We start from the raw sequence: 72,089 nt of genomic DNA on the forward strand, positions 1-72,089 counted from the left end.
TCGAATGTTCGGTACCGATCAATCGAATGTGCGGTACCGATCAATCGAATGTGCGGTACCGATCAACTAATGTGCGATACCGAACAATCGAATGTTCGATACCGTACCGATCAATCGAATGTGCGGTACCGATCAATCGAATGTGCTGTACCGATCAATCGAATGTTCGATACCGATCAATCGAATGTGCGGTACCGATCAATCGAATATGCGGTATTGATCAATCGAATGTGCGGTACCGATCAATCGAATGTTCGTTACCGATCAATCGAATGTGCGGTACCGATCATTCGAATATTCGTTACCGATCAATCGAATGTGAGGTATTGATCAATCGAATGTTCGGTACCGATCAATCGAATGTTCGGTACCGATCAATCGAATGTGCGGTACCGATCAATCGAATGTGCGGTACCGATCAATCGAATGTGCGGTACCGATCAATCGAATGTGCGGTACCGATAATCGAATGTTCGGTACCGTACCGATGAATCGAATGTGCGGTACCGATCAATCGAATGTGCGGTACCGATCAATCGAATGTGCGGTACCGATCATTCGAATATTCGTTACCGATCAATCGAATGTGCGGTATTGAACAATCGAATGTTCGGTACCGATCAATCGAATGTTCGGTACCGATCAATCGAATGTGCGGTACCGATCAATCGAATGTGCGGTACCGATCAATAGAATATTCGGTACCCATCAATCGAATGTTCGGTACCGATCAATCGATTGTGCTGTACCGATGAATCGAATGTTCGGTACCGATCAATCGAATGTTCGGTACCGTACCGATGAATCGAATGTGCGGTTCCGATCAATCGAATGTTCGGTACCGATCAATCGAATGTGCGTTACCGATTAATCGAATGTGCGGTACCGATCAATCGAATGTGAGGTACCGATCAATCGAATGTGCGGTACCGATCAATCGAATGTTCGATACCGATCAATCGAATGTGCGGTAACGAACAATCGAATGTTCGGTACCGATCAATCGAATGTGCGGTACCGATCAATCGAATGTGCGGTACCGATCAATCGAATGTGCGGTACCGATCAATCGAATGTGCGGTACCGATCAATCGAATGTGCGGTACCGATCAACTAATGTGCGATACCGAACAATCGAATGTTCGATACCGTACCGATCAATCGAATGTGCGGTACCGATCAATCGAATGTGCTGTACCGATCAATCGAATGTTCGATACCGATGAATCGAATATTCGGTATTGATCAATCGAATGTGCGGTACCGATCAATCGAATGTTCGTTACCGATCAATCGAATGTGCGGTACCCATCATTCGAATATTCGTTACCGATCAATCGAATGTGCGGTATTGATCAATCGAATGTTCGGTACCGATCAATCGAATGTTCGGTACCGATCAATCGAATGTGCGGTACCGATCAATCGAATGTGCGGTACCGATAATCGAATGTTCGGTACCGTACCGATGAATCGAATGTGCGGTTCCGATCAATCGAATGTGCGGTACCGATGAATCGAATGTGCGGTACCGATCAATCGAATGTGCGGAACCGATCAATCGAATGTGCGGTACCGATCATTCGAATATTCGTTACCGATCAATCGAATGTGCGGTATTGATCAATCGAATGTTCGGTACCGATCAATCGAATGTTCGGTACCGATCAATCGAATGTGCGGTACCGATCGATCAATCAAATGTGCGGTACCGATCAATAGAATATTCGGTACCCATCAATCGAATGTTCGGTACCGATCAATCGATTGTGCGGTACAGATCAATCGAATGTTCGGTACCGATCAATCGAATGTTCGGTACCGTACCGATGAATCGAATGTGCGGTTCCGATCAATCGAATGTGCGGTACCGATCAATCGAATGTGAGGTACCGATCAATCGAATGTGCGGTACCGATCAATCGAATGTTCGATACCGATCAATCGAATGTGCGGTAACGAACAATCGAATGTTCGGTACCGATCAATCGAATGTGCGGTACCGATGAATCGAATGTGCGGTACCGATCAATCGAATGTGCGGTACCGATCAATCGAATGTGCGGTACCGATCAATCGAATGTGCGGTACCGATCAACTAATGTGCGATACCGAACAATCGAATGTATGATACCGTACCGATCAATCGAATGTGCGGTACCGATCAATCGAATGTGCTGTACCGATCAATCGAATGTTCGATACCGATCAATCGAATGTGCGGTACCGATCAATCGAATATGCGGTATTGATCAATCGAATGTGCGGTACCGATCAATCGAATGTTCGTTACCGATCAATCGAATGTGCGGTACCGATCATTCGAATATTCGTTACCGATCAATCGAATGTGCGGTATTGATCAATCGAATGTTCGGTACCGATCAATCGAATGTTCGGTACCGATCAATCGAATGTGCGGTACCGATCAATCGAATGTGCGGTACCGATCAATCGAATGTGCGGTACCGATCAATCGAATGTGCGGTACCGATCAACTAATGTGCGATACCGAACAATCGAATGTTCGATACCGTACCGATCAATCGAATGTGCGGTACCGATCAATCGAATGTGCTGTACCGATCAATCGAATGTTCGATACCGATGAATCGAATATTCGGTATTGATCAATCGAATGTGCGGTACCGATCAATCGAATGTTCGTTACCGATCAATCGAATGTGCGGTACCCATCATTCGAATATTCGTTACCGATCAATCGAATGTGCGGTATTGATCAATCGAATGTTCGGTACCGATCAATCGAATGTTCGGTACCGATCAATCGAATGTGCGGTACCGATCAATCGAATGTGCGGTACCGATAATCGAATGTTCGGTACCGTACCGATGAATCGAATGTGCGGTTCCGATCAATCGAATGTGCGGTACCGATGAATCGAATGTGCGGTACCGATCAATCGAATGTGCGGAACCGATCAATCGAATGTGCGGTACCGATCATTCGAATATTCGTTACCGATCAATCGAATGTGCGCTATTGATCAATCGAATGTTCGGTACCGATCAATCGAATGTTCGGTACCGATCAATCGAATGTGCGGTACCGATCGATCAATCAAATGTGCGGTACCGATCAATAGAATATTCGGTACCCATCAATCGAATGTTCGGTACCGATCAATCGATTGTGCGGTACAGATCAATCGAATGTTCGGTACCGATCAATCGAATGTTCGGTACCGTACCGATGAATCGAATGTGCGGTTCCGATCAATCGAATGTTCGGTACCGATCAATCGAATGTGAGGTACCGATCAATCGAATGTGCGGTACCGATCAATCGAATGTTCGATACCGATCAATCGAATGTGCGGTAACGAACAATCGAATGTTCGGTACCGATCAATCGAATGTGCGGTACCGATGAATCGAATGTGCGGTACCGATCAATCGAATGTGCGGTACCGATCAATCGAATGTGCGGTACCGATCAATCGAATGTGCGGTACCGATCAACTAATGTGCGATACCGAACAATCGAATGTATGATACCGTACCGATCAATCGAATGTGCGGTACCGATCAATCGAATGTGCTGTACCGATCAATCGAATGTTCGATACCGATCAATCGAATGTGCGGTACCGATCAATCGAATATGCGGTATTGATCAATCGAATGTGCGGTACCGATCAATCGAATGTTCGTTACCGATCAATCGAATGTGCGGTACCGATCATTCGAATATTCGTTACCGATCAATCGAATGTGCGGTATTGATCAATCGAATGTTCGGTACCGATCAATCGAATGTTCGGTACCGATCAATCGAATGTGCGGTACCGATCAATCGAATGTGCGGTACCGATCAATCGAATGTGCGGTACCGATCAATCGAATGTGCGGTACCGATAATCGAATGTTCGGTACCGAACCGATCAATCGAATGTGCGGTTCCGATCAATCGAATGTGCGGTACCGATCAATCGAATGTGCGGTACCGATCAATCGAATGTGCGGTACCGATCAATCAAATGTGCGGTACCGATCAAACGAATGTTCGATACCGATCAATCGAATGTGCGGTACCGATCAATCCAATGTGAGGTACCGATCAATCGAATGTGCGGTACCGATCAATCGAATGTGCGGTACCGATCAATCGAATGTGCGGTACAGATCAATAGAATGTTCGGTACCGATCAATCGATTGTGCGGTACCGATCAATCGAATGTTCGGTACCGATCAATCGAATGTGCGGTACCGATTAATCGAATGTGCGGTACCGTTCAATCGAATGTGCGGTACCAATCAATCGAATGTGCGGTACCGATCAGTCATATGTGCGGTACCGATCAATCGAATGTGCGGTACGGAGCAGTCGAATGTTCGATACCGATCAATGGAATATGCGGTACCGATCAATCGAATGTGCGGTACCGATCAATCGAATGTGCGGGACCGATCAATCGAATGTGCGGTACCGATCAATCGAATGTGCTGTACCGATCAATCGAATGTTCGATACCGATCAATCGAATGTGCTGTACCGATCAATCGAATGTGCGGTATTGATCAATCGAATGTTCGGTAGCGATCAATCGAATGTGCGGTACCGATCAATCGAATGTTCGTTACCGATCAATCGAATGTGCGGTACCGATCATTCGAATATTCGTTACCGATCAATCGAATGTGCGGTATTGTGCAATCGAATTTTCGGTACCGATCAATCGAATGTTCGGTACCGATCAATCGAATGTGCGGTACAGATCAATCGAATGTGCGGTACCGATCAATCGAATGTGCGGTACCGATCAATCGAATGTGCGGTACCGATCAATCGAATGTTCGGTACCGTACCGATGAATCGAATGTGAGGTTCCGATCAATCGAATGTTCGATACCGATCAATCGAATGTGCGGTACCGATTAATCGAATGTGCGGTACCGATCAATCGAATGTGCGGTACCGATCAATCGAATGTGCGGTACCGATCAATCGAATGTTCGATACCGATCAATCGAATGTGCGGTACCGATCAATCGAATGTGCGGTAACGATCAATCGAATGTTCGATACCGATCAATCGAATGTGCGGTACCGAACAATCGAATGTTCGATACCGATCAATCGAATGTGCGGTACCGATCAATCGAATGTGCGGTACCGAACAATCGAATGTTCGATACCGTACCGATCAATCGAATGTGCGGTACCGATCAATCGAATGTGCTGTACCGATCAATCGAATGTGATGTATTGACCAATCGAATGTTCGGTAGCGATCAATCGAATGTGCGGTACCGAACAATCGAATGTTCGATACCGATCAATCGAATGTGCGGTACCGATCAATCGAATGTGCGGTACGGAGCAGTCGAATGTTCGATACCGATCAATGGAATATGCGGTACCGATGAATCGAATGTGCGGTACCGATCAATCGAATGTGCGGTACCGATCAATCGAATGTGCGGTACCGATCATTCGAATATTCGTTACCGATCAATCGAATGTGCGGTATTGATCAATCGAATGTGCGGTACCGATTAATCGAATGTGCGGTACCGATCAATCGAATGTGAGGTACCGATCAATCGAATGTACGGTACCGATCAATCGAATGTTCGATACCGATCAATCGAATGTGCGGTAACGAACAATCGAATGTTCGGTACCGATCAATCGAATGTGCGGTACCGATCAATCGAATGTGCGGTACCGATCAATCGAATGTGCGGTACCGATCAACTAATGTGCGATACCGAACAATCGAATGTTCGATACCGTACCGATCAATCGAATGTGCGGTACCGATCAATCGAATGTGCTGTACCGATCAATCGAATGTTCGATACCGATCAATCGAATGTGCGGTACCGATCAATCGAATATGCGGTATTGATCAATCGAATATGCGGTACCGATCAATCGAATGTTCGTTACCGATCAATCGAATGTGCGGTACCGATCATTCGAATATTCGTTACCGATCAATCGAATGTGAGGTATTGATCAATCGAATGTTCGGTACCGATCAATCGAATGTTCGGTACCGATCAATCGAATGTGCGGTACCGATCAATCGAATGTGCGGTACCGATCATTAGAATGTGCGGTACCGATCAATCGAATGTGCGGTACCGATAATCGAATGTTCGGTACCGTACCGATGAATCGAATGTGCGGTTCCGATCAATCGAATGTTCGGTACCGATCAATCGAATGTGCGGTACCGATTAATCGAATGTGCGGTACCGATCAATCGAATGTGAGGTACCGATCAATCGAATGTGCGGTACCGATCAATCGAATGTTCGATACCGATCAATCGAATGTGCGGTAACGAACAATCGAATGTTCGGTACCGATCAATCGAATGTGCGGTACCGATCAATCGAATGTGCGGTACCGATCAATCGAATGTGCGGTACCGATCAATCGAATGTGCGGTACCGATCAATCGAATGTGCGGTACCGATCAACTAATGTGCGATACCGAACAATCGAATGTTCGATACCGTACCGATCAATCGAATGTGCGGTACCGATCAATCGAATGTGCTGTACCGATCAATCGAATGTTCGATACCGATGAATCGAATATTCGGTATTGATCAATCGAATGTGCGGTACCGATCAATCGAATGTTCGTTACCGATCAATCGAATGTGCGGTACCGATCATTCGAATATTCGTTACCGACCAATCGAATGTGCGGTATTGATCAATCGAATGTTCGGTACCGATCAATCGAATGTTCGGTACCGATCAATCGAATGTGCGGTACCGATCAATCGAATGTGCGGTACCGATAATCGAATGTTCGGTACCGTACCGATGAACCGAATGTGCGGTTCCGATCAATCGAATGTGCGGTACCGATGAATCGAATGTGCGGTACCGATGAATCGAATGTGCGGAACCGATCAATCGAATGTGCGGTACCGATCATTCGAATATTCGTTACCGATCAATCGAATGTGCGGTATTGATCAATCGAATGTTTGGTACCGATCAATCGAATGTTCGGTACCGATCAATCGAATGTGCGGTACCGATCGATCAATCAAATGTGCGGTACCGATCAATAGAATATTCGGTACCGATGAATCGAATGTGCGGTACCGATCAATCGAATGTGCGGTACCGATCAATCGAATGTGCGGTACCGATCAATCGAATGTGCGGTACCGATCAACTAATGTGCGGTACCGATCAATCGAATGTGCGGTACCGATCAATCGAATGTGCGGTACCGATCAATCGAATGTGCGGTACCGATCAATCGAATGTGCGGTACCGATCAATCGATTGTTCGGTACCGATCAATCGAATGTGCGGTACCGATCAATCGAATGTGCGGTATTGATCAATCGAATGTTCGGTACCGATCAATCGAATGTGCGATACCGATCAATCGAATGTTCGTTACCGATCAATCGAATGTGCGGTACCGATCAATCGAATGTTCGTTACCGATCAATCGAATGTGCGGTACCGATCAATCGAATGTTCGGTACCGATCAATCGGATGTTCGGTACCGATCAATCGATTGTGCGGTACCGATCAATCGATTGTTCGGTACCGATCAATCGAATGTGCGGTACCGATCAATCGAATGTTCGGTACCGATCAATCGAATGTGCGGTACCGATCAATCGAATGTGCGTTACCGATCAATCGAATGTTCGGTACCGATCAATCGAATGTGCGGTACCGATCAATCGAATGTGTTGTACCGATCAATCGAATGTGCGGTACCGATCAATCATATGTGCGGTACCGATTAATCGAATGTGCGGTACCGATGAATCGAATGTTCGGTACCGATCAATCGAATGTTCGGTACCGATCAATCGAATGTTCGGTACCGATCAATCGAATGTTCGGTACCGATCAATCGAATGTGCGGTACCGATCAATCGAAACTGCGTTACCGATCAATCGAATGTGCGGTATTGATCAATCGAATGTTCGGTACCGATCAATCGAATGTGCGTTACCGATCAATCGAATGTTCGTTACCGATCAATCGAATGTGCGGTATTGATCAATCGAATGTTCGGTACCGATCAATCTAATGTTCTGTACCGATCAATCGATTGTGCGATACCGATCAATCGAATGTTCGGTACCGATCAATCGAATGTGCGGTACCGATCAATCGAATGTTCGGTACCGATCAATCGAATGTTCGGTACCGATCAATCGAATGTTCGGTACCGATCAATCGATTGTGCGGTACCGATCAATCGAATGTTCGGTACCGATCAATCGAATGTGCGGTACCGATCAATCGAATGTGCGGTACCGATCAATCGAATGTGCGGTATTGATCAATCGAATGTTCGGTACCGATCAATCGAATGTGCGGTACCGATTAATCGAATGTGCGGTACCGAACAATCGAATGTGCGGTACCGATCAATCGAATGTTCGATACCGATCAATCGAATGTGCGGTACCGAACAATCGAATGTGCGGTACCGAACAATCGAATGTGCGGTACCGATCAATCGAATGTGCGGTACCGATCAATCGAATGTGCGATACCGATCAATCGAATGTGCGGTACCGATCAATCGAATGTGCGGTACCGATCAATCGATTGTTCGGTACCGATCAAACGAATGTGCGGTACCGATCAATCGAATGTGCGGTATTGATCAATCGAATGTTCGGTACCGATCAATCGAATATGCGGTACCGATCAATCGAATGTTCGTTACCGATCAATCGAATGTGCGGTACCGATCAATCGAATGTTCGTTACCGATCAATCGAATGTGCGGTACCGATCAATCGAATGTTCGGTACCGATCAATCGAATGTTCGGTACCGATCAATCGATTGTGCGGTACCGATCAATCGAATGTTCGGTACGGATCAATCGAATGTGCGGTACCGATCAATCGAATGTTCGGTACCGATCAATCGAATGTGCGGTACCGATCAATCGAATGTGCGTTACCGATCAATCGAATGTGCGGTACCGATCAATCGAATGTGCGGTACCGATCAATCAAATGTGTTGTACCGATCAATCGAATGTGCGGTACCGATCAATCATATGTGCGGTACCGATTAATCGAATGTGCGGTACCGATGAATCGAATGTTCGGTACCGATCAATCGAATGTGCGGTACCGATCAATCGAATGTTCGGTACGGATCAATCGAATGTGCGGTACCGATCAATCGAATGTTCGGTACCGATCAATCGAATGTTCGGTACCGATCAATCGAATGTTCGGTACCGATCAATCGAATGTGCGGTACCGATCAATCGAATGTGCGGTACCGAACAATCGAATATGCGGTACCGATCAATCGAATGTTCGGTACCGATCAATCGAATGTTCGATACCGATCAATCGAATGTGGGGTACCGAACAATCGAATATGCGGTACCGATCAATCGAATGTGCGGTATTGATCAATAGAATGTTCGGTACCGATCAATCGAATGTGCGGTACCGATCAATCGAATGTTCGTTACCGATCAATCGAATGTTCGGTACCGATCAATCGATTGTGCGGTACCGATCAATCGAATGTTCGGTACCGATCAATCGAATGTGCGGTACCGATCAATCGAATGTGCGGTACCGATCAATCGAATGTGCGGTATTGATCAATCGAATGTTCGGTACCGATCAATCGAATGTGCGGTACCGATTAATCGAATGTGCGGTACCGAACAATCGAATGTGCGGTACCGATCAATCGAATGTTCGATACCGATCAATCGAATGTGCGGTACCGAACAATCGAATGTGCGGTACCGAACAATCGAATGTGCGGTACCGATCAATCGAATGTGCGGTACCGATCAATCGAATGTGCGGTACCGATCAATCGAATGTGCGGTACCGATCAATCGAATGTGCGGTACCGATCAATCGATTGTTCGGTACCGATCAATCGAATGTGCGGTACCGATCAATCGAATGTGCGGTATTGATCAATCGAATGTTCGGTACCGATCAATCGAATGTGCGGTACCGATCAATCGAATGTTCGTTACCGATCAATCGAATGTGCGGTACCGATCAATCGAATGTTCGTTACCGATCAATCGAATGTGCGGTACCGATCAATCGAATGTTCGTTACCGATCAATCGAATGTGCGGTACCGATCAATCGAATGTTCGGTACCGATCAATCGAATGTTCGGTACCGATCAATCGATTGTGCGGTACCGATCAATCGAATGTTCGGTACCGATCAATCGAATGTGCGGTACCGATCAATCGAATGTTCGGTACCGATCAATCGAATGTGCGGTACCGATCAATCGAATGTGCGTTACCGATCAATCGAATGTTCGGTACCGATCAATCGAATGTGTTGTACCGATCAATCGAATGTGCGGTACCGATGAATCATATGTGCGGTACCGATTAATCGAATGTGCGGTACCGATGAATCGAATGTTCGGTACCGATCAATCGAATGTGCGGTACCGATCAATCGAATGTTCGGTACGGATCAATCGAATGTGCGGTACCGATCAATCGAATGTTCGGTACTGATCAATCGAATGTTCGGTACCGATCAATCGAATGTTCGGTACCGATCAATCGAATGTTCGATACCGATCAATCGAATGTGCGGTACCGAACAATCGAATGTGCGGTACCGATCAATCGAATGTGCGGTACCGATCAATCGAATGTGCGGTACCGATCAATCGAATGTGCGGTACCGATCAATCGAATGTGCGGTACCGATCAACTAATGTGCGATACCGAACAATCGAATGTTCGGTACCGTACCGATGAATCGAATGCTCGGTACCGATCAATCGAATGTGCGGTACCGATCAATCGAATGTTCGGTACGGATCAATCGAATGTGCGGTACCGATCAATCGAATGTGCGGTATTGATCAATCGAATGTGCGGTACCGATCAATCGAATGTGCGGTATTGATCAATCGAATGTTCGGTACCGATCAATCGAATGTGCGGTACCGATCAATCGAATGTTCGTTACCGATCAATCGAATGTTCGGTACCGATCAATCGAAGGTGCGGTACCGATCAATCGAATGTGCGGTACCGATCAATCGAATGTGCGGTACCGATCAATCGAATGTTCGGTACCGATCAATCGAATGTTCGGTACCGATCAATCGAATGTTCGGTACCGATCAATCGAACGATCGGTACCGATCAATCGAATGTTCGGTACCGATCAATCGAATGTTCGTTACCGATCAATCGAATGTGCGGTATTGATCAATCGAATGTTCGGTACCGATCAATCGAATGTGCGGTACCGATCAATCGAATGTGCGGTATTGATCAATCGAATGTTCGGTACCGATCAATCGAATGTGCGGTACCGATCAATCGAATGTGCGGTATTGATCAATCGAATGTTCGGTACCGATCCATCGAATGTGCGGTACCGATCAATCGATTGTTCGGTACCGATCAATCGAATGTGCGGTACCGATCAATCGAATGTTCGATACCGATCAATCGAATGTGCGGTACCGAACAATCGAATGTGCGGTACCGATCAATCGAATGTGCGGTATTGATCAATCGAATGTTCGGTACCGATCAATCGAATGTGCGGTACCGATCAATCGAATGTTCGTTACCGATCAATCGAATGTTCGGTACCGATCAATCGATTGTGCGGTACCGAACAATCGAATGTGCGGTACCGAACAATCGAATGTGCGGTACCGATGAATCGAATGTGCGGTACCGATCAATCGAATGTGCGGTACCGATCAATCATATGTGCGGTACCGATCAATCGAATGTTCGGTACCGATCAATCGAATGTGCGGTACCGATCAATCGAATGTTCGGTACCGATCAATCGAATGTGCGGTACTGATCAATCGAATGTGCGGTACCGATCAATCGAATGTTCGGTACCGATCAATCGAATGTTCGGTACCGATCAATCGAATGTTCGGTACCGATCAATCTAATGTTCGATACCGATCAATCGAATGTGCGGTACCGAACAATCGAATGTGCGGTACCGAACAATCGAATGTGCGGTACCGATAAAGTAATGTGCGATACCGATCAATCGAATGTTCGGTACCGTACCGATGAATCGAATGCTCGGTACCGATCAATCGAATGTGCGGTACCGATCAATCGAATGTTCGGTACCGATCAATCGAATGTGCGGTACCGATCAATCGAATGTGCGGTATTGATTAATCGAATGTGCGGTACCGATCAATCGAATGTGCGGTATTGATCAATCGAATGTTCGGTACCGATCAATCGAATGTGCGGTACCGATCAATCGAATGTTCGTTACCGATCAATCGAATGTTCGGTACCGATCAATCGATTGTGCGGTACCGATCAATCGAATGTTCGGTACCGATCAATCGAATGTGCGGTACCGATCAATCGAATGTGCGGTACCGATCAATCGAATGTTCGATACCGATCAATCGAATGTGCGGTACCGAACAATCGAATGTGCGGTACCGATCAATCGAATGTGCGGTATTGATCAATCGAATGTTCGGTACCGATCAATCGAATGTGCGGTACCGATCAATCGAATGTTCGTTACCGATCAATCGAATGTGCGGTACCGATCAATCGAATGTTCGTTACCGATCAATCGAATGTGCGGTACCGATCAATCGAATGTTCGGTACCGATCAATCGAATGTGCGGTACCGATCAATCGAATGTGCGGTATTGATCAATCGAATGTTCGGTACCGATCAATCGAATGTGCGGTACCGATCAATCGAATGTTCGTTACCGATCAATCGAATGTGCGGTACCGATCAATCGAATGTTCGTTACCGATCAATTGAATGTGCGGTACCGATCAATCGAATGTTCGGTACCGATCTATCGAATGTTCGGTACCGATCAATCGATTTTGCGGTACCGATCAATCGAATGTTCGGTACCGATCAATCGAATGTGCGGTACCGATCAATCGAATGTTCGGTACCGATCAATCGAATGTGCGGTACCGATCAATCGAATGTGCGTTACCGATCAATCGAATGTTCGGTACCGATCAATCGAATGTGCGGTACCGATCAATCGAATGTGTTGTACCGATGAATCGAATGTTTGGTACCGATCAATCGAATGTGCGGTACCGATCAATCGAATGTTCGGTACGGATCAATCGAATGTGCGGTACCGATCAATCGAATGTTCGGTACCGATCAATCGAATGTTCGGTACCGATCAATCGAATGTTCGGTACCGATCAATCGAATGTGCGGTACCGATCAATCGAATGTGCGGTACCGAACAATCGAATATGCGGTACCGATCAATCGAATGTTCGGTACCGATCAATCGAATGTTCGATACCGATCAATCGAATGTGCGGTACCGAACAATCGAATATGCGGTACCGATCAATCGAATGTGCGGTATTGATCAATAGAATGTTCGGTACCGATCAATCGAATGTGCGGTACCGATCAATCGAATGTTCGTTACCGATCAATCGAATGTTCGGTACCGATCAATCGATTGTGCGGTACCGATCAATCGAATGTTCGGTACCGATCAATCGAATGTGCGGTACCGATCAATCGAATGTGCGGTACCGATCAATCGAATGTGCGGTATTGATCAATCGAATGTTCGGTACCGATCAATCGAATGTGCGGTACCGATTAATCGAATGTGCGGTACCGAACAATCGAATGTGCGGTACCGATCAATCGAATGTTCGATACCGATCAATCGAATGTGCGGTACCGAACAATCGAATGTGCGGTACCGATCAATCGAATGTGCGGTACCGATCAATCGAATGTGCGGTACCGATCAATCGAATGTGCGGTACCGATCAATCGAATGTGCGGTATTGATCAATCGAATGTTCGGTACCGATCAATCGAATGTGCGGTACCGATCAATCGAATGTTCGTTACCGATCAATCGAATGTTCGGTACCGATCAATCGATTGTGCGGTACCGATCAATCGAATGTGCGGTACCGATCAATCGAATGTGCGGTACCGATCAATCGAATGTTCGGTACCGATCAATCGAATGTTCGGTACCGATCAATCGAATGTTCGGTACCGATCAATCGAATGATCGGTACCGATCAATCGAATGTTCGGTACCGATCAATCGAATGTTCGGTACCGATCAATCGAATGTGCGGTATTGATCAATCGAATGTTCGGTACCGATCAATCGAATGTGCGGTACCGATCAATCGAATGTGCGGTATTGATCAATCGAATGTTCGGTACCGATCAATCGAATGTGCGGTACCGATCAATCGAATGTGCGGTATTGATCAATCGAATGTTCGGTACCGATCCATCGAATGTGCGGTACCGATCAATCGATTGTTCGGTACCGATCAATCGAATGTGCGGTACCGATCAATCGAATGTTCGATACCGATCAATCGAATGTGCGGTACCGAACAATCGAATGTGCGGTACCGAACAATCGAATGTGCGGTACCGATCAATCGAATGTGCGGTATTGATCAATCGAATGTTCGGTACCGATCAATCGAATGTGCGGTACCGATCAATCGAATGTTCGTTACCGATCAATCGAATGTTCGGTACCGATCAATCGATTGTGCGGTACCGAACAATCGAATGTGCGGTACCGAACAATCGAATGTGCGGTACCGATCAATCGAATGTGCGGTACCGATCAATCGAATGTGCGGTACCGATCAATCATATGTGCGGTACCGATGAATCGAATGTGCGGTACCGATCAATCGAATGTTCGGTACCGATCAATCGAATGTGCGGTACCGATCAATCGAATGTTCGGTACCGATCAATCGAATGTGCGGTACTGATCAATCGAATGTTCGGTACCGATCAATCGAATGTTCGGTACCGATCAATCGAATGTTCGGTACCGATCAATCTAATGTTCGATACCGATCAATCGAATGTGCGGTACCGAACAATCGAATGTGCGGTACCGAACAATCGAATGTGCGGTACCGATCAATCGAATGTGCGGTACCGATCAATCGAATGTGCGGTACCGATCAATCGAATGTGCGGTACCGATCAATCGAATGTGCGGTACCGATAAAGTAATGTGCGATACCGAACAATCGAATGTTCGGTACCGTACCGATGAATCGAATGCTCGGTACCGATCAATTGAATGTGCGGTACCGATCAATCGAATGTTCGGTACCGATCAATCGAATGTGCGGTACCGATCAATCGAATGTGCGGTATTGATTAATCGAATGTGCGGTACCGATCAATCGAATGTGCGGTATTGATCAATCGAATGTTCGGTACCGATCAATCGAATGTGCGGTACCGATCAATCGAATGTTCGTTACCGATCAATCGAATGTTCGGTACCGATCAATCGATTGTGCGGTACCGATCAATCGAATGTTCGGTACCGATCAATCGAATGTGCGGTACCGATCAATCGAATGTTCGGTACCGATCAATCGAATGTGCGGTACCGATTAATCGAATGTGCGGTACCGAACAATCGAATGTGCGGTACCGATCAATCGAATGTTCGATACCGATCAATCGAATGTGCGGTACCGAACAATCGAATGTGCGGTACCGAACAATCGAATGTGCGGTTCCGATCAATCGAATGTGCGGTACCGATCAATCGAATGTTCGGTACCGATGAATCGAATGTGCGGTACCGATCAATCGAATGTGCGGTACCGATCAATCGAATGTGCGGTATTGATCAATCGAATGTTCGGTACCGATCAATCGAATGTGCGGTACCGATCAATCGAATGTGCGGTACCGATCAATCGAATGTTCGGTACCGATCAATCGATTGTGCGGTACCGATCAATCGAATGTTCGGTACCGATCAATCGAATGTGCGGTACCGATCAATCGAATGTTCGGTACCGATCAATCGAATGTGCGGTACCGATCAATCGAATGTGCGGTACCGATCAATCGAATGTGCGGTACCGATCAATCGAATGTTCGATACCGATCAATCGAATGTGCGGTACCGAACAATCGAATGTGCGGTACCGAACAATCGAATGTGCGGTACCGATCAATCGAATGTGCGGTACCGATCAATCGAATGTGCGGTACCGATCAATCGAATGTGCGGTACCGATCAATCGAATGTGCGGTACCGATCAATCGAATGTGCGGTATTGATCAATCGAATGTTCGGTAGAGATCAATCGAATGGGCGGTACCGATTAATCGAATGTGCGGTACCGAACAATCGAATGTGCGGTACCGATCAATCGAATGTTCGATACCGATCAATCGAATGTGCGGTACCGAACAATCGAATGTTCGGTACCGAACAATCGAATGTGCGGTACCGATCAATCGAATGTGCGGTACCGATCAATCGAATGTGCGGTATCGATCAATCGAATGTGCGGTATTGATCAATCGAATGTTCGGTACCGATCAATCGAATGTGCGGTACCGATCAATCGAATGTTCGTTACCGATCAATCGAATGTTCGGTACCGATCAATCGATTGTGCGGTACCGATCAATCGAATGTGCGGTACCGATCAATCGAATGTGCGGTACCGATCAATCGAATGTTCGGTACCGATCAATCGAATGTTCGGTACCGATCAATCGAATGTTCGGTACCGATCAATCGAATGATCGGTACCGATCAATCGAATGTTCGGTACCGATCAATCGAATGTTCGGTACCGATCAATCGAATGTGCGGTATTGATCAATCGAATGTTCGGTACCGATCAATCGAATGTGCGGTACCGATCAATCGAATGTGCGGTATTGATCAATCGAATGTTCGGTACCGATCAATCGAATGTGCGGTACCGATCAATCGAATGTGCGGTATTGATCAATCGAATGTTCGGTACCGATCCATCGAATGTGCGGTACCGATCAATCGATTGTTCGGTACCGATCAATCGAATGTGCGGTACCGATCAATCGAATGTTCGATACCGATCAATCGAATGTGCGGTACCGAACAATCGAATGTGCGGTACCGAACAATCGAATGTGCGGTACCGATCAATCGAATGTGCGGTATTGATCAATCGAATGTTCGGTACCGATCAATCGAATGTGCGGTACCGATCAATCGAATGTTCGTTACCGATCAATCGAATGTTCGGTACCGATCAATCAATTGTGCGGTACCGAACAATCGAATGTGCGGTACCGAACAATCGAATGTGCGGTACCGATCAATCGAATGTGCGGTACCGATCAATCGAATGTGCGGTACCGATCAATCATATGTGCGGTACCGATTAATCGAATGTGCGGTACCGATCAATCGAATGTTCGGTACCGATCAATCGAATGTGCTATACCGATCAATCGAATGTTCGGTACCGATCAATCGAATGTGCGGTACTGATCAATCGAATGTTCGGTACCGATCAATCGAATGTTCGGTACCGATCAATCGAATGTTCGGTACCGATCAATCTAATGTTCGATACCGATCAATCGAATGTGCGGTACCGAACAATCGAATGTGCGGTACCGAACAATCGAATGTGCGGTACCGATCAATCGAATGTGCGGTACCGATCAATCGAATGTGCGGTACCGATCAATCGAATGTGCGGTACCGATCAATCGAATGTGCGGTACCGATAAAGTAATGTGCGATACCGAACAATCGAATGTTCGGTACCGTACCGATGAATCGAATGCTCGGTACCGATCAATCGAATGTGCGGTACCGATCAATCGAATGTTCGGTACCGATCAATCGAATGTGCGGTACCGATCAATCGAATGTGCGGTATTGATTAATCGAATGTGCGGTACCGATCAATCGAATGTGCGGTATTGATCAATCGAATGTTCGGTACCGATCAATCGAATGTGCGGTACCGATCAATCGAATGTTCGTTACCGATCAATCGAATGTTCGGTACCGATCAATCGATTGTGCGGTACCGATCAATCGAATATTCGGTACCGATCAATCGAATGTGCGGTACCGATCAATCGAATGTTCGGTACCGATCAATCGAATGTGCGGTACCGATCAATCGAATGTGCGGTACCGAACAATCGAATGTGCGGTACCGATCAATCGAATGTTCGATACCGATCAATCGAATGTGCGGTACCGAACAATCGAATGTGCGGTACCGAACAATCGAATGTGCGGTTCCGATCAATCGAATGTGCGGTACCGATCAATCGAATGTGCGGTACCGATGAATCGAATGTGCGGTACCGATCAATCGAATGTGCGGTACCGATCAATCGAATGTGCGGTATTGATCAATCGAATGTTCGGTACCGATCAATCGAATGTGCGGTACCGATCAATCGAATGTTCGTTACCGATCAATCGAATGTTCGGTACCGATCAATCGATTGTGCGGTACCGATCAATCGAATGTTCGGTACCGATCAATCGAATGTGCGGTACCGATCAATCGAATGTTCGGTACCGATCAATCGAATGTGCGGTACCGATCAATCGAATGTGCGGTACCGAACAATCGAATGTGCGGTACCGATCAATCGAATGTTCGATACCGATCAATCGAATGTGCGGTACCGAACAATCGAATGTGCGGTACCGAACAATCGAATGTGCGGTACCGATCAATCGAATGTGCGGTACCGATAAATCGAATGTGCGGTACCGATGAATCGAATGTGCGGTACCGATCAATCGAATGTGCGGTACCGATCAATCGAATGTTCGGTACCGATCAATCGAATGTGCGGTACCGATCAATCGAATGTGCGGTATTGATCAATCGAATGTTTGGTACCGATCAATGGAACGTGCGGTATTGATCAATCGAATGTTCGGTACCGATCAATCGAATGTGCGGTACCGATTAATCGAATGTGCGGTACCGAACAATCGAATGTGCGGTACCGATCAATCGAATGTTCGATACCGATCAATCGAATGTGCGGTACCGAACAATCGAATGTGCGGTACCGAACAATCGAATGTGCGGTACCGATCAATCGAATGTACGGTACCGATCAATCGAATGTGCGGTACCGATCAATCGAATGTGCGGTACCGATCAATCGAATGTGCGGTACCGATCAATCGAATGTTCGGTACCGATCAATCGAATGTGCGGTACCGATCAATCGAATGTGCGGTATTGATCAATCGAATGTTCGGTACCGATCAATCGAATGTGCGGTACCGATTAATCGAATGTGCGGTACCGAACAGTCGAATGTGCGGTACTGATCAATCGAATGTTCGATACCGATCAATCGAATGTGCGGTACCGAACAATCGAATGTGCGGTACCGAACAATCGAATGTGCGGTACCGATCAATCGAATGTGCGGTACCGATCAATCGAATGTGCGGTACCGATCAATCGAATGTGCGGTACCGATCAATCGAATGTGCGGTACCGATCAATCGAATGTTCGGTACCGATCAATCGAATGTGCGGTACCGATCAATCGAATGTGCGGTATTGATCAATCGAATGTTCGGTACCGATCAATCGAATGTGCGGTACCGATCAATCGAATGTTCGTTACCGATCAATCGAATGTGCGGTACCGAACAATCGAATGTGCGGTACCGAACAATCGAATGTGCGGTACCGATCAATCGAATGTGCGGTACCGATCAATCGAATGTGCGGTACCGATCAATCGAATGTGCGGTACCGATCAATCGAATGTGCGGTACCGATCAATCGAATGTTCGGTACCGATCAATCGAATGTGCGGTACCGATCAATCGAATGTGCGGTATTGATCAATCGAATGTTCGGTACCGATCAATCGAATGTGCGGTACCGATCAATCGAATGTTCGTTACCGATCAATCGAATGTGCGGTACCGATCAATCGAATGTGCGGTACCGATTAATCGAATGTGCGGTACCGATCAATCGAATGTTCGGTACCGATCAATCGAATGTGCGGTACCGATGAATCGAATGTTCGGTACGGATCAATCGAATGTGCGGTACCGATCAATCGAATGTTCGGTACCGATCAATCGAATGTTCGGTACCGATCAATCGAATGTTCGGTACCGATCAATCGATTGTTCGATACCGATCAATCGAATGTGCGGTCCCGAACAATCGAATGTGCGGTACCGAACAATCGAATGTGCGGTACCGATCAATCGAATGTGCGGTACCGATCAATCGAATGTGCGGTACCGATCAATCGAATGTGCGGTACCGATCAATCGAATGTGCGGTACCGATAAAGTAATGTGCGATACCGAACAATCGAATGTTCGGTACCGTACCGATGAATCGAATGCTCGGTACCGATCAATCGAATGTGCGGTACCGATCAATCGAATGTTCGGTACCGATCAATCGAATGTTCGGTACCGATCAATCGAATGTTCGGTACCGATCAATCGATTGTTCGATACCGATCAATCGAATGTGCGGTACCGAACAATCGAATGTGCGGTACCGAACAATCGAATGTGCGGTACCGATCAATCGAATGTGCGGTACCGATCAATCGAATGTGCGGTACCGATCAATCGAATGTGCGGTACCGATCAATCGAATGTGCGGTACCGATAAAGTAATGTTCGGTACCGATCAATCGAATGTGCGGTACCGAACAATCGAATGTGCGGTAACGAACAATCGAATGTGCGGTACCGATCAATCGAATGTGCGGTACCGATCAATCGAATGTGCGGTACCGATCAATCGAATGTGCGGTACCGATGAATCGAATGTGCGGTACCGATAAAGTAATGTGCGATACCGAACAATCGAATGTTCGGTACCGTACCGATGAATCGAATGCTCGGTACCGATGAATCGAATGTGCGGTACCGATCAATCGAATGTTCGGTACCGATCAATCGAATGTGCGGTACCGATCAATCGAATGTGCGGTATTGATGAATCGAATGTGCGGTATTGATCAATCGAATGTTCGGTACCGATCAATCGAATGTGCGGTACCGATCAATCGAATGTTCGTTACCGATCAATCGAATGTTCGGTACCGATCAATCGATTGTGCGGTACCGATCAATCGAATGTTCGGTACCGATCAATCGAATGTGCGGTACCGATCAATCGAATGTTCGGTACCGATCAATCGAATGTGCGGTATTGATCAATCGAATGTTCGGTACCGATCAATCGAATGTGCGGTACCGATTAATCGAATGTGCGGTACCGAACAATCGAATGTGCGGTACCGATCAATCGAATGTTCGGTACCGATCAATCGAATGTGCGGTACCGAACAATCGAATGTGCGGTACCGATCAATCGAATATGCGGTACCGATCAATCGAATGTGCGGTACCGATCAATCGAATGTGCGGTACCGAACAATCGAATGTGCGGTACCGATCAATCGAATGTGCGGTACCGATCAATCGAATGTTCGGTACCGATCAATCGAATGTGCGGTACCGATCAATCGAATGTGCGGTATTGATCAATCGAATGTTCGGTACCGATCAATCGAATGTGCGGTACCGATCAATCGAATGTTCGGTACCGATCAATCGAATGTGCGGTACCGATCAATCGAATGTTCGTTACCGATCAATCGAATGTGCGGTACCGATCAATCGAATGTGCGGTACCGATCAATCGAATGTGCGGTACCGATCAATCGAATGTTCGATACCGATCAATCGAATGTGCGGTACCGATCAATCGAATGTTCGATACCGATCAATCGAATGTGCGGTACCGAACAATCGAATGTGCGGTACCGATCAATCGAATGTTCGTTACCGATCAATCGAATGTGCGGTATTGATCAATCGAATGTGCGGTACCGATCAATCGAATGTTCGGTACCGATCAATCGATTGTGCGGTACCGATCAATCGAATGTTCGGTACCGATCAATCGAATGTTCGGTACCGATCAATCGAATGTGCGGTACCGATCAATCGAATGTGCGGTACCGATCAATCGAATGTTCGATACCGATCAATCGAATGTTCGGTACCGATCAATCGAATGTGCGGTACCGAACAATCGAATGTGCGGTACCGATCAATCGAATGTGCGGTATTGATCAATCGAATGTTCGGTACCGATCAATCGAATGTGCGGTACCGATCAATCGAATGTTCGTTACCGATCAATCGAATGTGCGGTACCGATCAATCGAATGTTCGTTTCCGATCAATCGAATGTGCGGTATTGATCAATCGAATGTTCGGTACCGATCAATCGAATGTTCGGTACCGATCAATCGAATGTGCGTTACCGATCAATCGAATGTTCGGTACCGATCAATCGAATATGCGGTACCGATCAATCGAATGTGTTGTACCGATCAATCGAATGTGCGGTACCGATCAATCATATGTGCGATACCGATTAATCGAATGTGCGATACCGATCAATCAAATGTGCGGTACCGATCAATCGAATGTTCGGTACCGATCAATCGAATGTGCGGTACCGAACAATCGAATGTGCGGTACCGAACAATCGAATGTGCGGTACCGATCAATCGAATGTGCGGTACCGAACAATCGAATGTGCGGTACCGAACAATCGAATGTGCGGTACCGATCAATCGAATGTGCGGTACCGATAAAGTAATGTTCGGTACCGATCAATCGAATGTGCGGTACCGAACAATCGAATGTGCGGTACCGAACAATCGAATGTGCGGTACCGATCAATCGAATGTGCGGTACCGATCAATCGAATGTGCGGTACCGATCAATCGAATGTGCGGTACCGATCAATCGAATGTGCGGTACCGATAAAGTAATGTGCGATACCGAACAATCGAATGTTCGGTACCGTACCGATGAATCGAATGCTCGGTACCGATGAATCGAATGTGCGGTACCGATCAATCGAATGTTCGGTACCGATCAATCGAATGTGCGGTACCGATCAATCGAATGTGCGGTATTGATTAATCGAATGTGCGGTATTGATCAATCGAATGTTCGGTACCGATCAATCGAATGTGCGGTACCAATCAATCGAATGTTCGTTACCGATCAATCGAATGTTCGGTACCGATCAATCGATTGTGCGGTACCGATCAATCGAATGTTCGGTACCGATCAATCGAATGTGCGGTACCGATCAATCGAATGTTCGGTACCGATCAATCGAATGTGCGGTATTGATCAATCGAATGTTCGGTACCGATCAATCGAATGTGCGGTACCGATTAATCGAATGTGCGGTACCGAACAATCGAATGTGCGGTACCGATCAATCGAATGTTCGGTACCGATCAATCGAATGTGCGGTACCGAACAATCGAATGTGCGGTACCGATCAATCGAATGTGCGGTACCGATCAATCGAATGTGCGGTACCGATCAATCGAATGTGCGGTACCGAACAATCGAATGTGCGGTACCGATCAATCGAATGTGCGGTACCGATCAATCGAATGTTCGGTACCGATCAATCGAATGTGCGGTACCGATCAATCGAATGTGCGGTATTGATCAATCGAATGTTCGGTACCGATCAATCGAATGTGCGGTACCGATCAATCGAATGTTCGGTACCGATCAATCGAATGTGCGGTACCGATCAATCGAATGTTCGTTACCGATCAATCGAATGTGCGGTACCGATCAATCGAATGTTCGGTACCGATCAATCGAATGTGCGGTACCGATCAATCGAATGTGCGGTACCGATCAATCGAATGTGCGGTACCGATCAATCGAATGTTCGATACCGATCAATCGAATGTGCGGTACCGATCAATCGAATGTTCGATACCGATCAATCGAATGTGCGGTACCGAACAATCGAATGTGCGGTACCGATCAATCGAATGTTCGTTACCGATCAATCGAATGTGCGGTATTGATCAATCGAATGTGCGGTACCGATCAATCGAATGTTCGGTACCGATCAATCGAATGTGCGGTACCGATCAATCGAATGTTCGTTACCGATCAATCGAATGTGCGGTATTGATCAATCGAATGTGCGGTACCGATCAATCGAATGTTCGGTACCGATCAATCGATTGTGCGGTACCGATCAATCGAATGTTCGGTACCGATCAATCGAATGTTCGGTACCGATCAATCGAATGTGCGGTACCGATCAATCGAATGTGCGGTACCGATCAATCGAATGTTCGATACCGATCAATCGAATGTTCGGTACCGATCAATCGAATGTGCGGTACCGAACAATCGAATGTGCGGTACCGAACAATCGAATGTGCGGTATTGATCAATCGAATGTTCGGTACCGATCAATCGAATGTGCGGTACCGATCAATCGAATGTTCGTTACCGATCAATCGAATGTGCGGTACCGATCAATCGAATGTTCGTTTCCGATCAATCGAATGTGCGGTATTGATCAATCGAATGTTCGGTACCGATCAATCGAATGTTCGGTACCGATCAATCGAATGTGCGTTACCGATCAATCGAATGTTCGGTACCGATCAATCGAATATGCGGTACCGATCAATCGAATGTGTTGTACCGATCAATCGAATGTGCGGTACCGATCAATCATATGTGCGATACCGATTAATCGAATGTGCGATACCGATCAATCAAATGTGCGGTACCGATCAATCGAATGTTCGGTACCGATCAATCGAATGTGCGGTACCGATCAATCGAATGTGCGGTACCGATCAATCGAATGTTCGATACCGATCAATCGAATGTGCGGTACCGAACAATCGATTGTGCGGTACCGAACAATCGAATGTGCGGTACCGATCAATCGAATGTGCGGTACCGATCAATCGAATGTGCGGTACCGATCAATCGAATGTGCGGTACCGATCAACTAATGTGCGATACCGAACAATCGAATGTTCGGTACCGTACCGATGAATCGAATGTTCGGTACCGATCAATCGAATGTGCGGTACCGATCAATCGAATGTTCGGTACCGATCAATCGAATGTGCGATACCGATCAATCGAATGTGCGGTACCGATCAATCGAATGTGCGGTACCGATCAATCGAATGTGCGGTACCGATCAATCGAATGTGCGGTACCGATCAACTAATGTGCGATACCGAACAATCGAATGTTCGGTACCGTACCGATGAATCGAATGCTCGGTACCGATCAATCGAATGTTCGGTACCGATCAATCTAATGATCGGTATTGATCAATCGAATGTGCGGTACCGATCAATCGAATGTTCGGTACGGATCAATCGAATGTGCGGTACCGATCAATCGAATGTTCGGTACCGATCAATCGAATGTTCGGTACCGATCAATCGAATGTGCGGTACCGATCAATCGAATGTTCGATACCGATCAATCGAATGTGCGGTACCGAACAATCGAATGTGCGGTACCGAACAATCGAATGTGCGGTACCGATCAATCGAATGTGCGGTACCGATCAATCGAATGTGCGGTACCGATCAATCGAATGTGCGGTACCGATCAATCGAAAGTGCGGTACCGATCAACTAATGTGCGATACCGAACAATCGAATGTTCGGTACCGTACCGATGAATCGAATGCTCGGTACCGATCAATCGAATGTGCGGTACCGATCAATCGAATGTTCGGTACCGATCAATCGAATGTGCGGTACCGATCAATCGAATGTGCGGTATTGATTAATCGAATGTGCGGTACCGATCAATCGAATGTGCGGTACCGATCAATCGAATGTGCGGTACCGATCAATCGAATGTGCGGTACCGTTCAACTAATGTGCGATACCGAACAATCGAATGTTCGGTACCGTACCGATGAATCGAATGTGCGGTACCGATCAATCAAATGTGCGGTACCGATCAATCGAATGTGCGGTACCGATCAATCGAATGTTCGGTACCGATCAATCGAATGTGCGGTACCGATCAATCGAATGTTCGGTACCGATCAATCGAATGTTCGGTACCGATCAATCGAATGTGCGGTACCGTTCAACTAATGTGCGATACCGAACAATCGAATGTTCGGTACCGTACCGATGAATCGAATGTGCGGTACCGATCAATCAAATGTGCGGTACCGATCAATCGAATGTGCGGTACCGATCAATCGAATGTGCGGTATTGATCAATCGAATGTTCGGTACCGATCAATCGAATGTGCGGTACCGATCAATCGAATGTTCGTTACCGATCGTCGAATGTGCGGTATTGATCAATCGAATGTTCGGTACCGATCAATCTAATGTTCGGTATTGATCAATCGAATGTTCGGTACCGATCAATCGAATGTTCGGTACCGATCAATCGAATGTGCGGTACCGATCAAACGAATGTGCGGTACCGATCAATCGAATGTGCGTTACCGATCAATCGAATGTTCGTTACCGATCAATCGAATGTGCGGTACCGATCAATCGAATGTTCGGTACCGATCAATCAAATGTGCGGTATTGATCAATCGAATGTTCGGTAGCGATCAATCGAATGTTCGGTACCGATCAATCGATTGTGCGGTACCGATCAATCGAATGTGCGGTACCGATCAATCGAATGTTCGGTACCGATCAATGGAATGTTCGGTACCGATCAATCGAATGTTCGGTACCGATCAATCGAATGTTCGGTACCGATCAATCGAATGATCGGTACCGATCAATCGAATGTTCCGTACCGGTCAATCGAATGTTCGGTACCGATCAATCGAATGTGCGGTACCGATCAATCGAATGTGCGTTACCGATCAATCGAATGTTCGGTACCGATCAATCGAATTTTCGGTACCGATCAATCGAATGTGCGTTACCGATCAATCGAATGTTCGGTACCGATCAATCGAATGTACGGTACCGATCAATCGAATGTGCGTTACCGATCAATCGAATGTTCGGTACCGATCAATCGAATGTGCGGTACCGATCAATCGAATGTGTTGCACCGATCAATCGAATGTGCGGTACCGATCAATCATATGTGCGGTACCGATTAATCGAATGTGCGATACCGATCAATCGAATATGCGGTACCGATCAATCGAATGTGCGGTACCGATCAATCGAATGTTCGATACCGATCAATCGAATGTGCGGTACCGAACAATCGAATGTGCGGTACCGAACAATCGAGTGTGCGGTACACATCAATCGAATGTGCGGTACCGATCAACAAATGTGCGATACCGAACAATCGAATGCTCGGTACCGTACCGATGAATCGAATGCTCGGTACCGATCAATCGAATGTGCGGTACCGATCAATCGAATGTTCGTTACCGATCAATCGAATGTTCGTTACCGATCAATCGAATGTGCGGTACCGATCAATCGAATGTTCGTTACCGATCAATCGAATGTGCGGTATTGATCAATCGAATGTGCGGTACCGATCAATCGAATGTGCGTTACCGATCAATCGATTGTGCGGTACCGATTAATCGAATGTTCGGTACCGATCAATCGAATGTGCGGTACCGATCAATCGAATGTTCGGTACCGATCAATCGAATGTTCGGTACCGATCAATCGAATGTTCGGTACCGATCAATCGAATGTTCGGTACCGAACAATCGAATGTGCGGTACCGAACAATCGAATGTGCGGTACCGATCAATCGAATGTGCGGTACCGATCAATCGAATGTTCGGTACCGATCAATCGAATGTGCGGTACCGATCAATCGAATGTGCGTTACCGATCAATCGAATGTTCGGTACAGATCAATCGAATGTTCGATACCGATCAATCGAATGTGCGGTACCGAACAATCGAATGTGCGGTACCGATCAATCGAATGTGCGGTATTGATCAATCGAATGATCGGTACCGATCAATCGAATGTTCGGTACCGATCAATCGAATGTTCGGTACCGATCAATCGAATGTGCGGTACCGATCAATCGAATGTGCGTTACCGATCAATCGAATGTTCGGTACCGATCAATCGAATGTTCGGTACCGATCAATCGAATGTGCGGTACCGATCAATCGAATGTGCGTTACCGATCAATCGAATGTTCGGTACCGATCAATCGAATGTGCGGTACCGATCAATCGAATGTGTTGTACCGATCAATCGAATGTGCGGTACCGATCAATCATATGTGCGGTACCGATTAATCGAATGTGCGATACCGATCAATCGAATATGCGGTACCGATCAATCGAATGTACGGTACCGATCAATCGAATGTTCGATACCGATCAATCGAATGTGCGGTACCGAACAATCGAATGTGCGGTACCGAACAATCGAGTGTGCGGTACCGATCAATCGAAAGTGCGGTACCGATCAATCGAATGTGCGGTACCGATCAATCGAATGTGCGGTACCGATAAAGTAATGTGCGATACCGAACAATCGAATGTTCGGTACCGTACCGATGAATCGAATGCTCGGTACCGATCAATCGAATGTGCGGTACCGATCAATCGAATGTTCGGTACCGATCAATCGAATGTTCGGTACCGATCAATCGAATGTTCGGTACCGATCAATCGATTGTTCGATACCGATCAATCGAATGTGCGGTACCGAACAATCGAATGTGCGGTACCGAACAATCGAATGTGCGGTACCGATCAATCGAATGTGCGGTACCGATCAATCGAATGTGCGGTACCGATCAATCGAATGTGCGGTACCGATCAATCGAATGTGCGGTACCGATAAAGTAATGTTCGGTACCGATCAATCGAATGTGCGGTACCGAACAATCGAATGTGCGGTACCGAACAATCGAATGTGCGGTACCGATCAATCGAATGTGCGGTACCGATCAATCGAATGTGCGGTACCGATCAATCGAATGTGCGGTACCGATGAATCGAATGTGCGGTACCGATAAAGTAATGTGCGATACCGAACAATCGAATGTTCGGTACCGTACCGATGAATCGAATGCTCGGTACCGATGAATCGAATGTGCGGTACCGATCAATCGAATGTTCGGTACCGATCAATCGAATGTGCGGTACCGATCAATCGAATGTGCGGTATTGATTAATCGAATGTGCGGTATTGATCAATCGACTGTTCGGTACCGATCAATCGAATGTGCGGTACCGATCAATCGAATGTTCGTTACCGATCAATCGAATGTTCGGTACCGATCAATCGAATGTGCGGTACCGATCAATCGAATGTGCGGTACCGATCAATCGAATGTTCGATACCGATCAATCGAATGTGCGGTACCGAACAATCGAATGTGCGGTACCGAACAAACGAGTGTGCGGTACACATCAATCGAATGTGCGGTACCGATCAACTAATGTGCGATACCGAACAATCGAATGTTCGGTACCGTACCGATGAATCGAATGCTCGGTACCGATCAATCGAATGTGCGGTACCGATCAATCGAATGTTCGTTACCGATCAATCGAATGTTCGTTACCGATCAATCGAATGTGCGGTACCGATCAATCGAATGTTCGTTACCGATCAATCGAATGTGCGGTATTGATCAATCGAATGTGCGGTACCGATCAATCGAATGTGCGGTACCGATCAATCGATTGTGCGGTACCGATTAATCGAATGTTCGGTACCGATCAATCGAATGTGCGGTACCGATCAATCGAATGTTCGGTACCGATCAATCGAATGTTCGGTACCGATCAATCGAATGTTCGGTACCGATCAATCGAATGTTCGGTACCGAACAATCGAATGTGCGGTACCGAACAATCGAATGTGCGGTACCGATCAATCGAATGTGCGGTACCGATCAATCGAATGTTCGGTACCGATCAATCGAATGTGCGGTACGAATCAATCGAATGTGCGTTACCGATCAATCGAATGTTCGGTACCGATCAATCGAATGTTCGATACCGATCAATCGAATGTGCGGTACCGAACAATCGAATGTGCGGTACCGATCAATCGAATGTGCGGTATTGATCAATCGAATGATCGGTACCGATCAATCGAATGTTCGGTACCGATCAATCGAATGTTCGGTACCGATCAATCGAATGTGCGGTACCGATCAATCGAATGTGCGTTACCGATCAATCGAATGTTCGGTACCGATCAATCGAATGTTCGGTACCGATCAATCGAATGTGCGGTACCGATCAATCGAATGTGCGTTACCGATCAATCGAATGTTCGGTACCGATCAATCGAATGTGCGGTACCGATCAATCGAATGTGTTGTACCGATCAATCGAATGTGCGGTACCGATCAATCATATGTGCGGTACCGATTAATCGAATGTGCGATACCGATCAATCGAATATGCGGTACCGATCAATCGAATGTGCGGTACCGATCAATCGAATGTTCGATACCGATCAATCGAATGTGCGGTACCGAACAATCGAATGTGCGGTACCGAACAATCGAGTGTGCGGTACCGATCAATCGAAAGTGCGGTACCGATCAATCGAATGTGCGGTACCGATCAATCGAATGTGCGGTACCGATAAAGTAATGTGCGATACCGAACAATCGAATGTTCGGTACCGTACCGATGAATCGAATGCTCGGTACCGATCAATCGAATGTGCGGTACCGATCAATCGAATGTTCGGTACCGATCAATCGAATGTTCGGTACCGATCAATCGAATGTTCGGTACCGATCAATCGATTGTTCGATACCGATCAATCGAATGTGCGGTACCGAACAATCGAATGTGCGGTACCGAACAATCGAATGTGCGGTACCGATCAATCGAATGTGCGGTACCGATCAATCGAATGTGCGGTACCGATCAATCGAATGTGCGGTACCGATCAATCGAATGTGCGGTACCGATAAAGTAATGTTCGGTACCGATCAATCGAATGTGCGGTACCGAACAATCGAATGTGCGGTACCGAACAATCGAATGTGCGGTACCGATCAATCGAATGTGCGGTACCGATCAATCGAATGTGCGGTACCGATCAATCGAATGTGCGGTACCGATGAATCGAATGTGCGGTACCGATAAAGTAATGTGCGATACCGAACAATCGAATGTTCGGTACCGTACCGATGAATCGAATGCTCGGTACCGATGAATCGAATGTGCGGTACCGATCAATCGAATGTTCGGTACCGATCAATCGAATGTGCGGTACCGATCAATCGAATGTGCGGTATTGATTAATCGAATGTGCGGTATTGATCAATCGACTGTTCGGTACCGATCAATCGAATGTGCGGTACCGATCAATCGAATGTTCGTTACCGATCAATCGAATGTTCGGTACCGATCAATCGATTGTGCGGTACCGATCAATCGAATGTTCGGTACCGATCAATCGAATGTGCGGTACCGATCAATCGAATGTTCGGTACCGATCAATCGAATGTGCGGTATTGATCAATCGAATGTTCGGTACCGATCAATCGAATGTGCGGTACCGATCAATCGAATGTGCGGTACCGATCAATCGAATGTTCGGTACCGATCAATCGAATGTGCGGTACCGATCAATCGAATGTTCGTTACCGATCAATCGAATGTGCGGTACCGATCAATCGAATGTGCGGTACCGATCAATCGAATGTGCGGTACCGTTCAATCGAATGTTCGATACCGATCAATCGAATGTGCGGTACCGATCAATCGAATGTTCGATACCGATCAATCGAATGTGCGGTACCGAACAATCGAATGTGCGATACCGATCAATCGAATGTGCGGTACCGAACAATCGAATGTGCGGTACCGAACAATCGAATGTGCGGTACCGATCAATCGAATGTGCGGTACCGATCAATCGAATGTGCGGTACCGAACAATCGAATGTGCGATACCGATCAATCGAATGTGCGGTACCGAACAATCGAATGTGCGGTACCGAACAATCGAATGTGCGGTACCGATCAATCGAATGTGCGGTACCGATCAATCGAATGTGCGGTACCGATCAATCGAATGTGCGGTACCGATAAAGTAATGTTCGGTACCGATCAATCGAATGTGCGGTACCGAACAATCGAATGTGCGGTACCGAACAATCGAATGTGCGGTACCGATCAATCGAATGTGCGGTACCGATCAATCGAATGTGCGGTACCGATCAATCGAATGTGCGGTACCGATGAATCGAATGTGCGGTACCGATCAATCGAATGTTCGTTTCCGATCAATCGAATGTGCGGTATTGATCAATCGAATGTTCGGTACCGATCAATCGAATGTTCGGTACCGATCAATCGAATGTGCGTTACCGATCAATCGAATGTGCGGTACCGATCAATCGAATATGCGGTACCGATCAATCGAATGTGTTGTACCGATCAATCGAATGTGCGGTACCGATCAATCATATGTGCGATACCGATTAATCGAATGTGCGATACCGATCAATCAAATGTGCGGTACCGATCAATCGAATGTTCGGTACCGATCAATCGAATGTGCGGTACCGAACAATCGAATGTGCGGTACCGAACAATCGAATGTGCGGTACCGATCAATCGAATGTGCGGTACCGATCAATCGAATGTGCGGTACCGATCAATCGAATGTGCGGTACCGATCAATCGAATGTGCGGTACCGATAAAGTAATGTTCGGTACCGATCAATCGAATGTGCGGTACCGAACAATCGAATGTGCGGTACCGAACAATCGAATGTGCGGTACCGATCAATCGAATGTGCGGTACCGATCAATCGAATGTGCGGTACCGATCAATCGAATGTGCGGTACCGATGAATCGAATGTGCGGTACCGATAAAGTAATGTGCGATACCGAACAATCGAATGTTCGGTACCGTACCGATGAATCGAATGCTCGGTACCGATGAATCGAATGTGCGGTACCGATCAATCGAATGTTCGGTACCGATCAATCGAATGTGCGGTACCGATCAATCGAATGTGCGGTATTGATTAATCGAATGTGCGGTATTGATCAATCGAATGTTCGGTACCGATCAATCGAATGTGCGGTACCGATCAATCGAATGTTCGTTACCGATCAATCGAATGTTCGGTACCGATCAATCGATTGTGCGGTACCGATCAATCGAATGTTCGGTACCGATCAATCGAATGTGCGGTACCGATCAATCGAATGTTCGGTACCGATCAATCGAATGTGCGGTATTGATCAATCGAATGTTCGGTACCGATCAATCGAATGTGCGGTACCGATTAATCGAATGTGCGGTACCGAACAATCGAATGTGCGGTACCGATCAATCGAATGTTCGGTACCGATCAATCGAATGTGCGGTACCGAACAATCGAATGTGCGGTACCGATCAATCGAATGTGCGGTACCGATCAATCGAATGTGCGGTACCGATCAATCGAATGTGCGGTACCGAACAATCGAATGTGCGGTACCGATCAATCGAATGTGCGGTACCGATCAATCGAATGTTCGGTACCGATCAATCGAATGTGCGGTACCGATCAATCGAATGTGCGGTATTGATCAATCGAATGTTCGGTACCGATCAATCGAATGTGCGGTACCGATCAATCGAATGTTCGGTACCGATCAATCGAATGTGCGGTACCGATCAATCGAATGTTCGTTACCGATCAATCGAATGTGCGGTACCGATCAATCGAATGTGCGGTACCGATCAATCGAGTGTGCGGTACCGATCAATCGAATGTTCGATACCGATCAATCGAATGTGCGGTACCGATCAATCGAATGTTCGATACCGATCAATCGAATGTGCGGTACCGAACAATCGAATATGCGGTACCGATCAATCGAATGTTCGTTACCGATCAATCGAATGTTCGTTACCGATCAATCGAATGTGCGGTACCGATCAATCGAATGTTCGTTACCGATCAATCGAATGTGCGGTATTGATCAATCGAATGTGCGGTACCGATCAATCGAATGTGCGGTACCGATCAATCGATTGTGCGGTACCGATTAATCGAATGTTCGGTACCGATCAATCGAATGTGCGGTACCGATCAATCGAATGTTCGGTACCGATCAATCGAATGTTCGGTACCGATCAATCGAATGTTCGGTACCGATCAATCGAATGTTCGGTACCGAACAATCGAATGTGCGGTACCGAACAATCGAATGTGCGGTACCGATCAATCGAATGTGCGGTACCGATCAATCGAATGTGCGGTACCGATCAATCGAATGTTCGGTACCGATCAATCGAATGTGCGGTACCGATCAATCGAATGTGCGTTACCGATCAATCGAATGTTCGGTACCGATCAATCGAATGTTCGATACCGATCAATCGAATGTGCGGTACCGAACAATCGAATGTGCGGTACCGATCAATCGAATGTGCGGTATTGATCAATCGAATGATCGGTACCGATCAATCGAATGTTCGGTACCGATCAATCGAATGTTCGGTACCGATCAATCGAATGTGCGGTACCGATCAATCGAATGTGCGTTACCGATCAATCGAATGTTCGGTACCGATCAATCGAATGTTCGGTACCGATCAATCGAATGTGCGTTACCGATCAATCGAATGTTCGGTACCGATCAATCGAATGTGCGGTACCGATCAATCGAATGTGCGTTACCGATCAATCGAATGTTCGGTACCGATCAATCGAATGTGCGGTGCCGATCAATCGAATGTGTTGTACCGATCAATCGAATGTGCGGTACCGATCAATCATATGTGCGGTACCGATTAATCGAATGTGCGATACCGATCAATCGAATCTGCGGTACCGATCAATCGAATGTGCGGTACCGATCAATCGAATGTTCGATACCGATCAATCGAATGTGCGGTACCGAACAATCGAATGTGCGGTACCGAACAATCGAGTGTGCGGTACCGATCAATCGAAAGTGCGGTACCGATCAATCGAATGTGCGGTACCGATCAATCGAATGTGCGGTACACATCAATCGAATGTGCGGTACCGATCAACTAATGTGCGATACCGAACAATCGAATGTTCGGTACCGTACCGATGAATCGAATGCTCGGTACCGATCAATCGAATGTGCGGTACCGATCAATCGAATGTTCGTTACCGATCAATCGAATGTTCGTTACCGATCAATCGAATGTGCGGTACCGATCAATCGAATGTTCGTTACCGATCAATCGAATGTGCGGTATTGATCAATCGAATGTGCGGTACCGATCAATCGAATGTGCGGTACCGATCAATCGATTGTGCGGTACCGATTAATCGAATGTTCGGTACCGATCAATCGAATGTGCGGTACCGATCAATCGAATGTTCGGTACCGATCAATCGAATGTTCGGTACCGATCAATCGAATGTTCGGTACCGATCAATCGAATGTTCGGTACCGATCAATCGAATGTTCGGTACCGATCAATCGAATGTTCGGTACCGATCAATCGAATGTGCGGTACCGATCAATCGAATGTGCGTTACCGATCAATCGAATGTTCGGTACCGATCAATCGAATGTTCGGTACCGATCAATCGAATGTGCGGTACCGATCAATCGAATGTTCGGTACCGATCAATCGAATGTTCGGTACCGATCAATCGAATGTGTTGTACCGATCAATCGAATGTGCGGTACCTATCAATCGAATGTGTTGTACCGATCAATCGAATGTGCGGTACCGATCAATCGAATGTGCGGTACCGATTAATCGAATGTGCGATACCGATCAATCGAATGTGCGGTACCGATCAATCGAATGTTCGGTACCGATCAATCGAATGTGCGGTACCGATCAATCGAATGTGCGGTACCGATCAATCGAATGTTCGATACCGATCAATCGAATGTGCGGTACCGAACAATCGAATGTGCGGTACCGATCAATCGAATGTGCGGTACCGATCAATCGAATGTGCGGTACCGAACAATCGAATGTGCGGTACCGATCAATCGAATGTGCGGTACCGATCAATCGAATGTGCGGTACCGATCAACTAATGTGCGATACCGAACAATCGAATGTTCGGTACCGTACCGATGAATCGAATGCTCGGTACCGATGAATCGAATGTGCGGTACCGATCAATCGAATGTTCGTTACCGATCAATCGAATGTGCGGTACCGATCAATCGAATGTACGGTATTGATCAATCGAATGTTCGGTACCGATCAATCGAATGTGCGGTACCGATCAATCGAATGTGCGGTACCGATCAATCGAATGTGCGGTACCGATCAATCGAATGTTCGATACCGATCAATCGAATGTTCGTTACCGATCAATCGAATGTGCGGTACCGATCAATCGAATGTTCGTTACCGATCAATCGAATGTGCGGTATTGATCAATCGAATGTGCGGTACCGATCAATCGAATGTGCGGTACCGATCAATCGATTGTGCGGTACCGATTAATCGAATGTTCGGTACCGATCAATCGAATGTGCGGTACCGATCAATCGAATGTTCGGTACCGATCAATCGAATGTTCGGTACCGATCAATCGAATGTTCGGTACCGATCAATCGAATGTTCGGTACCGATCAATCGAATGTTCGGTACCGATCAATCGAATGTGCGGTACCGATCAATCGAATGTGCGGTACCGATCAATCGAATGTGCGTTACCGATCAATCGAATGTTCGGTACCGATCAATCGAATGTTCGGTATTGATCAATCGAATGTGCGGTACCGATCAATCGAATGTTCGGTACCGATCAATCGAATGTGCGGTACCGATCAATCGAATGTGCGGTACCGATCAATCGAATGTTCGGTACCGATCAATCGAATGTGCGGTACCGATCAATCGAATGTGTTGTACCGATCAATCGAATGTGCGGTACCGATCAATCGAATGTGCGGTACCGATTAATCGAATGTGCGATACCGATCAATCGAATGTGCGGTACCGATCAATCGAATGTTCGGTACCGATCAATCGAATGTGCGGTACCGATCAATCGAATGTGCGGTACCGATCAATCGAATGTTCGATACCGATCAATCGAATGTGCGGGTACCGAACAATCGAATGTGCGGTACCGATCAATCGAATGTGCGGTACCGATCAATCGAATGTGCGGTACCGATCAACTAATGTGCGATACCTAACAATCGAATGTTCGGTACCGTACCGATGAATCGAATGCTCGGTACCGATCAATCGAATGTGCGGTACCGATCAATCGAATGTTCGTTACCGATCAATCGAATGTTCGGTACCGATCAATCGAATGTGCGGTACCGATTAATCGAATGTGCGGTATAGATCAATCGAATGTGCGGTACCGATCAATCGAATGTTCGATACCGATCAATCCAATGTGCGGTACCGAACAATCGAATGTGCGGTACCGATCAATCGAATGTGCGGTATTGATCAATCGAATGATCGGTACCGATCAATCGAATGTTCGGTACCGATCAATCGAATGTTCGGTACCGATCAATCGAATGTGCGGTACCGATCAATCGAATGTGCGTTACCGATCAATCGAATGTTCGGTACCGATCAATCGAATGTTCGGTACCGATCAATCGAATGTGCGTTACCGATCAATCGAATGTTCGGTACCGATCAATCGAATGTGCGGTACCGATCAATCGAATGTGCGTTACCGATCAATCGAATGTTCGGTACCGATCAATCGAATGTGCGGTACCGATCAATCGAATGTGTTGTACCGATCAATCGAATGTGCGGTACCGATCAATCATATGTGCGGTACCGATTAATCGAATGTGCGATACCGAACAATCGAATGTTCGGTACCGATCAATCGAATGTGCGGTACCGATCAATCGAATGTTCGATACCGATCAATCGAATGTGCGGTACCGAACAATCGAATGTGCGGTACCGAACAATCGAGTGTGCGGTACCGATCAATCGAAAGTGCGGTACCGATCAATCGAATGTGCGGTACCAATCAATCGAATGTGCGGTACCGATCAATCGAATGTTCGGTACCGATCAATCGAATGTGCGGTACCGATCAATCGAATGTGCGTTACCGATCAATCGAATGTTCGGTACCGATCAATCGAATGTTCGTTACCGATCAATCGAATGTGCGGTACCGATCAATCGAATGTTCGGTACCGATCAATCGAATGTTCGGTACCGATCAATCGAATGTGTTGTACCGATCAATCGAATGTGCAGTACCTATCAATCGAATGTGTTGTACCGATCAATCGAATGTGCGGTACCGATCAATCGAATGTGCGGTACCGATTAATCGAATGTGCGATACCGATCAATCGAATGTGCGGTACCGATCAATCGAATGTTCGGTACCGATCAATCGAATGTGCGGTACCGATCAATCGAATGTGCGGTACCGATCAATCGAATGTTCGATACCGATCAATCGAATGTGCGGTACCGAACAATCGAATGTGCGGTACCGATCAATCGAATGTGCGGTACCGATCAATCGAATGTGCGGTACCGAACAATCGAATGTGCGGTACCGATCAATCGAATGTGCGGTACCGATTAATCGAATGTGCGGTACCGATCAACTAATGTGCGATACCGAACAATCGAATGTTCGCTACCGTACCGATGAATCGAATGCTCGGTACCGATGAATCGAATGTGCGGTACCGATCAATCGAATGTTCGTTACCGATCAATCGAATGTGCGGTACCGATCAATCGAATGTACGGTATTGATCAATCGAATGTTCGGTACCGATCAATCGAATGTGCGGTACCGATCAATCGAATGTGCGGTACCGATCAATCGAATGTGCGGTACCGATCAATCGAATGTTCGATACCGATCAATCGAATGTTCGTTACCGATCAATCGAATGTGCGGTACCGATCAATCGAATGTTCGTTACCGATCAATCGAATGTGCGGTATTGATCAATCGAATGTGCGGTACCGATCAATCGAATGTGCGGTACCGATCAATCGATTGTGCGGTACCGATTAATCGAATGTTCGGTACCGATCAATCGAATGTGCGGTACCGATCAATCGAATGTTCGGTACCGATCAATCGAATGTTCGGTACCGATCAATCGAATGTTCGGTACCGATCAATCGAATGTTCGGTACCGATCAATCGAATGTTCGGTACCGATCAATCGAATGTGCGGTACCGATCAATCGAATGTGCGGTACCGATCAATCGAATGTGCGTTACCGATCAATCGAATGTTCGGTACCGATCAATCGAATGTTCGGTACCGATCAATCGAATGTGCGGTACCGATCAATCGAATGTTCGGTACCGATCAATCGAATGTGCGGTACCGATCAATCGAATGTGCGGTACCGATCAATCGAATGTTCGGTACCGATCAATCGAATGTGCGGTACCGATCAATCGAATGTGTTGTACCGATCAATCGAATGTGCGGTACCGATCAATCGAATGTGCGGTACCGATCAATCGAATGTTCGGTACCGATCAATCGAATGTGCGGTACCGATCAATCGAATGTGCGGTACCGATCAATCGAATGTTCGATACCGATCAATCGAATGTGCGGGTACCGAACAATCGAATGTGAGGTACCGAACAATCGAATGTGCGGTACCGATCAATCGAATGTGCGGTACCGAACAATCGAATGTGCGGTACCGATGAATCGAATGTGCGGTACCGATCAATCGAATGTGCGGTACCGATCAACTAATGTGCGAAACCTAACAATCGAATGTGCGGTACCGATCAATCGAATGTGCGGTACCGATCAATCGAATGTGCGGTACCGATCAACTAATGTGCGATACCTAACAATCGAATGTTCGGTACCGTACCGATGAATCGAATGCTCGGTACCGATCAATCGAATGTGCGGTACCGATCAATCGAATGTTCGTTACCGATCAATCGAATGTTCGGTACCGATCAATCGAATGTGCGGTACCGATTAATCGAATGTGCGGAACCGATCAATCGAATGTGCGGTACCGATCAATCGAATGTTCGATACCGATCAATCGAATGTGCGGTACCGAACAATCGAATGTGCGGTACCGATCAATCGAATGTGCGGTACCGATCAATCGAATGTGCGGTATTGATCAATCGAATGTTCGCTACCGATCAATCGAATGTGCGGTACCGATCAATCGAATGTTCGTTACCGATCAATCGAATGTGCGGTACCGATCAATCGAATATTCGTTACCGATCAATCGAATGTGCGGTACCGTACCGATGAATCGAATGCTCGGTACCGATCAATCGAATGTGCGGTACCGATCAATCGAATGTTCGGTACCGATCAATCGAATGTGCGGTACCGATGAATCGAATGTGCGGTATTGATCAATCGAATGTTCGGTACCGATCAATCGAATGTGCGGTACCGATTAATCGAATGTGCGGTACCGATCAATCGAATGTGCGGTACCGATCAATCGAATGTTCGATACCGATCAATCGAATGTGCGGTACCGAACAATCGAATGTGCGGTACCGAACAATCGAATATGCGGTACCGATCAATCGAATGTGCGGTACCGATCAATCGAATGTGCGGTACCGATCAATCGAATGTGCGGTATTGATCAATCGAATGTTCGGTACCGATCAATCGAATGTGCCGTACCGATCAATCGAATGTTCGTTACCGATCAATCGAATGTGCGGTACCGATCAATCGAATGTTCGTTACCGATCAATCGAATGTGCGGTATTGATCAATCGAATGTTCGGTACCGATCAATCGAATGTTCGGTATTGATCAATCGAATGTTCGGTACCGATCAATCGAATGATCGGTACCGATCAATCGAATGTTCGGTACCGATCAATCGAATGTTCGGTACCGATCAATCGAATGTGCGGTACCGATCAATCGAATGTGCGGTACCGATTAATCGAATGTGCGGTACCGATCAATCGAATGTGCGGTACCGATTAATCGAATGTTCGGTACCGATCAATCGAATGTGCGGTACGGATCAATCGAATGTTCGGTACCGATCAATCGAATGTTCGGTACCGATCAATCGAATGTTCGGTACCGATCAATCGAATGTTCGGTACCGATCAATCGAATGTTCGGTACCGATCAATCGAATGTGCGGTACCGATCAATCGAATGTGCGGTACCGATCAATCGAATGTGCGTTACCGATCAATCGAATGTTCGGTACCGATCAATCGAATGTTCGGTACCGATCAATCGAATGTGCGGTACCGATCAATCGAATGTTCGGTACCGATCAATCGAATGTGCGGTACCGATCAATCGAATGTGCGGTACCGATCAATCGAATGTTCGGTACCGATCAATCGAATGTGCGGTACCGATCAATCGAATGTGTTGTACCGATCAATCGAATGTGCGGTACCGATCAATCGAATGTGCGGTACCGATCAATCGAATGTTCGGTACCGATCAATCGAATGTGCGGTACCGATCAATCGAATGTGCGGTACCGATCAATCGAATGTTCGATACCGATCAATCGAATGTGCGGGTACCGAACAATCGAATGTGCGGTACCGAACAATCGAATGTGCGGTACCGATCAATCGAATGTGCGGTACCGAACAATCGAATGTGCGGTACCGATGAATCGAATGTGCGGTACCGATCAATCGAATGTGCGGTACCGATCAACTAATGTGCGAAACCTAACAATCGAATGTGCGGTACCGATCAATCGAATGTGCGGTACCGATCAATCGAATGTGCGGTACCGATCAACTAATGTGCGATACCTAACAATCGAATGTTCGGTACCGTACCGATGAATCGAATGCTCGGTACCGATCAATCGAATGTGCGGTACCGATCAATCGAATGTTCGTTACCGATCAATCGAATGTTCGGTACCGATCAATCGAATGTGCGGTACCGATTAATCGAATGTGCGGAACCGATCAATCGAATGTGCGGTACCGATCAATCGAATGTTCGATACCGATCAATCGAATGTGCGGTACCGAACAATCGAATGTGCGGTACCGATCAATCGAATGTGCGGTACCGATCAATCGAATGTGCGGTATTGATCAATCGAATGTTCGCTACCGATCAATCGAATGTGCGGTACCGATCAATCGAATGTTCGTTACCGATCAATCGAATGTGCGGTACCGATCAATCGAATATTCGTTACCGATCAATCGAATGTGCGGTACCGTACCGATGAATCGAATGCTCGGTACCGATCAATCGAATGTGCGGTACCGATCAATCGAATGTTCGGTACCGATCAATCGAATGTGCGGTACCGATGAATCGAATGTGCGGTATTGATCAATCGAATGTTCGGTACCGATCAATCGAATGTGCGGTACCGATTAATCGAATGTGCGGTACCGATCAATCGAATGTGCGGTACCGATCAATCGAATGTTCGATACCGATCAATCGAATGTGCGGTACCGAACAATCGAATGTGCGGTACCGAACAATCGAATATGCGGTACCGATCAATCGAATGTGCGGTACCGATCAATCGAATGTGCGGTACCGATCAATCGAATGTGCGGTATTGATCAATCGAATGTTCGGTACCGATCAATCGAATGTGCCGTACCGATCAATCGAATGTTCGTTACCGATCAATCGAATGTGCGGTACCGATCAATCGAATGTTCGTTACCGATCAATCGAATGTGCGGTATTGATCAATCGAATGTTCGGTACCGATCAATCGAATGTTCGGTATTGATCAATCGAATGTTCGGTACCGATCAATCGAATGATCGGTACCGATCAATCGAATGTTCGGTACCGATCAATCGAATGTTCGGTACCGATCAATCGAATGTGCGGTACCGATCAATCGAATGTGCGGTACCGATTAATCGAATGTGCGGTACCGATCAATCGAATGTGCGGTACCGTTCAACTAATGTGCGATACCGAACAATCGAATGTTCGGTACCGTACCGATGAATCGAATGTGCGGTACCGATCAATCAAATGTGCGGTACCGATCAATCGAATGTGCGGTACCGATCAATCGAATGTGCGGTATCGATCAATCGAATGTTCGGTACCGATCAATCGAATGTGCGGTACCGATCAATCGAATGTTCGTTACCGATCAATCGAATGTGCGGTACCGATCAATCGAATGTTCGTTACCGATCAATCGAATGTGCGGTATTGATCAATCGAATGTTCGGTACCGATCAATCTAATGTTCGGTATTGATCAATCGAATGTTCGGTACCGATCAATCGAATGTTCGGTACCGATCAATCGAATGTTCGGTACCGATCAATCGAATGTTCGGTACCGATCAATCGAATGATCGGTACCGATCAATCGAATGTTCGGTACCGATCAATCGAATGTTCGATACCGATCAATCGAATGTGCGGTACCGAACAATCGAATGTGTGGTACCGAACAATCGAATATGCGGTACCGATCAATCGAATGTGCGGTACCGATCAATCGAATGTGCGGTACCGATCAATCGAATGTGCGGTATTGATCAATCGAATGTTCGGTACCGATCAATCGAATGTGCGGTACCGATCAATCGAATGTTCGTTACCGATCAATCGAATGTGCGGTACCGATCAATCGAATGTTCGTTACCGATCAATCGAATGTGCGGTATTGATCAATCGAATGTTCGGTACCGATCAATCGAATGTTCGGTATTGATCAATCGAATGTTCGGTACCGATCAATCGAATGATCGGTACCGATCAATCGAATGTTCGGTACCGATCAATCGAATGTTCGGTACCGATCAATCGAATGTGCGGTACCGATCAATCGAATGTGCGTTACCGATAAATCGAATGTGCGGTATTGATCAATCGAATGTTTGGTACCGATCAATCGAATGTGCGTTACCGATCAATCGAATGTTCGGTACCGATCAATCGAATGTTCGGTACCGATCAATCGAATGTGCGGTACCGATCAATCGAATGTTCGGTACCGATCAATCGAATGTGCGGTACCGATCAATCGAATGTGCGGTACCGATCAATCGAATGTTCGGTACCGATCAATCGAATGTGCGGTACCGATCAATCGAATGTGTTGTACCGATCAATCGAATGTGCGGTACCGATCAATCGAATGTGCGGTACCGATCAATCGAATGTTCGGTACCGATCAATCGAATGTGCGGTACCGATCAATCGAATGTGCGGTACCGATCAATCGAATGTTCGATACCGATCAATCGAATGTGCGGGTACCGAACAATCGAATGTGCGGTACCGAACAATCGAATGTGCGGTACCGATCAATCGAATGTGCGGTACCGAACAATCGAATGTGCGGTACCGATGAATCGAATGTGCGGTACCGATCAATCGAATGTGCGGTACCGATCAACTAATGTGCGAAACCTAACAATCGAATGTGCGGTACCGATCAATCGAATGTGCGGTACCGATCAATCGAATGTGCGGTACCGATCAACTAATGTGCGATACCTAACAATCGAATGTTCGGTACCGTACCGATGAATCGAATGCTCGGTACCGATCAATCGAATGTGCGGTACCGATCAATCGAATGTTCGTTACCGATCAATCGAATGTTCGGTACCGATCAATCGAATGTGCGGTACCGATTAATCGAATGTGCGGAACCGATCAATCGAATGTGCGGTACCGATCAATCGAATGTTCGATACCGATCAATCGAATGTGCGGTACCGAACAATCGAATGTGCGGTACCGATCAATCGAATGTGCGGTACCGATCAATCGAATGTGCGGTATTGATCAATCGAATGTTCGCTACCGATCAATCGAATGTGCGGTACCGATCAATCGAATGTTCGTTACCGATCAATCGAATGTGCGGTACCGATCAATCGAATATTCGTTACCGATCAATCGAATGTGCGGTACCGTACCGATGAATCGAATGCTCGGTACCGATCAATCGAATGTGCGGTACCGATCAATCGAATGTTCGGTACCGATCAATCGAATGTGCGGTACCGATGAATCGAATGTGCGGTATTGATCAATCGAATGTTCGGTACCGATCAATCGAATGTGCGGTACCGATTAATCGAATGTGCGGTACCGATCAATCGAATGTGCGGTACCGATCAATCGAATGTTCGATACCGATCAATCGAATGTGCGGTACCGAACAATCGAATGTGCGGTACCGAACAATCGAATATGCGGTACCGATCAATCGAATGTGCGGTACCGATCAATCGAATGTGCGGTACCGATCAATCGAATGTGCGGTATTGATCAATCGAATGTTCGGTACCGATCAATCGAATGTGCCGTACCGATCAATCGAATGTTCGTTACCGATCAATCGAATGTGCGGTACCGATCAATCGAATGTTCGTTACCGATCAATCGAATGTGCGGTATTGATCAATCGAATGTTCGGTACCGATCAATCGAATGTTCGGTATTGATCAATCGAATGTTCGGTACCGAACAATCGAATGATCGGTACCGATCAATCGAATGTTCGGTACCGATCAATCGAATGTTCGGTACCGATCAATCGAATGTGCGGTACCGATCAATCGAATGTGCGGTACCGATTAATCGAATGTGCGGTACCGATCAATCGAATGTGCGGTACCGTTCAACTAATGTGCGATACCGAACAATCGAATGTTCGGTACCGTACCGATGAATCGAATGTGCGGTACCGATCAATCAAATGTGCGGTACCGATCAATCGAATGTGCGGTACCGATCAATCGAATGTGCGGTATCGATCAATCGAATGTTCGGTACCGATCAATCGAATGTGCGGTACCGATCAATCGAATGTTCGTTACCGATCAATCGAATGTGCGGTACCGATCAATCGAATGTTCGTTACCGATCAATCGAATGTGCGGTATTGATCAATCGAATGTTCGGTACCGATCAATCTAATGTTCGGTATTGATCAATCGAATGTTCGGTACCGATCAATCGAATGTTCGGTACCGATCAATCGAATGTTCGGTACCGATCAATCGAATGTTCGGTACCGATCAATCGAATGATCGGTACCGATCAATCGAATGTTCGGTACCGATCAATCGAATGTTCGATACCGATCAATCGAATGTGCGGTACCGAACAATCGAATGTGTGGTACCGAACAATCGAATATGCGGTACCGATCAATCGAATGTGCGGTACCGATCAATCGAATGTGCGGTACCGATCAATCGAATGTGCGGTATTGATCAATCGAATGTTCGGTACCGATCAATCGAATGTGCGGTACCGATCAATCGAATGTTCGTTACCGATCAATCGAATGTGCGGTACCGATCAATCGAATGTTCGTTACCGATCAATCGAATGTGCGGTATTGATCAATCGAATGTTCGGTACCGATCAATCGAATGTTCGGTATTGATCAATCGAATGTTCGGTACCGATCAATCGAATGATCGGTACCGATCAATCGAATGTTCGGTACCGATCAATCGAATGTTCGGTACCGATCAATCGAATGTGCGGTACCGATCAATCGAATGTGCGTTACCGATAAATCGAATGTGCGGTATTGATCAATCGAATGTTTGGTACCGATCAATCGAATGTGCGTTACCGATCAATCGAATGTTCGGTACCGATCAATCGTATGTGCGGTACCGATCAATCGAATGTTCGTTACCGACCAATCGAATGTGCGGTATTGATCAATCGAATGTGCGGTACCGATCAATCGAATGTGCGGTACCGTTCAACTAATGTGCGATACCGAACAATCGAATGTTCGGTACCGTACCGATGAATCGAATGTGCGGTACCGATCAATCAAATGTGCGGTACCGATCAATCGAATGTGCGGTATTGATCAATCGAATGTTCGGTACCGATCAATCGAATGTGCGGTACCGATCAATCGAATGTTCGTTACCGATCAATCGAATGTGCGGTACCGATCAATCGAATGTTCGTTACCGATCAATCGAATGTGCGGTATTGATCAATCGAATGGTCGGTACCGATCAATCGAATGTGCGGTACCGATCAATCGAATGTGCGGTACCGTTCAACTAATGTTCGGTACCGATCAATCGAATGTTCGGTACCGATCAATCGAATGTGCGTTACCGATCAATCGAATGTTCGGTACCGATCAATCGAATATGCGGTACCGATCAATCGAATGTGCGTTACCGATCAATCGAATGTTCGGTACCGATCAATCGAATGTGCGGTACCGATCAATCGAATGTGTTGTACCGATCAATCGAATGTGCGGTACCGATCAATCATATGTGCGGTACCGATCAATCGAATGTGCGATAAAGATCAATCAAATGTGCGGTACCGATCAATCGAATGTTCGGTACCGATCAATCGAATGTGCGGTACCGATCAATCGAATGTGCGGTACCGATCAATCGAATGTTCGATACCGATCAATCGAATGTGCGTTACCGATCAATCGAATGTGCGGTACCAAACAATCGAATGTGCGGTACCGTTCAACTAATGTGCGATACCGAACAATCGAATGTTCGATACCGATCAATCGAATGTGCGGTACCGTTCAACTAATGTGCGATACCGAACATTCGAATGTTCGGTACCGTACCGATGAATCGAATGTGCGGTACCGATCAATCAAATGTGCGGTACCGATCAATCGAATGCGCGGTACCGATCAATCGAATGTGCGGTATTGATCAATCGAATGTTCGGTACCGATCAATCGCATGTGCGGTACCGATCAATCGAATGTTCGTTACCGATCAATCGAATGTGCGGTACCGATCAATCGAATGTTCGTTACCGATCAATCGAATGTGCGGTATTGATCAATCGAATGTTCGGTACCGATCAATCTAATGTTCGGTATTGATCAATCGAATGTTCGGTACCGATCAATCGAATGTGCGGTACCGATCAATCGAATGTTCGTTACCGATCAATCGAATGTGCGGTATTGATCAATCGAATGTTCGGTACCGATCAATCATATGTGCGGTACCGATCAATCGAATGTGCGATACCGATCAATCAAATGTGCGGTACCGATCAATCGAATGTTCGGTACCGATCAATCGAATGTGCGGTACCGATCAATCGAATGTGCGGTACCGAACAATCGAATGTGCGGTACCGAACAATCGAATGTGCGGTACCGTTCAACTAATGTGCGATACCGAACAATCGAATGTTCGATACCGATCAATCGAATGTGCGATAGTGTTCAACTAATGTGCGATACCGAACAATCGAATGTTCGGTACCGTACCGATGAATCGAATGTGCGGTACCGATCAATCAAATGTGCGGTACCGATCAATCGAATGTGCGGTACCGATCAATCGAATGTGCGGTATTGATCAATCGAATGTTCGGTACCGATCAATCGAATGTGCGGTACCGATCAATCGAATGTTCGTTACCGATCAATCGAATGTGCGGTACCGATCAATCGAATGTTCGTTACCGATCAATCGAATGTGCGGTATTGATCAATCGAATGTTCGGTACCGATCAATCTAATGTTCGGTATTGATCAATCGAATGTTCGGTACCGATCAATCGAATGTTCGGTACCGATCAATCGAATGTGCGGTACCGATCAAACGAATGTGCGGTACCGATCAATCGAATGTTCGTTACCGATCAATCGAATGTGCGGTACCGATCAATCGAATGTTCGTTACCGATCAATCGAATGTGCGGTACCGATCAATCGAATGTTCGGTACCGATCAATCGAATGTTCGGTATTGATCAATCGAATGTTCGGTACCGATCAATCGAATGATCGGTACCGATCAATCGAATGTTCGGTACCGATCAATCGAATGTTCGGTACCGATCAATCGAATGTGGGGTACCGATCAATCGAATGTGCGTTACCGATAAATCGAATGTGCGGTATTGATCAATCGAATGTTCGGTACCGATCAATCGAATGTGCGTTACCGAACAATCGAATGTTCGGTACCGATCAATCGAATGTGCGGTACCGATCAATCGAATGTTCGTTACCGATCAATCGAATGTGCGGTATTGATCAATCGAATTTTCGGTACCGATCAATCGAATGTGCGGTACCGATTAATCGAATGTGCGGTACCGATCAATCGAATGTGCGGTACCGTTCAACTAATGTGCGATACCGAACAATCGAATGTTCGGTACCGTACCGATGAATCGAATGTGCGGTACCGATCAATCAAATGTGCGGTACCGATCAATCGAATATGCGGTACCGATCAATCGAATGTGCGGTATTGATCAATCGAATGTTCGGTACCGATCAATCGAATGTGCGGTACCGATCAATCGAATGTTCGTTACCGATCAATCGAATGTGCGGTACCGATCAATCGAATGTTCGTTACCGATCAATCGAATGTTCGGTATTGATCAATCGAATGTTCGGTATCGATCAATCGAATGTTCGGTACCGATCAATCGAATGTTCGGTACCGATCAATCGAATGTTCGGTACCGATCAATCGAATGATCGGTACCGATCAATCGAATGTTCGGTACCGATCAATCGAATGTTCGGTACCGATCAATCGAATGTGCGGTACCGATCAATCGAATGTGCGTTACCGATAAATCGAATGTGCGGTATTGATCAATCGAATGTTCGGTACCGATCAATCGAATGTGCGTTACCGATCAGTCGAATGTTCGGTACCGATCAATCGAATGTGCGGTACCGATCAATCGAATGTTCGTTACCGATTAATCGAATGTGCGGTATTGATCAATCGAATGTTCGGTACCGATCAATCGAATGTGTGGTACCGATTAATCGAATGTGCGGTACCGATCAATCGAATGTGCGGTACCGTTCAACTAATGTGCGATACCGATCAATCGAATGATCGGTACCGATCAATCGAATGTTCGGTACCGATCAATCGAATGTTCGGTACCGATCAATCGAATGTGCGGTACCGATCAATCGAATGTGCGTTACCGATCAATCGAATGTTCGGTACCGATCAATCGAATGTTCGGTACCGATCAATCGAATGTGCGTTACCGATCAATCGAATGTTCGGTACCGATCAATCGAATGTGCGGTACCGATCAATCGAATGTGCGGTACCGATCAATCGAATGTTCGGTACCGATCAATCGAATGTGCGGTACCGATCAATCGAATGTGTTGTACCGATCAATCGAATGTGCGGTACCGATCAATCATATGTGCGGTACCGATCAATCGAATGTGCGGTACCGATCAATCAAATGTGCGGTACCGATCAATCGAATGTGCGGTACCGATCAATCGAATGTTCAATACCGATCAATCGAATGTGCGGTACCGAACAATCGAATGTGCGGTACCGAACAATCGAATGTGCGGTACCGTTCAACTAATGTGCGATACCGAACAATCGAATGTTCGGTACCGTACCGATGAATCGAATGTTCGGTACCGATCAATCAAATGTGCGGTACCGATGAATCGAATGTTCGGTACCGATCAATCGAATGTGCGGTATTGATCAATCGAATGTTCGGTACCGATCAATATAATGTGCGGTACCGATCAATCGAATGTTCGTTACCGATCAATCGAATGTGCGGTACCGATCAATCGAATGTTCGTTACCGATCAATCGAATGTGCGGTATTGATCAATCGAATGTACGGTACCGATCAATCTAATGTTCGGTATTGATCAATCGAATGTTCGGTACCGATCAATCGAATGTTCGGTACCGATCAATCGAATTTGCGGTACCGATCAAACGAATGTGCGGTACCGATCAATCGAATGTGCGTTACCGATCAATCGAAGTACGGTATTGATCAATCGAATGTTCGGTACCGATCAATCGAATGTGCGTTACCGATCAATCGAATGTTCGTTACCGATCAATCGAATGTGCGGTACCGATCAATCGAATGTTCGTTACCGATCAATCGAATGTGCGGTATTGATCAATCGAATGTTCGGTAGCGATCAATCGAATGTTCGGTACCGATCAATCGATTGTGCGGTACCGATCAATCGAATGTGCGGTACCGATCAATCGAATGTTCGGTACCGATCAATCGAATGTTCGGTACCGATCAATCGAATTTTCGGTACCGATCAATCGAATGTTCGGTACCGATCAATCGAATGTTCGGTACCGATCAATCGAATGTGCGTTACCGATCAATCGAATGTTCGGTACCGATCAATCGAATGTTCGGTACCGATCAATCGAATGTGCGTTACCGATCAATCGAATGTTCGGTACCGATCAATCGAATGTGCGGTACCGATCAATCGAATGTGCGTTACCGATCAATCGAATGTTCGGTACCGATCAATCGAATGTGCGGTACCGATCAATCAAATGTGTTGTACCGATCAATCGAATGTGCGGTACCGATCAATCATATGTGCGGTACCGATTAATCGAATGTGCGATACCGATCAATCGAATATGCGGTACCGATCAATCGAATGTGCGGTACCGATCAATCGAATGTTCGATACCGATCAATCGAATGTGCGGTACAGAACAATCGAATGTGCGGTACCGAACAATCGAGTGTGCGGTACCGATCAATCGAAAGTGCGGTACCGATCAATCGAATGTGCGGTACCGATCAATCGAATGTGCGGTACACATCAATCGAATGTGCGGTACCGATCAACTAATGTGCGATACCGAACAATCGAATGTTCGGTACCGTACCGATGAATCGAATGCTCGGTACCGATCAATCGAATGTGCGGTACCGATCAATCGAATGTTCGTTACCGATCAATCGAATGTTCGTTACCGATCAATCGAATGTGCGGTACCAATCAATCGAATGTTCGTTACCGATCAATCGATTTTGCGGTATTGATCAATCGAATGTGCGGTACCGATCAATCGAACGTGCGGTACCGATCAATCGATTGTGCGGTACCGATTAATCGAATGTTCGGTACCGATCAATCGAATGTGCGGTACCGATCAATCGAATGTTCGGTACCGATCAATCGAATGTTCGGTACCGATCAATCGAATGTTCGGTACCGATCAATCGAATGTTCGGTACCGATCAATCGAATGTTCGGTACCGATCAATCGAATGTTCGGTACCGATCAATCGAATGTGCGGTACCGATCAATCGAATGTGCGTTACCGATCAATCGAATGTTCGGTACCGATCAATCGAATGTTCGGTACCGATCAATCGAATGTGCGGTACCGATCAATCGAATGTTCGGTACCGATCAATCGAATGTGCGGTACCGATCAATCGAATGTGCGGTACCGATCAATCGAATGTGTTGTACCGATCAATCGAATGTGCGTTACCGATCAATCGAATGTGCGGTATTGATCAATCGAATGTGCGGTACCGATCAATCGAATGTGCGGTACCGATTAATCGAATGTGCGATACCGATCAATCAAATGTGCGGTACCGATCAATCGAATGTTCGGTACCGATCAATCGAATGTGCGGTACCGATCAATCGAATATGCGGTACCGATCAATCGAATGTTCGATACCGATCAATCGAATGTGCGGTACCGAACAATCGAATGTGCGGTACCGAACAATCGAATGTGCGGTACCGATCAATCGAATGTGCGGTACCGATCAACTAATTTGCGATACCGAACAATCAAATGTTCGGTACCGTACCGATGAATCGAATGTGCGGTATTGATCAATCGAATGTTCGGTACCGATCAATCGAATGTGCGGTACCGATTAATCGAATGTGCGGTACCGATCAATCGAATGTGCGGTACCGATCAATCGAATGTTCGATACCGATCAATCGAATGTGCGGTACCGAACAATCGAATGTGCGGTACCGATCAATCGAATGTGCGGTACCGATCAATCGAATGTGCGGTATTGATCAATCGAATGTTCGGTACCGATCAATCGAATGTGCGGTACCGATTAATCGAATGTTCGTTACCGATCAATCGAATGTGCGGTACCGATCAATCGAATGTTCGTTACCGATCAATCGAATGTGCGGTACCGATCAATCGAATGTTCGGTACCGATCAATCGAATGTGCGGTACCGATGAATCGAATGTGCGGTATTGATCAATCGAATGTTCGGTACCGATCAATCGAATGTGCGGTACCGATTAATCGAATGTGCGGTACCGATCAATCGAATGTGCGGTACCGATCAATCGAATGTTCGATACCGATCAATCGAATGTGCGGTACCGAACAATCGAATGTGCGGTACCGAACAATCGAATGTGCGGTACCGATCAATCGAATGTGCGGTACCGATCAATCGAATGTGCGGTACCGAACAATCGAATGTTCGGTACTGATCAATCGAATGTTCGGTACCGATCAATCGAATGTTCGGTACCGATCAATCGAATGTGCGGTACCGATCAATCGAATGTGCGTTACCGATCAATCGAATGTTCGGTACAGATCAATCGAATGTTCGGTACCGATCAATCGAATGTGCGTTACCGATCAATCGAATGTTCGTTACCGATTAATCGAATGTGCGGTACCGATCAATCGAATGTTCGTTACCGATCAATCGAATGTGCAATATTGATCAATCGAATGTTCGGTACCGATCAATCGAATGTTCGTTACCGATCAATCGAATGTGCGGTACCGATGAATCGAATGTGCGGTACCGATCATTCGAATGTGCGGTACCGATCAATCGAATGTGCGGTACCGATCAATCGAATGTGCGGTATTGATCAATCGAATGTTCGGTACCGATCAATCGAATGTGCGGTACCGATCAATCGAATGTTCGTTACCGATCAATCGAATGTGCGGTACCGATCAATCGAATGTTCGGTACCGATCAATCGAATGTGCGGTACCGATCAATCGAATGTTCGTTACCGATCAATCGAATGTGCGGTATTGATCAATCGAATTTTCGGTACCGATCAATCGAATGTGCGGTACCGATTAATCGAATGTGCGGTACCGATCAATCGAATGTGCGGTACCGTTCAACTAATGTGCGATACCGAACAATCGAATGTTCGGCACCGTACCGATGAATCGAATGTGCGGTACCGATCAATCAAATGTGCGGTACCGATCAATCGAATGTGCGGTACCGATCAATCGAATGTGCGGTATTGATCAATCGAATGTTCGGTACCGATCAATCGAATGTGCGGTACCGATCAATCGAATGTTCGTTACCGATCAATCGAATGTGCGGTACCGATCAATCGAATGTTCGTTACCGATCAATCGAATGTGCGGTATTGATCAATCGAATGTTCGGTACCGATCAATCTAATATTCGGTATTGATCAATCGAATGTTCGGTACCGATCAATCGAATGTTCGGTACCGATCAATCCAATGTTCGGTACCGATCAATCGAATGTTCGGTACCGATCAATCGAATGATCGATACCGATCAATCGAATGTTCGGTACCGATCAATCGAATGTTCGGTACCGATCAATCGAATGTGCGGTACCGATCAATCGAATGTGCGTTACCGATAAATCGAATGTGCGGTATTGATCAATCGAATGTTCGGTACCGATCAATCGAATGTGCGTTACCGATCAATCGAATGTTCGGTACCGATCAATCGAATGTGCGGTACCGATCAATCGAATGTTCGTTACCGATCAATCGAATGTGCGGTATTGATCAATCGAATGTTCGGTACCGATCAATCGAATGTGCGGTACCGATTAATCGAATGTGCGGTACCGATCAATCGAATGTGCGGTACCGTTCAACTAATGTTCCATACCGATCAATCGAATGTACGGTACCGATCAATCGAATGTGCGTTACCGATCAATCGAATGTTCGGTACCGATCAATCGAATGTGCGGTACCGATCAATCGAATGTGCGTTACCGATCAATCGAATGTTCGGTACCGATCAATCGAATGTGCGGTACCGATCAATCGAATGTGTTGTACCGATCAATCGAATGTGCGGTACCGATCAATCATATGTGCGGTACCGATCAATCGAATGTGCGATACCGATCAATCAAATGTGCGGTACCGATCAATCGAATGTTCGTTACCGATCAATCGAATGTGCGGTACCGATCAATCGAATGTGCGGTACCGATCAATCGAATGTTCGATACCGATCAATCGAATGTGCGGTACCGAACAATCGAATGTGCGGTACCGAACAATCGAATGTGCGGTACCGTTCAACTAATGTGCGATACCGAACAATCGAATGTTCGATACCGATCAATCGAATGTGCGGTAGTGTTCAACTAATGTGCGATACCGAACAATCGAATGTTCGGTACCGTACCGATGAATCGAATGTGCGGTACCGATCAATCAAATGTGCGGTACCGATCAATCGAATGTGCGGTACCGATCAATCGAATGTGCGGTATTGATCAATCGAATGTTCGGTACCGATCAATCGAATGTGCGGTACCGATCAATCGAAAGTTCGTTACCGATCAATCGAATGTGCGGTACCGATCAATCGAATGTTCGTTACCGATCAATCGAATGTGCGGTATTGATCAATCGAATGTTCGTTACCGATCAATCTAATGTTCGGTATTGATCAATCGAATGTTCGGTACCGATCAATCGAATGTTCGGTACCGATCAATCGAATGTGCGGTACCGATCAAACGAATGTGCGGTACCGATCAATCGAATGTTCGTTACCGATCAATCGAATGTGCGGTACCGATCAATCGAATGTTCGTTACCGATCAATCGAATGTGCGGTATTGATCAATCGAATGTTCGGTACCGATCAATCGAATGTTCGGTATTGATCAATCGAATGTTCGGTACCGATCAATCGAATGATCGGTACCGATCAATCGAATGTTCGGTACCGATCAATCGAATGTTCGGTACCGATCAATCGAATGTGGGGTACCGATCAATCGAATGTGCGTTACCGATAAATCGAATGTGCGGTATTGATCAATCGAATGTTCGGTACCGATCAATCGAATGTGCGTTACCGAACAATCGAATGTTCGGTACCGATCAATCGAATGTGCGGTACCGATCAATCGAATGTTCGTTACCGATCAATCGAATGTGCGGTATTGATCAATCGAATTTTCGGTACCGATCAATCGAATGTGCGGTACCGATTAATCGAATGTGCGGTACCGATCAATCGAATGTGCGGTACCGTTCAACTAATGTGCGATACCGAACAATCGAATGTTCGGTACCGTACCGATGAATCGAATGTGCGGTACCGATCAATCAAATGTGCGGTACCGATCAATCGAATATGCGGTACCGATCAATCGAATGTGCGGTATTGATCAATCGAATGTTCGGTACCGATCAATCGAATGTGCGGTACCGATCAATCGAATGTTCGTTACCGATCAATCGAATGTGCGGTACCGATCAATCATATGTGCGGTACCGATCAATCGAATGTGTTGTACCGATCAATCGAATGTGCGGTACCGATCAACTAATGTGCGATACCGAACAATCGAATGTTCGGTACCGATCAATCGAATGTTCGTTACCGATCAATCGAATGTGCGGTATTGATCAATCGAATGTTCGGTACCGATCAATCGAATGTTCGGTATTGATCAATCGAATGTTCGGTACCGATCAATCGAATGATCGGTACCGATCAATCGAATGTTCGGTACCGATCAATCGAATGTTCCATACCGATCAATCGAATGTACGGTACCGATCAATCGAATGTGCGTTACCGATCAATCGAATGTTCGGTACCGATCAATCGAATGTGCGGTACCGATCAATCGAATGTGCGTTACCGATCAATCGAATGTTCGGTACCGATCAATCGAATGTGCGGTACCGATCAATCGAATGTGTTGTACCGATCAATCGAATGTGCGGTACCGATCAATCATATGTGCGGTACCGATCAATCGAATGTGCGATACCGATCAATCAAATGTGCGGTACCGATCAATCGAATGTTCGTTACCGATCAATCGAATGTGCGGTACCGATCAATCGAATGTGCGGTACCGATCAATCGAATGTTCGATACCGATCAATCGAATGTGCGGTACCGAACAATCGAATGTGCGGTACCGAACAATCGAATGTGCGGTACCGTTCAACTAATGTGCGATACCGAACAATCGAATGTTCGATACCGATCAATCGAATGTGCGGTAGTGTTCAACTAATGTGCGATACCGAACAATCGAATGTTCGGTACCGTACCGATGAATCGAATGTGCGGTACCGATCAATCAAATGTGCGGTACCGATCAATCGAATGTGCGGTACCGATCAATCGAATGTGCGGTATTGATCAATCGAATGTTCGGTACCGATCAATCGAATGTGCGGTACCGATCAATCGAAAGTTCGTTACCGATCAATCGAATGTGCGGTACCGATCAATCGAATGTTCGTTACCGATCAATCGAATGTGCGGTATTGATCAATCGAATGTTCGTTACCGATCAATCTAATGTTCGGTATTGATCAATCGAATGTTCGGTACCGATCAATCGAATGTTCGGTACCGATCAATCGAATGTGCGGTACCGATCAAACGAATGTGCGGTACCGATCAATCGAATGTTCGTTACCGATCAATCGAATGTGCGGTACCGATCAATCGAATGTTCGTTACCGATCAATCGAATGTGCGGTATTGATCAATCGAATGTTCGGTACCGATCAATCGAATGTTCGGTATTGATCAATCGAATGTTCGGTACCGATCAATCGAATGATCGGTACCGATCAATCGAATGTTCGGTACCGATCAATCGAATGTTCGGTACCGATCAATCGAATGTGGGGTACCGATCAATCGAATGTGCGTTACCGATAAATCGAATGTGCGGTATTGATCAATCGAATGTTCGGTACCGATCAATCGAATGTGCGTTACCGAACAATCGAATGTTCGGTACCGATCAATCGAATGTGCGGTACCGATCAATCGAATGTTCGTTACCGATCAATCGAATGTGCGGTATTGATCAATCGAATTTTCGGTACCGATCAATCGAATGTGCGGTACCGATTAATCGAATGTGCGGTACCGATCAATCGAATGTGCGGTACCGTTCAACTAATGTGCGATACCGAACAATCGAATGTTCGGTACCGTACCGATGAATCGAATGTGCGGTACCGATCAATCAAATGTGCGGTACCGATCAATCGAATATGCGGTACCGATCAATCGAATGTGCGGTATTGATCAATCGAATGTTCGGTACCGATCAATCGAATGTGCGGTACCGATCAATCGAATGTTCGTTACCGATCAATCGAATGTGCGGTACCGATCAATCGAATGTTCGTTACCGATCAATCGAATGTTCGGTATTGATCAATCGAATGTTCGGTACCGATCAATCGAATGTTCGGTACCGATCAATCCAATGTTCGGTACCGATCAATCGAATGTTCGGTACCGATCAATCGAATGATCGGTACCGATCAATCGAATGTTCGGTACCGATCAATCGAATGTTCGGTACCGATCAATCGAATGTGCGGTACCGATCAATCGAATGTGCGTTACCGATAAATCGAATGTGCGGTATTGATCAATCGAATGTTCGGTACCGATCAATCGAATGTGCGTTACCGATCAGTCGAATGTTCGGTACCGATCAATCGAATGTGCGGTACCGATCAATCGAATGTTCGTTACCGATTAATCGAATGTGCGGTATTGATCAATCGAATGTTCGGTACCGATCAATCGAATGTGCGGTACCGATTAATCGAATGTGCGTTACCGATCAATCGAATGTGCGGTACCGTTCAACTAATGTGCGATACCGATCAATCGAATGATCGGTACCGATCAATCGAATGTTCGGTACCGATCAATCGAATATTCGGTACCGATCAATCGAATGTGCGGTACCGATCAATCGAATGTGCGTTACCGATCAATCGAATGTTCGGTACCGATCAATCGAATGTTCGGTACCGATCAATCGAATGTGCGTTACCGATCAATCGAATGTTCGGTACCGATCAATCGAATGTGCGGTACCGATCAATCGAATGTGCGTTACCGATCAATCGAATGTTCGGTACCGATCAATCGAATGTGCGGTACCGATCAATCGAATGTGTTGTACCGATCAATCGAATGTGCGGTACCGATCAATCATATGTGCGGTACCGATCAATCGAATGTGCGGTACCGATCAATCAAATGTGCGGTACCGATCAATCGAATATGCGATACCGATCAATCGAATGTGCGGTACCGATCAATCGAATGTTCAATACCGAACAATCGAATGTGCGGTACCGTTCAACTAATGTGCGATACCGAACAATCGAATGTTCGACACCGATCAATCGAATGTGCGGTACCGTTCAACTAATGTGCGATACCGAACAATCGAATGTTCGGTACCGTACCGATCAATCGAATGTGCGGTACCGATCAATCGAATGTGCGGTACCGATCAATCGAATGTGCGGTATTGATCAATCGAATGTTCGGTACCGATCAATATAATGTGCGGTACCGATCAATCGAATGTTCGTTACCGATCAATCGAATGTGCGGTACCGATCAATCGAATGTTCGTTACCGATCAATCGAATGTGCGGTATTGATCAATCGAATGTACGGTACCGATCAATCTAATGTTCGGTATTGATCAATCGAATGTTCGGTACCGATCAATCGAATGTTCGGTACCGATCAATCGAATGTGCGGTACCGATCAATCGAATGTTCGATACCGATCAATCGAATGTGCGTTACCGATCAATCGAATGTACGGTATTGATCAATCGAATGTTCGGTACCGATCAATCGAATGTGCGTTACCGATCAATCGAATGTTCATTACCGATCAATCGTATGTGCGGTACCGATCAACTAATGTGCGATACCGAACAATCGAATGTTCGGTACTGATCAATCGAATGTTCGGTAGCGATCAATCGAATGTTCGGTACCGAACAATCGATTGTGCGGTACCGATCAATCGAATGTGCGGTACCGATCAATCGAATGTTCGGTACCGATCAATCGAATGTTCGGTACCGATCAATCGAATGTTCGGTACCGATCAATCGAATGTTCGGTACCGATCAATCGAATGTGCGGTACCGATCAATCGAATGTTCGTTACCGATCAATCGAATGTGCGGTATTGATCAATCGAATGTTCGGTACCGATCAATCGAATGTGCGGTACCGATCAATCGAATGTTCGGTACCGATCAATCGAATGTGCGATACCGATCAATCGAATGTGCGTTACCGATCAATCGAATGTTCGGTACCGATCAATCGAATGTTCGATACCGATCAATCGAATGTGCGGTACCGAACAATCGAATGTTCGTTACCGATCAATCGAATGTGCGGTACCGATCAATCGAATGTGCGGTACCGATCAACTAATGTGCGATACCGAACAATCGAATGTTCGGTACCGATCAATCGAATGTTCGTTACCGATCAATCGAATGTGCGTTACCGATCAATCGAATGTTCGGTACACATCAATCGAATGTTCGGTACCGATCAATCGAATGTGCGGTACCGATGAATCGAATGTGCGGTATTGATCAATCGAATGTGCGGTACCGATCAATCGAATGTGCGGTACCGATTAATCGAATGTGCGGTACCGATCAATCGAATGTGCGGTACCGATGAATCGAATGTTCGATACCGATCAATCGAATGTGCGGTACCGAACAATCGAATGTGCGATACCGAACAATCGAATGTTCGGTACTGATCAATCGAATGTTCGGTACCGATCAATCGAATGTTCGGTACCGATCAATCGAATGTTCGGTACCGATCAATCGAATGTGCGTTACCGATCAATCGAATGTGCGGTATTGATCAATCGAATGTGCGGTACCGATCAATCGAATGTGCGGTACCGATCAATCGAATGTTCGTTACCGATCAATCGAATGTGCGGTACCGATCAATCGAATGTTCGTTACCGATCAATCGAATGTGCGGTATTGATCAATCGAATGTTCGGTACCGATCAATCGAATGTGCGGTACCGATCAATCGAATGTTCGGTACCGGTCAATCGAATGTGCGGTACCGATCAATCGAATGTGCGGTACCGATCAATCGAATGTGCGTTACCGATCAATCGAATGTTCGGTACCGATCAATCGAATGTGCGGTACCGATCAATCGAATGTGTTGTACCGATCAATCGAATGTGCGGTACCGATCAATCATATGTGCGGTACCGATCAATCGAATGTGCGGTACCGATCAATCAAATGTGCGGTACCGATCAATCGAATGTTCGGTACCGATCAATCGAATGTGCGGTACCGATCAATCGAATGTGCGGTACCGATCAATCGAATGTTCAATACCGATCAATCGAATGTGCGGTACCGTTCAACTAATGTGGGATACCGAACAATCGAATGTTCGATACCGATCAATCGAATATGCGGTACCGTTCAACTAATGTGCGATACCGAACAATCGAATGTTCGGTACCGTACCGATGAATCGAATGTGCGGTACCGATCAATCGAATGTGCGGTACCGATCAATCGAATGTGCGGTATTGATCAATCGAATGTTCGGTACCGATCAATATAATGTGCGGTACCGATCAATCGAATGTTCGTTACCGATCAATCGAATGTGCGGTACCGATCAATCGATTGATCGGTACCGATCAATCGAATGTGCGGTACCGATCAATCGAATGTTCGGTACCGATCAATCGAATGTGCGATACCGATCAATCGAATGTGCGGTACCGATCAATCGAATGTTCGGTACCGATCAATCGAATGTGCGGTACCGATCAATCGAATGTGCGTTACCGATCAATCGAATGTTCGGTACCGATCAATCGAATGTTCGATACCGATCAATCGAATGTGCGGTACCGAACAATCGAATGTGCGGTACCGATCAATCGAATGTGCGGTACCGATCAACTAATGTGCGATACCGAACAATCGAATGTTCGTTACCGATCAATCGAATGTTCGTTACCGATCAATCGAATGTGCGGTACCGATCAATCGAATGTTCGTTACCGATGAATCGAATGCTCGGTACCGATCAATCGAATGTTCGGTACCGATCAATCGAATGTTCGGTACCGATCAATCGAATGTGCGGTACCGATGAATCGAATGTGCGGTATTGATCAATCGAATGTTCGGTACCGATCAATCGAATGTGCGGTACCGATTAATCGAATGTGCGGTACCGATCAATCGAATGTGCGGTATTGATCAATCGAATGTTGGGTACCGAACAATCGAATGTGCGGTACCGAACAATCGAATGTGCGGTACCGAAAAATCGAATGTGCGGTGCCGATCAATCGAATGTGCGGTACCGATCAACTAATGTGCGATACCGAACAATCGAATGTTCGGTATTGATCAATCGAATGTGCGGTACCGATCAATCGAATGTTCGTTACCGATCAATCGAATGTGCGGTACCGATCAATCGAATGTTCGTTACCGATCAATCGAATATGCGGTATTGATCAATCGAATGTTCGGTACCGATCAATCGAATGTGCGGTACCGATCAATCGAATGTTCGGTACCGGTCAATCGAATGTGCGGTACCGATCAATCGAATGTGCGGTACCGATCAATCGAATGTTCGATACCAATCAATCGAATGTGCGGTACCGAACAATCGAATGTGCGGTACCGAACAATCGAATGTGCGGTACCGATCAATCGAATGTGCGGTACCGAACAATCGAATGTGCGGTACGGATCAATCGAATGTGCGTTACCGATAAATCGAATGTGCGGTATTGATCAATCGAATGTTCGGTACCGATCAATCGAATGTGCGTTACCGATCAGTCGAATGTTCGGTACCGATCAATCGAATGTGCGGTACCGATCAATCGAATGTTCGTTACCGATTAATCGAATGTGCGGTATTGATCAATCGAATGTTCGGTACCGATCAATCGAATGTGTGGTACCGATTAATCGAATGTGCGGTACCGATCAATCGAATGTGCGGTACCGTTCAACTAATGTGCGATACCGATCAATCGAATGATCGGTACCGATCAATCGAATGTTCGGTACCGATCAATCGAATGTTCGGTACCGATCAATCGAATGTGCGGTACCGATCAATCGAATGTGCGTTACCGATCAATCGAATGTTCGGTACCGATCAATCGAATGTTCGGTACCGATCAATCGAATGTGCGTTACCGATCAATCGAATGTTCGGTACCGATCAATCGAATGTGCGGTACCGATCAATCGAATGTGCGGTACCGATCAATCGAATGTTCGGTACCGATCAATCGAATGTGCGGTACCGATCAATCGAATGTGTTGTACCGATCAATCGAATGTGCGGTACCGATCAATCATATGTGCGGTACCGATCAATCGAATGTGCGGTACCGATCAATCAAATGTGCGGTACCGATCAATCGAATGTTCGGTACCGATCAATCGAATGTGCGGTACCGATCAATCGAATGTGCGGTACCGATCAATCGAATGTTCAATACCGATCAATCGAATGTGCGGTACCGAACAATCGAATGTGCGGTACCGAACAATCGAATGTGCGGTACCGTTCAACTAATGTGCGATACCGAACAATCGAATGTTCGATACCGATCAATCGAATGTGCGGTACCGTTCAACTAATGTGCGATACCGAACAATCGAATGTTCGGTACCGTACCGATGAATCGAATGTTCGGTACCGATCAATCAAATGTGCGGTACCGATGAATCGAATGTTCGGTACCGATCAATCGAATGTGCGGTATTGATCAATCGAATGTTCGGTACCGATCAATATAATGTGCGGTACCGATCAATCGAATGTTCGTTACCGATCAATCGAATGTGCGGTACCGATCAATCGAATGTTCGTTACCGATCAATCGAATGTGCGGTATTGATCAATCGAATGTACGGTACCGATCAATCTAATGTTCGGTATTGATCAATCGAATGTTCGGTACCGATCAATCGAATGTTCGGTACCGATCAATCGAATTTGCGGTACCGATCAAACGAATGTGCGGTACCGATCAATCGAATGTGCGTTACCGATCAATCGAAGTACGGTATTGATCAATCGAATGTTCGGTACCGATCAATCGAATGTGCGTTACCGATCAATCGAATGTTCGTTACCGATCAATCGAATGTGCGGTACCGATCAATCGAATGTTCGTTACCGATCAATCGAATGTGCGGTATTGATCAATCGAATGTTCGGTAGCGATCAATCGAATGTTCGGTACCGATCAATCGATTGTGCGGTACCGATCAATCGAATGTGCGGTACCGATCAATCGAATGTTCGGTACCGATCAATCGAATGTTCGGTACCGATCAATCGAATTTTCGGTACCGATCAATCGAATGTTCGGTACCGATCAATCGAATGTTCGGTACCGATCAATCGAATGTGCGTTACCGATCAATCGAATGTTCGGTACCGATCAATCGAATGTTCGGTACCGATCAATCGAATGTGCGTTACCGATCAATCGAATGTTCGGTACCGATCAATCGAATGTGCGGTACCGATCAATCGAATGTGCGTTACCGATCAATCGAATGTTCGGTACCGATCAATCGAATGTGCGGTACCGATCAATCAAATGTGTTGTACCGATCAATCGAATGTGCGGTACCGATCAATCATATGTGCGGTACCGAACAATCGAATGTGCGGTACCGATCAATCGAATGTGCGGTACCGAACAATCGAATGTGCGGTACGGATCAATCGAATGTGCGTTACCGATCAATCGAATATGCGGTATTGATCAATCGAATGTTCGGTACCGATCAATCGAATGTGCGGTACCGATCAATCGAATGTTCGGTACCGGTCAATCGAATGTGCGGTACCGATCAATCGAATGTGCGGTACCGATCAATCGAATGTTCGATACCAATCAATCGAATGTGCGGTACCGAACAATCGAATGTGCGGTACCGAACAATCGAATGTGCGGTACCGATCAATCGAATGTGCGGTACCGAACAATCGAATGTGCGGTACGGATCAATCGAATGTGCGGTACCGATCAACTAATGTGCGATACCGAACAATCGAATGTTCGGTACCGATCAATCGAATGTTCGGTACCGATCAATCGAATGTTCGGTACCGATCAATCGAATGTGCGGTACCGATCAATCGAATGTGCGTTACCGATCAATCGAATGTGCGGTATTGATCAATCGAATGTTCGGTACCAATCAATCGAATGTTCGTTACCGATCAATCGAATGTTCGGTATTGATCAATCGAATGTTCGGTACCGATCAATCGAATGTTCGGTACCGATCAATCCAATGTTCGGTACCGATCAATCGAATGTTCGGTACCGATCAATCGAATGATCGGTACCGATCAATCGAATGTTCGGTACCGATCAATCGAATGTTCGGTACCGATCAATCGAATGTGCGGTACCGATCAATCGAATGTGCGGTACCGATCAATCGAATGTGCGGTATTGATCAATCGAATGTTCGGTACCGATCAATATAATGTGCGGTACCGATCAATCGAATGTTCGTTACCGATCAATCGAATGTGCGGTACCGATCAATCGAATGTTCGTTACCGATCAATCGAATGTGCGGTATTGATCAATCGAATGTACGGTACCGATCAATCGAATGTTCGGTATTGATCAATCGAATGTTCGGTACCGATCAATCGAATGTTCGGTACCGATCAATCGAATGTGCGGTACCGATCAATCGAATGTTCGATACCGATCAATCGAATGTGCGTTACCGATCAATCGAATGTACGGTATTGATCAATCGAATGTTCGGTACCGATCAATCGAATGTGCGTTACCGATCAATCGAATGTTCATTACCGATCAATCGTATGTGCGGTACCGATCAACTAATGTGCGATACCGAACAATCGAATGTTCGGTACTGATCAATCGAATGTTCGGTAGCGATCAATCGAATGTTCGGTACCGAACAATCGATTGTGCGGTACCGATCAATCGAATGTGCGGTACCGATCAATCGAATGTTCGGTACCGATCAATCGAATGTTCGGTACCGATCAATCGAATGTTCGGTACCGATCAATCGAATGTTCGGTACCGATCAATCGAATGTGCGGTACCGATCAATCGAATGTTCGTTACCGATCAATCGAATGTGCGGTATTGATCAATCGAATGTTCGGTACCGATCAATCGAATGTGCGGTACCGATCAATCGAATGTTCGGTACCGATCAAACGAATGTGCGATACCGATCAATCGAATGTGCGTTACCGATCAATCGAATGTTCGGTACCGATCAATCGAATGTTCGATACCGATCAATCGAATGTGCGGTACCGAACAATCGAATGTTCGTTACCGATCAATCGAATGTGCGGTACCGATCAATCGAATGTGCGGTACCGATCAACTAATGTGCGATACCGAACAATCGAATGTTCGGTACCGATCAATCGAATGTTCGTTACCGATCAATCGAATGTGCGTTACCGATCAATCGAATGTTCGGTACACATCAATCGAATGTTCGGTACCGATCAATCGAATGTGCGGTACCGATGAATCGAATGTGCGGTATTGATCAATCGAATGTTCGGTACCGATCAATCGAATGTGCGGTACCGATTAATCGAATGTGCGGTACCGATCAATCGAATGTGCGGTACCGATCAATCGAATGTTCGATACCGATCAATCGAATGTGCGGTACCGAACAATCGAATGTGCGGTACCGAACAATCGAATGTGCGGTACCGATCAATCGAATGTGCGGTACCGATCAACTAATGTGCGATACCGAACAATCGAATGTTCGGTACTGATCAATCGAATGTTCGGTACCGATCAATCGAATGTTCGATACCGATCAATCGAATGTGCGGTACCGATCAATCGAATGTGCGTTACCGATCAATCGAATGTGCGGTATTGATCAATCGAATGTGCGGTACCGATCAATCGAATGTGCGGTACCGATCAATCGAATGTTCGTTACCGATCAATCGAATGTGCGGTACCGATCAATCGAATGTTCGTTACCGATCAATCGAATGTGCGGTATTGATCAATCGAATGTTCGGTACCGATCAATCGAATGTGCGGTACCGATCAATCGAATGTTCGGTACCGGTCAATCGAATGTGCGGTACCGATCAATCGAATGTGCGGTACCGATCAATCGAATGTGCGTTACCGATCAATCGAATGTTCGGTACCGATCAATCCAATGTGCGGTACCGATCAATCGAATGTGTTGTACCGATCAATCGAATGTGCGGTACCGATCAATCATATGTGCGGTACCGATCAATCGAATGTGCGGTACCGATCAATCAAATGTGCGGTACCGATCAATCGAATGTTCGGTACCGATCAATCGAATGTGCGGTACCGATCAATCGAATGTGCGGTACCGATCAATCGAATGTTCAATACCGATCAATCGAATGTGCGGTACCGTTCAACTAATGTGCGATACCGAACAATCGAATGTTCGATACCGATCAATCGAATATGCGGTACCGTTCAACTAATGTGCGATACCGAACAATCAAATGTTCGGTACCGTACCGATGAATCGAATGTGCGGTACCGATCAATCGAATGTGCGGTACCGATCAATCGAATGTGCGGTATTGATCAATCGAATGTTCGGTACCGATCAATATAATGTGCGGTACCGATCAATCGAATGTTCGTTACCGATCAATCGAATGTGCGGTACCGATCAATCGATTGATCGGTACCGATCAATCGAATGTGCGGTACCGATCAATCGAATGTTCGGTACCGATCAATCGAATGTGCGATACCGATCAATCGAATGTGCGGTACCGATCAATCGAATGTTCGGTACCGATCAATCGAATGTGCGGTACCGATCAATCGAATGTGCGTTACCGATCAATCGAATGTTCGGTACCGATCAATCGAATGTTCGATACCGATCAATCGAATGTGCGGTACCGAACAATCGAATGTGCGGTACCGAACAATCGAATGTGCGGTACCGATCAATCGAATGTGCGGTACCGATCAACTAATGTGCGATACCGAACAATCGAATGTTCGTTACCGATCAATCGAATGTTCGTTACCGATCAATCGAATGTGCGGTACCGATCAATCGAATGTTCGTTACCGATGAATCGAATGCTCGGTACCGATCAATCGAATGTTCGGTACCGATCAATCGAATGTTCGGTACCGATCAATCGAATGTGCGGTACCGATGAATCGAATGTGCGGTATTGATCAATCGAATGTTCGGTACCGATCAATCGAATGTGCGGTACCGATTAATCGAATGTGCGGTACCGATCAATCGAATGTGCGGTATTGATCAATCGAATGTTGGGTACCGAACAATCGAATGTGCGGTACCGAACAATCGAATGTGCGGTACCGAAAAATCGAATGTGCGGTACCGATCAATCGAATGTGCGGTACCGATCAACTAATGTGCGATACCGAACAATCGAATGTTCGGTACTGATCAATCGAATGTTCGGTACCGATCAATCGAATGTTCGGTACCGATCAATCGAATGTGCGGTACCGATCAATCGAATGTGCGTTACCGATCAATCGAATGTGCGGTATTGATCAATCGAATGTTCGGTACCGATCAATCGAATGTGCGGTACCGATCAATCGAATGTTCGTTACCGATCAATCGAATGTGCGGTACCGATCAATCGAATGTTCGTTACCGATCAATCGAATATGCGGTATTGATCAATCGAATGTTCGGTACCGATCAATCGAATGTGCGGTACCGATCAATCGAATGTTCGGTACCGGTCAATCGAATGTGCGGTACCGATCAATCGAATGTGCGGTACCGATCAATCGAATGTTCGATACCAATCAATCGAATGTGCGGTACCGAACAATCGAATGTGCGGTACCGAACAATCGAATGTGCGGTACCGATCAATCGAATGTGCGGTACCGAACAATCGAATGTGCGGTACGGATCAATCGAATGTGCGGTACCGATCAACTAATGTGCGATACCGAACAATCGAATGTTCGGTACTGATCAATCGAATGTTCGGTACCGATCAATCGAATGTTCGGTACCGATCAATCGAATGTGCGGTACCGATCAATCGAATGTGCGTTACCGATCAATCGAATGTGCGGTATTGATCAATCGAATGTTCGGTACCAATCAATCGAATGTGCGTTACCGATCAATCGAATGTTCGTTACCGATCAATCGAATGTGCGGTACCGATCAATCGAATGTTCGTTACCGATCAATCGAATGTGCGGTATTGATCAATCGAATGTTCGGTACCGATCAATCGAATGTGCGGTACCGATCAATCATATGTGCGGTACCGATTAATCGAATGTGCGATACCGATCAATCGAATGTGCGGTACCGATCAATCGAATGTTCGGTACCGATCAATCGAATGTGCGGTACCGATTAATCGAATGTGCGGTACCGATCAATCGAATGTGCGGTACCGATCAATCGAATGTTCGATACCGATCAATCGAATGTGCGGTACCGAACAATCGAATGTGCGGTACCGAACAATCGAATGTGCGGTACCGATCAATCGAATGTGCGGTACCGATCAACTAATGTGCGGTACCGATCAATCGAATGTTCGTTACCGATCAATCGAATGTGCGGTATTGATCAATCGAATGTTCGGTACCGATCAATCGAATGTGCGGTACCGATCAATCGAATGTTCGGTACCGGTCAATCGAATGTGCGGTACCGATCAATCGAATGTGCGGTACCGATCAATCGAATGTTCGATACCGATCAATCGAATGTGCGGTACCGAACAATCGAATGTGCGGTACCGATCAACTAATTTGCGATACCGAACAATCAAATGTTCGGTACCGTACCGATGAATCGAATGTGCGGTATTGATCAATCGAATGTGCGGTACCGATCAATCGAATGTGCGGTACCGATTAATCGAATGTGCGGTACCGATCAATCGAATGTGCGGTACCGATCAATCGAATGTTCGATACCGATCAATCGAATGTGCGGTACCGAACAATCGAATGTGCGGTACCGATCAATCGAATGTGCGGTAACGATCAATCGAATGTGCGGTATTGATCAATCGAATGTTCGGTACCGATCAATCGAATGTGCGGTACCGATCAATCGAATGTTCGTTACCGATCAATCGAATGTGCGGTACCGATCAATCGAATGTTCGTTACCGATCAATCGAATGTGCGGTACCGTACCGATGAATCGAATGCTCGGTACCGATCAATCGAATGTGCGGTACCGATCAATCGAATGTTCGGTACCGATCAATCGAATGTGCGGTACCGATGAATCGAATGTGCGGTATTGATCAATCGAATGTTCGTTACCGATCAATCGAATGTGCGGTACCGTACCGATGAATCGAATGCTCGGTACCGATCAATCGAATGTGCGGTACCGATCAATCGAATGTTCGGTACCGATCAATCGAATGTGCGGTACCGATGAATCGAATGTGCGGTATTGATCAATCGAATGTTCGGTACCGATCAATCGAATGTGCGGTACCGATTAATCGAATGTGCGGTACCGATCAATCGAATGTGCGGTACCGATCAATCGAATGTTCGATACCGATCAATCGAATGTGCGGTACCGAACAATCGAATGTGCGGTACCGAACAATCGAATGTGCGGTACCGATCAATCGAATGTGCGGTACCGAACAATCGAATGTGCGATACCGAACAATCGAATGTTCGGTACTGATCAATCGAATGTTCGGTACCGATCAATCGAATGTTCGGTACCGATCAATCGAATGTGCGGTACCGATCAATCGAATGTGCGTTACCGATCAATCGAATGTGCGGTATTGATCAATCGAATGTTCGGTACCGATCAATCGAATGTGCGTTACCGATCAATCGAATGTTCGTTACCGATCAATCGAATGTGCGGTACCGATCAATCGAATGTTCGTTACCGATCAATCGAATGTGCGGTATTGATCAATCGAATGTTCGGTACCGATCAATCGAATGTGCGGTACCGATCAATCGAATGTTCGGTACCGGTCAATCGAATGTGCGGTACCGATCAATCGAATGTTCGTTACCGATCAATCGAATGTTCGTTACCGATCAATCGAATGTGCGGTACCGATCAATCGAATGTTCGTTACCGATGAATCGAATGCTCGGTACCGATCAATCGAATGTTCGGTACCGATCAATCGAATGTTCGGTACCGATCAATCGAATGTGCGGTACTGATCAATCGAATGTTCGGTACCGATCAATCGAATGTTCGGTACCGATCAATCGAATGTGCGGTACCGATTAATCGAATGTGCGGTACCGATCAATCGAATGTGCGGTACCGATCAATCGAATGTTCGATACCGATCAATCGAATGTGCGGTACCGAACAATCGAATGTGCGGTACCGAACAATCGAATGTGCGGTACCGATCAATCGAATGTGCGGTACCGATCAACTAATGTGCGATACCGAACAATCGAATGTTCGGTACTGATCAATCGAATGTTCGGTACCGATCAATCGAATGTTCGGTACCGATCAATCGAATGTGCGGTACCGATCAATCGAATGTGCGTTACCGATCAATCGAATGTGCGGTATTGATCAATCGAATGTTCGGTACCGATGAATCGAATGTGCGGTACCGATCAATCGAATGTTCGTTACCGATCAATCGAATGTGCGGTATTGATCAATCGAATGTTCGGTACCGATCAATCGAATGTGCGGTACCGATCAATCGAATGTTCGGTACCGGTCAATCGAATGTGCGGTACCGATCAATCGAATGTGCGGTACCGATCAATCGAATGTTCGATACCGATCAATCGAATGTGCGGTACCGAACAATCGAATGTGCGGTACCGAACAATCGAATGTGCGGTACCGATCAATCGAATGTGCGGTACCGAACAATCGAATGTGCGGTACGGATCAATCGAATGTGCGGTACCGATCAACTAATGTGCGATACCGAACAATCGAATGTTCGGTACTGATCAATCGAATGTTCGGTACCGATCAATCGAATGTTCGGTACCGATCAATCGAATGTGCGGTACCGATCAATCGAATGTGCGTTACCGATCAATCGAATGTGCGGTATTGATCAATCGAATGTTCGGTACCAATCAATCGAATGTGCGGTACCGATCAATCGAATGTTCGTTACCGATCAATCGAATGTTCGGTACCGATCAATCGAATGTGCGGTACCGATCAATCGAATGTACGGTACCGATCAATCGAATGTCCGGTACCGATCAATCGAATGTGCGGTACGGAGCAGTCGAATGTTCGATACCGATCAATCGAATGTTCGGTACCGATTAATCGAACGAGCGGTACCGATCAATCGAATGTGCGGTAGCGATCAATAGAATGTGCGGAAACGATCAATCGAATGTTCGATTACGATCAATCGAATGTTCGGTACCGATCAATCGAATGTGCGGTACCGATCAATCGAATGTGCGGTACCGATCAATCGATTGTGCGTTACCGATCAATCGAATGTTCGGTACCGATCAATCGAATGTGCGGTACCGATCAAAC

This window comes from Apostichopus japonicus, chromosome 11 (genome assembly GCF_037975245.1).
Source record: "Apostichopus japonicus isolate 1M-3 chromosome 11, ASM3797524v1, whole genome shotgun sequence".
In the NCBI taxonomy this organism is placed as follows: domain Eukaryota; kingdom Metazoa; phylum Echinodermata; class Holothuroidea; order Aspidochirotida; family Stichopodidae; genus Apostichopus; species Apostichopus japonicus.